Genomic DNA, 72,089 nt, shown 5'->3' with positions numbered 1-72,089 from the left:
TCTCCAGGCAAGAACACTGGAGTGGGTTGCCATCTCCTTCTCCAATGTAATAAAAGTGAAAAGTGAAAGCGAAGTCGCTCAGTCATACCAGCCTCTTCGCGATCGCATGGACTGCAGCCTACCAGGCTCCTCTGTCCATGGGATTTTCCAGGCAAAAATACTGGAGTGGGGCGCCATTGCCTTCTCCAGATTTTTGCCTAGGTGTAATAATTTTGTGTGATTTTACTATCTTTTCCATTATTTTTTTAATAATCTTTAATAAATATTTGTTAGATAAATTACCAAGAAAAAGGTTGATATAGAATAAAGTGTACTTACCCTAATCACCATTTGTTTATTTACCTTCTTAAAAGTAAAATATAGAGGCCCTACAAGACAAAATGGTTTTCTCTCAGTTCACTTTGATAAACTGAAATGATTGATTTTATCACATTATGACAGTTTAAGTTTTTTTTTTTTTTTTTAATTCTTTGTTTTGTAGTCTACCAAAATCAGTTACCTCACAAACATCTTTTCTTCGTTGGATAGCATCATGGACAAAAAAGCAAGATTACAGTAATCTAATTCCAGCCTGTTTACAACCCATCATTTGAACTTGACATATATGAGTTTGCTGCTGCTGCTGCTGCTAAGTTGCTTCAGTCGTGTCGAACTCTATGCAACCCTGTAGACGGCAGCCCACCAGGCTCCCCCGTCCCTGGGATTCTCCAGGCAAGAACACTGGAGTGGGTTGACATCTTCAATGCATGAAAGTGAAAAGTGAAAGTGAAGTCGCTTGGTCGTGTCTGACTCTTTGCAACCCCATGGACTGCAGCCTACCAGGCTCCTCCGTCCACGGGGTTTTCCAGGCAAGAATACCAGAGTCGGGTGCCATTGCCATCTCCATGAGTGGGTTTGCTATGCTATGCTATGCTAAGTCACTTCAGTCGTGTCCGACTCTGTGTGACCCCATAGACGGTAGCCTACCAGGCTCCCCCGTCCCTGGGATTCTCCAGGCAAGAACACTGGAGTGGGTTGCCATTTCCTTCTCCAATGCATGAAAGTGAAAAGTGAAAGTGAAGTCAGTCGTGCCTGACTCTTTGTGACCCCATGGACTGCAGCCCACCAGGCTCCTCCGTCCATAGGATTTTCCAGGCAAGAGTACTGGAGTGGGGTGCCATTGGGCACCTTCAAAGTGGGATCCATAATATCTTCTACCTTCATTGAACTCATAGGCTTATAGTAAAGAATATTAAAGTATTAGGTCAATAGATTTGCTTTAATATGACCTAATATGCCACATTATATATTTTATTTAAATTATTATTATATTTATAGTTTCCACATAATGTTTAGCAAATAACTTTGTGATTAATATATCTTTGAAATAAGTACAGAGTCTTCATATATACAGTATGTAGTATGTATTCCCAAATAATGAAAATGGCCTTGAACATGTCTAGTATTGGAAAAAAAAAAAAGAATATACTATTTTGATTATTTTTACTTGACACAATTCATGTCTTATGAGAAGTAAGTAATATAGCTGAACTAGACAGGTGTTAGTGGATTTGTGTGTGTGTGTGTGTGTGTGTGTGTGAGAAACACAAGAGAAAATAGTTCTACAGAGTCTGTGTAATTATCATTGCAAAAATTATTACCTGTCTAATCTCAGTGTTGTGTGTTTGTATTGTGCTTTCTGACACTGCTTGAAAGGTGTTCATTCTTCTGGTACAGAATAAAAGGCTGATGGGCTGCTCCTTTCAAGTTATTTTCAGCAGAAATCAGATACTCCCAATGACAAAATCTGGGCCTGTTAAATGTACCTAACTGCCTTTTACACTACAGAATATCTGAATGGATATATTTCATATAACACAACTCTCCCTTACAATAGGAGCATTTAAGACATATTTCGAACTCAACGAGGTGAGTAATGGAGAATATTTTAAAACATGTTAAAGTGGATATTATTGGTTGCTGTGCCAATATTCATTGCTGTGCCTTATTCATTCTCTATAGAAACCTAATATTTCTCAACTTTATGCCTCTGTGTTACTTAACTCATGTATTCAGTTAAAGGCGACTGCAATTCAGCTACTAAGGTGGCTCTGATTGGTGTACAGGTAATTCCACCTATCTTGCCAGTGGTTGGCTTACAATGATCATCTGACCCAGAACAATGGGTCCAAAGCAGTGGTTTGCTAAGAACTATTGGCAAAACTTTGTTCTCATTAAGGTTCAACAAACCACATTATATGTGAAATTAAAGAGCAAAATTACTGCAGCCATCGTACTACAACATGACCCAATACATTTTTTGGAGCAGTTTGAGTCAGATTACATATTATTTGAAGTTGAGTATATTTCAACTGATGTAAAACATAAGCAAGAACAAAAGCACAAATTATATTTAAAAGTAATGTGCAGTAGGTCTTTTGTTCTGCTATGATCTACTTTCTAATGAGTGGCATTATATGTAATTTATTCAATTTAAAATTGCATCACACAATATGAACAACTGTCATTGCAGCATGATAAGTAAATCAGATTTGTTGGGATATTTACAGACTTAAACATAAGGTATATTTGATATACTATTTGGCCTAATTGAAGGAAATAAAATTAGAAGCCCTGAGAGAAGATGTGATGAGGCAGAATGGGAAACAAACATAAACAGATGAAAACAGTACCAGAAGGCAATTTATCTTTCTTCACAAACAGAATAAAAGTACTAAACAGTTTTTTTTTTTTTTTTTCTTTTTTGAGTGTCATAGGGCAGCAGTCTCCAAACTTTCTGGCACCAGGGACCAATTTCTTGGAGGATCATCTTTCTATGAACTTGGAGATGGGGAGATTGTTTAAGGATGATTTAAGTGCACTACATTTATTGTGCACTTTGTTTCTAATCTAATACTGTCACTGATCTGACAGGAGAAACTGGTCTGTGGCCTGGAGTTTAGGGACCCCTGACTGAGGTCATCCTTACATATACTTGTATAGCAAAGTAAAAGAAAACCAGAAAAGTATGTAAAGGATCCTTAGAGCACAACAAAGTTTGAATCATGTACCTTTAATTATAGACTTATCAATAGGATAAGAAAGATATTCAGAAACTTAAACCCTTTCCAGGTCTTTGTTTACATCTTTACCTGTTCACTATCCTGCTTGGCTCAATTCATCTGAAAAATCCTGAGTCTCAATAACCAAACTTCTACCTACATGTTGCTTAACTGTGCCAGTTAACTATTTCCTCTTCTCATTATTTCATGCATGTTAAACAGTAACACTAGAGGCATGACCTATAACTGTGTTGTTTCTTAAAATTCAGGAATTTGACAGTTTTTTTTTTTTTTTTTAATAATGAGGAGTCTTAACAAGTGTGGATTTCTTATGAAATAGAGAAAGTCACAAAGTTCAAGTCAGTATATGAGTTATTCACTAAGCTTATCCTACTACAGTGTCAGTTTAAGAGACAGTCATTCAAAATCCTCATCATTGTATTCATTTTTATATTTTCTATTTCCTCTAGAGAGAATTGAGATAATGAACTAATACAGTTTAGATCATGTACATATAGAATATAATAGAGTCAAAATATAGCACAGTGCTAAAACAATTGATTTGTTAGTTGTACATAGTTAATTGTATTATTGTCAAAATAATTTCCTACTACTCCCTCTTATGTCCCACTGACTATCAGATTTGTCCTAGAAGGAAGATGATACTTTTTGCTACACTATGTGATTTGCTTTGGCCAGTGAAATGTGTGTGTAAACTCTCAGGAACACACGATAGGACTCACTGTGTCTTTTTGGGGTCATATTTGTCTTATTATGCTGCTCTGAGACCTACATGTCCCAGAGACTCTCCTACAGTCTTGGTGTGAAAATCAATTAATGCTCTGTTATCTGCATTTTGAGACGCAGATTCAATCTGTGGGTCAGGAAGATCCCTTGGAGTAGGAAATGGAAACCCACTCCAGTATTCTTGCCTGGAAAATCCCATGGACAGAGGAGCCTTTAGGAACATGAGGTCACAAGGAGTGGGACACAACTGAGTGACTGAGCATGCACACATCTGCACTTTAACAGCGAGAAAAATAGGACTCAGATAAACTGAGTGTACAGATCTCATTCAAAATGACTTAAGTTGATGATTTTAAAATCTATGCGTTTAAGTACTCCTCTATGAAAGTGAAAAGTGAAAGTGAAAGTCACTCAGCTGTGTCCAAATCTTTCTGACTCCATGGACTATAAAGTCCATGGAATTCTCCAGGCCAGAATACTGTAGTAGGTAGCCTTTCCCTTCTCCAGGGGATCTTCTCAACCCAGGGATCAAACCTGGGTCTCCTGCATTGTGGGTGGATTGTTTACCAGCAGAGCCACAAGGGAACTCTATGCTTCATCCTTATTTAAAAAATAAATCATGACTCACCAAAGACATTAATTTCTGAAAGAAAACAGCTATAACTGAACTGAAGCTTAGTTGCCATAATTTCAAGTTTTGTTTTCTTTTCACTTCATGACTATATGATGTGGTTTAGTCACTTAGTAATGTCCAAACTTTTTGTGACTCCATGTACTATAGCCCACCAGGCTCCTGTGTCCATGGGATTTTTGGGGCAAGATTACTGGAGCGGGTTGCCAATTCCTCCTCCAGCGGAATCTTCCCAACCCAGGGATCAAATCTGTTTCCCTGAATCTCCTGTACTGCAGGTGGATTCTTTGCCATTGAGCCATTGGGGAATAATAATCTTGAGTAATAAAGTCCTTTCTTATATGAAATTTTGTTCCATCTGAGAGTGACTTCAGTGCTATGTCTATATCATAGTTAAATAAATGCTGGAAATTATTTCTTAATTTTTATTTTATTCAATTATTTTGAATTATTTACAGAATCAAAATATAGGAGAATTAAGAATTTCCCTCCAACAAAAAACGTTAACCAATCCCTAATTGGAAGTAACCAATGTTATCAGTTGGGAGAGGGCAATGGCACCCCACTCCAGTACTCTTGCCTGGAAAATCCCATGGACAGAGAAGCCTGGTGTGCTGCAGTCCATGGGGACGCTAGGAGTCTGACACGACTGAGCTACTTCACTTTCACTTTTCACTTTCATGCATCGGAGAAGGAAATGGCAATCCACTCCGGTGTTCTTGCCTGGAGAATCCCGGGGACGGGGGAGCCTGGTGGGCTGCCGTCTATGGGGTCATACAGAGTCGGACACGACTGATGCGACTTACCAGCAGCAGCAGCAGCAGCAATGTTATCAGTTATTCATAAACCTTCCCATAGGGAATGTATGCACATAGAAGCAAAATCTTGTTTTTGTTATTTAATATTATCTTCTATTTAATATTACCTTTTAGATTATAAAGTAGGACATCATAAAATGTAGATTACATGTATATGTATAGATATATAAAGAGATTTCTCTTTCAGAAAAGTATCATGATTTATTATGTAGATGTTTGCACACATGCATTTATATCTATAGAAAAAATTCAAAATAATTTATAATTCAGATATATGAGTAAATTATGTATATATACACACATATAAGTATATATATTATTTATTAATATTTATTATATAATATACATGTATTATTTTATCAATGCAAAGAAATAGAGGAAAACAACAGAATGGGAAAGACTAGGGATCGCTTCAAGAAAATCAGAGATACCAAAGGAACATTTCATGCAAAGATGAGCTCGATAAAGGATAGAAATGGTATGTACCTAACAGACGCAGAAGATATTAAGAAGAGATGGCAAGAATACACAGAAGAACTGTACAAAAAAGATCTTCACAACCCAGATAATCACGATGGTGTGATCACGCACCTAGAGCCAAACATCCTGGAATGTGAAGTCAAGAGGGCCTTAGAAAGCATCACTATGAACAAAGCTAGTGGAGGTGATGGAATTCCAGATGAGCTATTCCAAATCCTGAAAGATGATGCTGTGAAAGTGTGCACTCAACATGCCAGCAAATTTGGAAAACACAGCAGTGGCCAAAGAACTGGAAAAGGTCTGTTTTCATTCCAGTCCCAAAGAAAGGCAATGCCAAAGAATGCTCAAACTACAGCACAATTGCACTCATCTCATACGCTAGTAAAGTAATGCTCAAAATTCTCCAAGCCAGGCTTCAGCAATAAGTGAACCGTGAACTTCCTGAAGTTCAAGCTGGTTTTAGAAAAGGCAGAGGAACCAGAGATCAAATTGCCAACATCCGCTGGATCATGGAAAAAGCAAGAGAGTTCCAGAAAAACATCTATTTCTGCTTTATGGACTATGCCAAAGCCTTTGACTGTGTGGATCACAACAAACTGTGGAAAATTCTTCAAGAGATGGGAATACCAGACCACCTGATCTGCCTCTTGAGAAATTTGTATGCAGGTCAGGAAGCAACAGTTAGAACTGGACATGGAACAACAGACTGGTTCCAAATAGGAAAAGGAGTATGTCAAGGCTGTATATTGTCACCCTGTTTATTTAACTTATATGCAGAGTACATCATGAGAAACGCTGGACTGGAAGAAACACAAACTGGAATCAAGATTGCCGGGAGAAATCTCAATAACCTCAGATATGCAGATGACACCACCCTTATGGCAGAAAGTGAAGAGGAACTCAAAAGCCTCTTGATGAAAGTGAAAGAGGAGAGTGAAAAAGTTGGCTTAAAGCTCAACATTCAGAAAACGAAGATCATGGTATCCGGTCCCACCACTTCATGGGAAATAGATGGGGACACAGTGGAAACAGTGTCAGACTTTATTTTTTGGGGCTCCAAAATCACTGCAGATGGTGACTGCAGCCATGAAATTAAAAGACGGTTACTCCTCGGAAGAAAAGTTATGACCAAACTAGATAGCATATTCAAAAGAAGAGACATTACTTTGCCAACAAATGTTTGTCCAGCGAAGGCTATGGTTTTTCCAGTGGTCATGTATGGATGTGAGAGTTGAACTGTGAAGAAGGCTGATCGCCGAAGAATTGATGCTTTTGAACTGTGGTGTTGGAAAAGACTCTTGAGAGTCCCTTGGACTGCAAGGAGATCCAACCAGTCCATTCTGAAGGAGATCAGCCCTGGGATTTCTTTGGAAGGAATGATGCTAAAGCTAAAACTCCAGTACTTTGGCCACCTCATGCGAAGAGTTGACTCATTGGAAAAGACTCTGATGCTGGGAGGGATTGGGGGTAGGAGGAGAAGGGGACAACAGAGGAGGAGATGGCTGGATGGAATCACTGACTCGATGGACGTGAGTCTCAGTGAACTCTGGGAGTTGGTGATGGACAGGGAGGCCTGGCGTGCTGCGATTCATGGGGTCACAAAGAGTCAGACACGACTGAGCGACTGATCTGATATATATATATATATATATATATAAAAATATATATATACATATATATATATAAATGGAGAGATAATGAGAGAGACAACTCATTTTTTTGAGAGGTTTTATCAATTTACACTTCTACAAGTAATGCAAAATTTATTACCCACATATTTCTTGATGATAATCTGATAGGAAAATAAATTTATTTCAGTGTGATTTGATTTACATTTCTCTTCTTATACATGAGAATCTTTTTATTTGTTTAGGAATTTCTTTTATTTACTTTTCTCTAAGCTATTAATATCATTTTTCAATTTTAAAAGACTATATGTAGTCTAAAAAGTTATTGGCATACCAAAGGTCATCTTGATTTTCTCCTATGTTATTTTATAGAAATTTTATACTTTTTCTTTTAACATTCAGATGTGTGATCTGTCTTGAGTTAGCTTTTGTGAACTGTGTATAAAATCTGCATTTATTTTTTTCATGTGGATGATCAGTTATTCCAGCACCATTTATTGAAAATTGTCTTTATTGCATTGTTTTTACTCTTTTGTAGGTATCAGTTGACTACATTTAGGTGGGTCTATTTTTGGTCTCTCTATTGTGTTCTACTAATCCGTCAGATTTCAGTCCTTTGTTATTCTTCTCCAAATCTTGTTTGGCTCAACTGGGTCTTTTGCCTCTCCATATAAACTTTAGAATCAGATTGTTGATATCCACAAAATAAGTTGCTGCAAGTTTAAGACAGGACTGAAGCTATTAGTCATGTTAGGAAGAACTGACATCTTGAGAATATTGAATATTCCTATCTATGAACATAGATAATCACTCCATCTATTTAGTTTTTCTTTGATTTTATTCATCACAGTTTTGTGATTTTGCTCATATAGCTCCTATAATATTTTATTAGGTTCATATTTAACTATTTCATGTTTTGGATACAAATATACATGGTAAATAGTTTAAAATTTCAAATTCCACTTGTTTTAGTGGAATTGACATTTTTCCTCATAATAGTCCAAATAATTACATAAATCCTAACAAATTGGGACAGTTACCAAAACTCACCTTACTGAAATAGGTAAACTGCAAAAAGTATTATTAATGGAAACAATTGTGATGCTTCATTTAAATAAAAATTCTAATTCAATTAATGTATTATAAAACACTAATATTTTGTGATTTAGCTATTCGGATTAAGACATGCTTCCATGTAAAACTATATTTTTTCAGTGAAATATGTCATATCATTAAACTTTGCATTTGTTATAAAATATTAACAGAAGAAAATACTATTTTAGTGTGTAATGGCATAATTGTTTAGATATAAGAGCCTATACAGTAATTGATGAAATTGCTCTTCTGCTTATAATTTTGTAGAACAATGATATACTAGTACATTTTGTATTATAAAGCATTTTGAGAAATTTATATGTTGTAAGAATTTCTGTCTTTCTTAGATTCAAGAATAAATGTTTAAATAGTATAATCTCCTCTTATGCTTCTTTTGGGCTTTTTAGCTACTTTTTTTATTATGTCACTTTGCATTCTTTTTCCTTCAAACATTCTAATTTCTATTTTTGATAAACAAATTAGATAGCTATTCTGCATTTTTTTTAATTTATTTATTTTTTATTGAAGGATAATTGCTTTACAGAATTTTGTTGTTTTCTGTCAAACTTCAACATGAATCAGCCATAGGTATACATATATCCCCTCCCTTTTGAACCTCCCTCCCATCTCCCCTCCATCCCACCCCTCCAGGTTGATGCAGAGCCCTGTTTTGAGTTTCCTGAGCCATACAGCATATTCCCGTAAAATACCATTTTACATAAGGTAGTGTAAGTTTCCATGTTACTCTTTCCATACATCTCACCCTCTTCTCCTCTCTCCCGATGTCCACAAGTCTATTCTCTATGTCTGTTTCTCCACTGTTGCCCTGTAAATAAATTCTTCAGTACCATTTTTCTAGATTCCGTATATATGCATTAGAATAAGGTATTTATCTTCCTTTCTGACTTACTTCACTCTGTATAATAGGTTCTATGTTCATCCACCTCATTAGAACTGACTCAAATGCATTTCTTTTTATGGCTGAATAATATTCCATTGAGTATATACACCACAACTTCTTTATCCATTCATCTGTGGATGGACACATGCTTCCACATTCTAGCTATTGTAAACAGTGCTGCAATGAACAATGGGTTACATGTGTCTCTTTCAATTTTAGTTTCCTCAGGGTATATACCTAGGAGTGGGATTGCTGGATCATATGGTGGTTTTATTCCTAATTTTTAAAGGAATCTCTATACCATCTTCCATAGTGGCTGTATCAATTTTTATTCCTACCAACAGTGCAAGAGCATTTCCTTTTCTCCACACCCTTTCTAGCATTTATTGTTTGTATACTTTTTGATGATAGCCATTCTGACTGGTATGAAGTGATATCTCATTGTAGTTTTGATTTGGATTTCTCTAATAATGAGCAGTGTTGAGCATCTTTTCATGTGTTTGTTAGCCATCTGTGTGTCTTCTTTGGAGAAATGTCTGTTTAGGTCCTTTTCCCAATTTTTGATTGTGTTGTTTTTCTTTTTTTCTGGTATTGAGTTGTATGAGTTGCTTGTATATTTTGTAAATTAATCCTTTTGCCAGTTGTTTCATTTGTTACTATTTTCTCCCATTCTGAGGTTTGTCTTTTCACCTTGCCTATAGCTTCCTTTGCTTTGCAAAAACTTTTAAGTTTAATCAGGCCCCACTTCTTTACTTTTGTTTTTATTTCCATTACTCTAGGAGGTGAGTCATGGACGATCTTGCTTTGAGTGTTCTGCCTATGTTTTCCTCTAAGAGTTCTATAGTTTCTCATCTTACGTTTAGGTCTTTAGTCCATTTTGAGTTTATCTTTGTGTATGGTGTTAGAACGTATTTTAATTTCATTCTTTTACATGTAGTTGTCCAGTTTTACCAGCACCATTTATTATTTAAGATATTGTCTTTGCCCCATTGTATATTCTTGCCTCGTTTGTCAAAAATAAGGTACCCATAATTGCATAGATTTATTTCTGGGCTTTCTATCTTGTTGCATTAGTCTATATTTCTGTTTTTGTCCCACTACCATACTGCTTTGATGACTGTAGCTTTGTAGTATAATCTGGTGTCAGGAAGGGTTGATTTTTCCAGCTCCCTTCTTCTTTCTCAAGACTGCTTTGGCTATTCAGGGTCTTTTGTGTTTCCTTATGTATGGATGTGAGAGTTGGACTATAAAGAAAGCTAAGCACCTTTTTTTTTCTATTCTTCTTCTGGGACCCTTGTAATTTGAATGTCAATGCATTTGATATGGTCTCAGAGGTCTTTCAGACTGTCCTCAGTTCTCTTCATTCTTTGTACTTTATCTTGCTCTTTAGAAGTTAGTTCCACGACTTTATCTTCCAGCACACTGATTCATTTATCTGCTTCAGATATTTTGCTATTGATTCTTTCTAGAGTATTTTAATTTCAGTAATTGTGTTGTTTGTCTCTGTATGCTTATTATTTAATTCTTTTTCTCCATTTTGTTTTCAAGATTTTTGATCATCTTTATTATCATTATTCTGAATTCTTTTTCAGGTAGTTTGCTTATTTCCTCTTCATTTATTTGGATTTCTGTATTTCAAGTTTGTTCCTTCATTTGTGCAGTATTTCTCTGCCTTTTCATTATTATTTTTTTTAAGTTATTGTATTTGTATTTGAGGTCTCCTTTTCCCAGGCTTCAAGGAAATTCAAATTCTTTCCTTGAAGAAGGTTGGTTTCTTTCTTCCTTTGCTTTCTTCCCTCCTAAAGTTGGTCCAGTGGTGTGTGTAAACTTCCTTTAGAGTGAAATTTGTGCTGAGTTCTTGTTTGTTTGTTTTTCTTGTGATGGGCAAGGCTGAGTGAGGTGGTAATCCTGTCTGCTGATGACTGGGTTTGTATTTTTGTTTTCTTTGTTGTTTAGATAAGGCACCCTGCACAGGGTGCTACTAGTGGTTGGGTGATCCTGGGTCTTGTATCCAAGTGGTTTCCTTTGTGTGAGTTCTCACTATTTGATACGCCCAGAGACATTACTTTGCCAACAAAGGTCCCTCTAATCAAGGCTATGGTTTTTCCAGTGGTCATGTATGGATGTGAGAGTTGGACTGTGAAGAAAGCTGAAGGCCAAAGAATTGATGCTTTTGAACTGTGGTGTTGGACAAGACTCTTGAGAGTCCCTTGGACTGCAAGGAGATCCAACCAGTCCATTCTAAAGGAGATCAGTTCTGGGTGTTCATTGGAAGGACTGATGCTAAAACTGAAACTCCAGTACTTTGGCCACCTCATGCGAAGTGTTGACTCATTGGAAAAGACTCTGATACTGGGAGGGATTGCGGGCAGGAGGAGAAGGAGACGACAGAGGATGATATGGCCGGATGGCATCACCGACTCAATGGACGTGAGTCTGAGTGAACTCTGGGAGTTGGTGATGGACAGGGAGGCCTGGTGTGCTGCAGTTCATGGGGTCGCAAAGAGTTGGACATGACTGAGCTGAACTGAATTGAACTGAAGGGTTAGTTCTCTGGTAGTCAAGGGTCTTGGAGTCAATGCTCCCACTCCAAAAACTCAGGGCTTAATCTCTGGTCAGGAACGAAGGTTCCACAAGTGGTTTTTTATGGTATTAAGTGGGATTTAAACAAATATCCATAAACAAGAAACCAAAGATGAACACCAGACAAATGGCAGTTACAAAATCAGGCAAATAATAATTAAAATAATGGAACATACACGAATGCACATACACATCATGAACAAAGTCAAAATAGTCCGACAAAAATAAAGTACAGTAGATGGAAACAGTGAACAAAGGAAATAAAAAATTATATTTACCAGTTAAGAACAAAACTAAATAAAGCATGAACTGGAAAGCAAAACTAAAGCCAGGTGCCAAGTGGGGAATAAAGCGATGAAAACAAAACTAACAAATATGTTGAGAGGAAAGAAAAGAAATAAAGAATAGATATGTAGAGTTAAATAGAGGTAGATGGAGAAGATTTATATACATTAAAGATGATCTTCAAGGAGAAAGAACAGTAGAAAAGGCAATCATTTTAGTTTAATGTAGAAAAATATAACAGGTTTAAAAAATTAAAACTTAAAATTATAAAAAAGAGAAAAGGAAAAAAATGGAAGAAGAATGAAAAATGGGAAAAAAATAGAAAAACCCCACAAAACTGCAAAAGCCTAGTGTAGAAGCAGAGATTTATAATAATAAAAAGTGTGACTGAATATACATATATATATACACCCATAAACAAAATCAAAACAGTCCAATAAATGTTAAGTACAATAGTTTGACCTGGCAAACAAAGGAAACCAAAAATTATATCTACCAGAACAAAGCTAACTGAAGTACAAACTGGAAAACAAAACTAAACCAAGATGCCAACTGCGAGATAAAGCAGTGAAAATAAAACTAGCAAATATGTTGAGAGGAAAGAAGAGAAAGAAAAGAAAGAAAGAATAGATATGCAAAGGTAAACAAAGGTAGATAAAGAAGATTTATATACATTAAAGATTAACTGCAAGGGGAAAAGAACAGTAGGAAAAGAAAAATAATAAATGTAGAAAAATAGTAATAGATTTAAAAATTAAAATTAAAAAAAAAGAGGAAAGAAAAAAAAAAAAGAAAGAAAGAAAGAAAGAGGAAAACTCCACAGAACTACAAAAGCCCAATGTAGAAGGAGAGGCTTATGACAACAATAAAAAATGTGACTGAGGAGAAAAAAAAAAAAAAGCTCAAAATCTTAATTGGATCTCTTAGTGAATGGCAGCCCACTCCAGTGTTCTTGCCTGGAGAATCCCAGGAACGGGGGAGCCTGGTGGGCTACCATCTCTGGGGTCGCACAGAGTTGGACATGACTGAAGCGATTTAGCGGCAGCAGCAGTGCCAATAAAATAAACAAATACAATGAGGGGAGGGGGAAGAAATCCAAAAGAATCTACAGAGCAGGTCAAAAAATGAGAATAACTAATGTTTTCCTTGAGTCACTGCTGTCAGAGTCCTTTCCCGTGCTGGGAGTCACAGTCCACCTTACCTCCCCAGGATGCCCTCCAACACTACTGATCTCTGAACCTGCTGTGGGGTCAGCTCAGATTCTAATCTGGTCCTACTCCTGTGTGTTCTTGCCTCCAATATCCACAGCTATCAGAGCTAGTCCATTTTCTTTTGTGGGAGCTCTCAATGGCCTTTTATATATTCCATAGACACAGAGTCTGCCTAGTTGATTGGGTGGATTTAATCTGCAGCTTGTACAGCTGGTGGGAAGGTTTTGGGTCTTTTTTAGCCACACTGCCTCTGAGTTTCAATTGTGGTTTTATTTCCACCTCTACATTGGGTCATTCACTGGGCTTTGCTTCTGTGGCTTCCCTAGAGGACTTGGGTTTGGCCCAATGAGGGCCAGGTGTGGAGGTGGTGCAGCTTCTTGGGTTGCAAGAGTATTGGAAGCACCAGGTACTCAGGAGGATTGGCTGCTAGGGTAGCAGGAAAAAAAGTGGTCTAGAAGGGTATGGCAACCAGTATTGACCAATACACTTCTATATTCTTGCCTAGAGAACCCCACTCCCTATCAGAGAAGCCAAATAGGCCAAAGTCTACAGGGTCGCAAAAAGTCGGACATGACAGAAGCTACCCTCCATGCATAGATGCAAGATTTTTTCTGCCTGTGGCAGATCTGCCCCAGTGAGAGTTGAGCGTGAAGGTAGCACAGCTGCTTAGCCTCTGAGACACAGACTGTCTTCACCATAGGAATTATGGCCCTATCAAAGTATTTTTTTTGAGCCTCTTGTAGCCGGAGATCGGAAGGCCTCTTTGGCTAGTCTTTTTCTGTAGTTCCGTTCATTCAGGCACTTAGAGGGCTCCCTTGCCTGGGGTCCTTCTTTGTTCTTTGGTGCCTCAGACACATAGAGGGGCCCCTTGGCTGGGGTCCTACTCTGTAGATTGTTGTATCAGGCACTTAAAGGGGCACCCTGGGTGGGGTCCTACTTTGTAATTCAGTGTGTCAGGCGTCTGATGGGCCAGCCTCTCTATTGTTCAGGTGCCGGTGCTGGCTTGTGGGGAAAGAGAGGCTATTGTGATGGCTCTACTCCTTACATGTGACTCAGCAGCATTGCCTTGCTTCCATGGCTGTCTGGCTTTCTTCCACCAGCATTTCCTCACATTTCCTCAATCTATCTCTCCACAGTCAACAGGAGCCCTTGCCCTGGGATTTTGCTCCACAATGCCTAAACTGCAGCTCCCTAAAGTCCAGCTGGTCCAGGGGACCAGCATTCCTGTCCTGTATATGTATGTCTGCGTCAAGGGCTGTCTGATTCTCATTCCATTTAGGCTGCCACAGATCAGCTGTTTCATTTTCAGTCTTAAATGTTTCTCCTCTAACTCAGACAGTTGCCCCACTGTGGGGATCAAACCCCTGCTTCAGTTCCCCCACCCACTGAGGGCAGGTCCCATCCTACTAACACTCCTGTTTTTCCCCCTAGTTCCTTCCTCCTACAGAAATTTGTGTGGCTCTATAAATTCTTTTCCACTGGTTAGGTATTCTATCTGCTCTCAGCTGGTGTTCTGCATGCACTTCTGTGTCTAAAGGTGTACTCCTGATGTGTCTATGGAGAGAGATGTACTCCATGTCCACCTGCTCCTCTGCCATCTTGTTCTCCTGGGGTAAACTGGATGCTGGGTCAGCAAAGGCACTCATAGACCTTGCCCTGTCACCTGGCTTGAGTCAGTAAGGGGCTAGCAGGGGCAGATTCAGGCAGGAGCATCCTGGTGTCTATCCTGCTGGCCACAGCCCCATCTTCCCACCTCACTGCATCTTTTTTTAATAGGATTTTTTCCTTTACTAAAATCTCCAGAATTCTAAAGTGTTATATTTGTCAGATTTCCTTATAACTAGCATTCTGTATAGTAATTATGTTGTGCACAGTAAATGAATTTCAATGTGATTTGAAAGGGGGAAGTCAGAGAAAGACCATATTGTCACTGCTTTTGACTTTACTAGCTTGCAAGCAAGGTTATAGAGCATTGATGTTGACACAAAGTTGCAGAGGCCAATGTGAGTGGTTAAGTGTCTAAGTGCCATCGTTTTGGCTGCACAAAGCAGTTGCTAAAACAGTGACTTTCCCACCCAGTTTTCTGATCATTGGATTATGATTATAATGCTGTGATCTCTAATAGCTTCTTCTGATCTCCACTTTTCAGTTTTTCTAATTTTCAGCTCACCGTCACAATTCTGTTAATAAACCACAATGTACATATTATGTATTAACAGATCATATTTGCACAGTCATATAGCAGCAATTTTATGAAACTAGCCCCTTTTTTATTTTACAACATATATTTCTTCTCACTAGGGAGAGTACTTTCAAGCAAATTCTCATGGTCCATGTGGAGCTAGTGGTAGAATATCATCTCATTTATTTTTAAATAAATGAAATAAATGAGATTCTTAGTCCTTTTTTCCCTCAAGATTTTACCAAAATTATTCTCGATATTTTAAGTTGACTCTTCCTGAGAATTTTATCAAGTGCCTCTTCTTTAATTTTTAAAGATTTTATACAAAGAGTCAGCACTGAGCATATTTAGCTTCTTTGTTTCTCTCAGGCAGGTACTCAGTTGCCAGTCGCACTGAGATGGAATCTTCCCTAGAATCATTAAAGAAGTGCACAGAGTCATGCACTCTGTTCTTCTGTTATATTTCTTCCCATCACACTGACTCCTTAATGTCTGAATACCTGAATGAGATCCTGGATAAGAATAAGGCCCACCTCCTTCTTGGCTATAACTTTGTTATTTTCTTTGGACTAGATACCCTCTCAAATATTCACCTTAAATTTCTTCACATGTGCTTGCTCTCTTTTTTTTCTGGTTCACTCTGGTGATGATCTCTGGACTTTACTAACATTACTAAAATCAATGTTAGTTTGATATTCTACCCAGGTAGGACACAGATGCCTCAAAGTCCAGGGTTTCCAAACAATTTATTACTTCCACTTCCTTTGTAATGTCAAAAATCTGCTGTTATTATAAAGTGGCTTTTTCCAAGGAATGTTATATTTTATTTAACTGTGTCAGAAGATTGTATATCATCCTTAACGTCATCTTTTTACTCTTCACACCCTATATATTATGTTGCCTACTTCACTCCTCAGTTGCTTCCAAATCCATTCATCCCTCCCATCTGCATGACTGCTTAGTCACATTCAGGTCAGCATCACAGCACTGTGAGTGTACGCATTTCTTAAGTCAAGATTTTCTCATCCTAAATTTGTTCTCTATTATAATTAGACTAATTATGTTAATCTAACCATGTTACTATTGATGAAAATAATATCAATTAGTCCACAGAGGAATTGTGTATCAACCCTCACTTGTGTATCAGCCCTCTGCACTCTTACTGTAGTTCATATCTCATAATATTAGGCAGGAGTATAACACACTTTGTGGTTTATATTGTGCTAAACTCTTATTTCATTAAAGATAGCATTTTTCCCCTCAATTCTTCTCTTTCATCTACTTTCAGTGTTTATCGGTTAAGAGAATTAAAACTAAAAACTAAATAACCACATCCTTCCAAATGGTTTATATCTTTTACACTTCCCCTAATGTTCTTTGGAGCCTGAATGTGGTTGTTGAAACTAAACATTGATTATAGCACATCTTAAAATAGAGGCTTGTCTATTGACACACAGCAGTTAAATTGGAAGTACATGCAGCCATTCCTTTCCCCCTCCTTTTAATAGGATGTTACTCATTGACAGTGGTTCACAGTGGTAGGGGCAGATTTCAGTTTGATCCTTTGTTTAGTCATCTGGAATTGTTTGGAAGATCAGTGGCCAGTGTTTATCAGTGTTGCTGGGAGAGACAAAGATTCCCCTTAGAGTACTTTTTCTAACTTGCTTTGAACTGATGCTTTATAGTGTGGTACACTGCTTCTTTACAATAGGGGAGTTTCATATTGATTACTTGCTTGGATCCTGTTCAAAGACATCAACAAGCCTGAAAGTTAAAGTTGTTAGTTGCGTCCAACTTTTTGCAACCTCATGGCCTATACAGTCCGTGGAATTCCCTAGACCAAAATATTGGAGTGGGTAGCCTTTCCCTTCTTGAGGGGATCTTCCCAACCCGGGGATCAAACCCAGGTCTCCCACATTGCAGATGATTCTTTACCAGCTGAGCCACAAGGGAAGCCCAAGAATACTAGAGTGTTGTAGCCTACCCCTTCTTCAGCAGATCTTCCTGATCCAGGAATCCCACCAGGGTCTCCTGCATTGCAGATGGATACTTTACCTACTGAGCTATCAGGGAAGTCCATGAGCAAAACTAAGGAAAGTCATTTATTGTATTCTCTGATTTTTATCTTTGGAAAATCTTTGCTCTTCAAGTTTCTCTAAAAACACTTCACACACATAAATAATTAGTTGTCACAATGTCTTTTATTACCTTTTCTTCATAATGGAAACTTTGAACACTATTTTCTGATCATGATACTGGTTATAAAGCATTGTTTAACAGTTCAAATGTATCCTTACAGAGAACCTGCATCTGGTTAAAAACCTCTGTGTGATGGCTGACCATACATAATTACAAAGGCTTTATCTGACAGCCTTAACAGGACTTTCACTCTTAGGTTTCTATACCTGGAAAGGTCCCAATGCTGGGAAAGACTGAAAGCAAAAGGATAAGGGAGTGGCAGAGGATGAGATGGTTGATGGCATTACTGACTCAGTGGACATGAATTTGAGCAAACTCCAGGAGATAGTGAAGGACAGGGGAGCCTGGCGTGCTACAGTTCATGGGAGCACAAAGAGTTGGACACGACTTAGTGACTGAACAACAACTACAATCTGAGGCTCTCTTTAAGAGCATCTGCTGAGAGTTCCTTATGAGGGCAGGAGGGAAACCACTTGAAAAGACTTTCCCCATCCTGACTTCGTACTTAATACTTTTCTACTCCTAGTCCTTACCCCTGTCCTCCTCACATCCTTGGGGCTCATAAAACTCTTAGAGTCGTTGTTTGGGGCTCCTGAAACAGAGACAATCCCACATCTGTTCTGATCAACCTGCTCCTGAACCAGAGCACCATATTCATGAGTGAAATAAAACAGTTGGGAGTCACTGTGTTCTCTGGTTTAGTGCTTTTCCTTCAACCATTGCAGTAAGTGATCAAAGGCTTAACTCTTTCCATTTTGGCTTAATTCTTTAATAGGCTACTATTATACACCTAACAGCTACCTTACCCAACTAAGCTGAGCTCCTGACACTTAACACATACTTTACCTTCATGAAACTGAAACAGAGCACCAGTTATAGAGTTACAATCCTTTTATTTTATGGTAGATTGCCTTCTTATGCTATTATGATTCATAACATCATCAACATTAATCTGGAATTATTTTTAGTATCATGATATAATAATTGTAACCTGAGGACTTTAGTAAATAAAAGTGGCTATGTATTTTCTGTTAAGTTTTTGTGATTCTTGAATTTTGATTGCCATCTAGAAATATCTGCTCTTTATCTTTTCATCTGACAATAATTCGTAGCTATATAATTTTAAAAGTGTCATTTTCAGTTATGTAAACAGTTCATTTAGTCTTTGTTTTTTAAATCAAACTCTGAATGAAGTTTAAGTTACATATATGTTTCTCAGCATTATTAGAAACCTGTTCTTTCTGTAAGAAAGAAAGAGTGAAATCGCTCAGTTGTGTCCGACTCTTTGCGACCCCATGGACTATAGCCTACCAGGCTTCTCCATCCATGGGATTTTTCAGGCAAGAATACTGGAGTGGGGTGCCATTTCTTTCTCCAGGAGATCTTCCCGACCCAGGGATTGAACCCGGGTCTCCCAGATTGAAGGCAGATGCTTTATCGTCTGAGCCACCAGGGAATTTATACCTATTTCATTTTTTTCCTGCTGGTTATTTATAAATCTGTTCTCAAAAAGTCAGTTATCACTGAAATTGAGATTACTTAGAAAACATAGAACAGAGTTTATTTTTTCTCAGAATTCTCAGGTCAGTCTATTTCTTTAAGACTATCTGGGAAAGGGGAGGAAGAAGGATGGACTGGGTGTTGGGGGTTGGCAGATGCTATTAATATTCTATCTAGAGTGGATAAGCAATAAAGTTCTGCTGTATAGCATGAAATGGCTGGATGGCATCACCGGCTCGATGGACGTGAGTTTGAGTGAACTCCCAGAGATGGTGATGGACAGGAGGCCTGGTGTGCTGTGATTCATGGGGTCACAAAGAGTCGGACACGATTGAGTGACTGAACTGAACTGTATAGCATAGGGAACTATATTCACTACCTTATGATAACCCATACTGGAAAATAATATTTTAAAAAGAATGTATATATGTATATAACTGAGTCACTGCTGTACAGCAAATATTTCACAACATTGTGAATCAACTGTACTTCAATAAAAAAACAATATCTGGTAATTGGCTAATATCCAAATTTTCTAAAATACTTTATTTCTGCTTTCCTTATATAAGCCCCTAATTCAAGTTTATGTTAAACGAAAAAAGGCATGTCCCTTTTGACTCAGTATGAAATGCTATAATGAATAAGCAACCTGAATCAAAGGATTATTTTCTTAAGTTAATCATAAAGTATTTTAAATATTTAGTTGTGGAACTTAACTTTAAGACAATGTCTTTCACAGTATACTGACAATATTTCTACCTCTGCTCTTCATTTCATGTATGCTTCAAGATGAAAGGAAAGAATGGATAACATTCAGAAGAATTATACTAAGATTATGAATTATATATTGTCGTTGTCATTAGTCTCTCAGTCATGTTCGACTCTTTGTGTCCCCATGGACTGCAGCACACCAGGCTTCCTGTCCCTGTCACCATCTTCTGGAGCATGCTCAAACTCATGTCCATTGAGTTGCTGATGCCATTGAACCAGCTCATCCTCTGTAGTCCCCTTCACCTCCTTCTTTCAATGTTTCTCAGAATCAGGGTCTTTTCCAATGTATTATATGTAATTTTCTGTTAATTAAACATAAAGACTGTATGGACACATGGTCAACAACTTGGCAGGCAAAAAAGATCAAAATTCAAATTGTAACTGCAGCTTATTTTTATTGTATTCTTAGACAAGTTGAATATTTTTTCTTATCCTCTGTTTCCCCACTGTTACTATAGAACTTATACAGTTGTTGTAAGAATAAAATAATACAATGTATAAAAAAACCCATAAGCTTTCTGTACTATCATAAATACTAAATAAGTGACAGATACTATCATTTGCATTAACACTGACATCTTTGAATGCCTCTGTAAATTTTATTTTTAAAATCTTAGTAACAGTTAAATAAAGCAGTTATTTTCACACATTTGGAAATCCAAAAGCACAAAACCTGTAATCAAAAAGTAGATAAAAGAAACCCGAGTTGGTTTGCTTGTTTCTCTAACCAACTATAAAATGAACTTGAAGTTAGGGACTTTGGTTTACTTTTATATGCCCACCAAATAGAAGACTGAAATGGTTAAGTAGTTATTAATACTTGTTTTAAGAACACTGTGCTTTTTTCCCCAACTCTTATATCCATTTCAATATCATTCTCTATTTATCACATAAGATCAGGCTGCCAATGAAAACTATGAAGTGATAAAGAGTTATGAATGATATGCTTTTATAATTCATATGCATCATTCACAGGTGCAATATTATTGTAATGAATTATAGCTTTGGGCTTTTAGGGAAAAAGAGTATTTAAAATCCAGATGTGGGCTTTCAATAGTATTGGAGAAAAAGAATGACTGCCCTTAACTTTGCAATTTAAAGCTTACTGAATAGTGATTATTATGTACTTAAATTTCTATATTTTAAAAGATTATACAAAGATAAATTTGTACATCTGCTCTGTAATATGTATTTACTAGAAGCAGGAGTATTTATGATACTTAGTCACTGGTATTTCTATGAGCCCTATTTACTAAAAATCTATATCTACTGATTTTGTAGTATTTGAATATATTTAATGAAGCTCAAACAGGAAAGATAATTTTTAGATACTGAAGATAATCAGTGGGAGGCAAATTTACCTGAAATCGTACACATAACATGTAACACTGAGGTAATCTAGTTTATATCATTAATTTATAACTAGGGTAATTAATGACCAGAAATATTAGTGGATTTTGCATGTTATATAGCACGTTAGTGGCAGTTTTTCAAGTCTCTAGTGCCTTTTTCTATTTATAATTATAGACAGCTTATTATTGTGACATATAACTTATGCTATTTACAAGAATAAACTGGATTGGGAAGAAAGCATTAACCTTCCAATACCACAGCATTTCTTGCTTACAATTCTAAAAATGGTTTTCATTGAAGGTAAAATATAATTTAACATAATTTTATTTGAATTCATAAAGAAAATACATTTAAAAATTAGCACGAATTAAAATACTAGTTGAACTATTAGGAAGACAAAAGAAACAAAAGGGTCCTGGGAGAAACATGCAAATTTATAGTGGGTTCCCTGTCTACATTGAGACCAGGCTTATGGCCCACCACAAGGGGTACCTTCAAGAGTTGAACTACATAAATTAGGTTAAGGTCAAAGAAATATTTTCCAGTGATGGGTTTAAGGTGCACTGAAGTATAGTGTACATTAGCAATATATTTATACTTCCCTAGTATGCTCTTTTTCAGTCATACCACTTTGCCATTTACTGTTTGATCACTCTTTTATAATATGCATGGTTTTCCAAATTTAGTGAATGATAATTCAATGATTCCTACAATTTTCTAAAGGAAACTAAATATGTTTTCATTTTTTTCTGTAATTTTCATCTTTTATATTGTTATTTCTTTTAATTATTCACTGTGTTTCTTCTGTTAATGATTCTTTGTAACATGTTCAGTTCAGTTCAGTTGCTCAGTCCTGTCTGAGTGTTTGCGACTCCATGAATCACAGCACGCCAGGCCTCCCTGTCCATCACCAACTCCCGGAGTTCACCCAAACTCATGTGCTTCGAGTCGGTGATGCCATCCAGCCATCTCATCCTCTTTCATCCACTTCTCCTCCTGCCCTCAATCCCTCCCAGCATCAGGGTCTTTTCCAATGAGTCAACTCTTCACATCAGGTGGCCAAAGTATTGGAGTTTCAGCCTCAGAATCAGTCCTTCCAATGAACACCCAGGACTGATCTCCTTTAGGATGGACTTGTTGGATCTCCGTGCAGTCCAAGGGACTCTCAAGAGTCTTCTCCAACACCACAGTTCAAAAGCATCAATTCTTCGGCCTTCAGCTTTCTTCACAGCCCAACTCTCACATCCATACATGACCACAGGAAAAACCATAGCCTTGACTAGATGGACCTTTGTTGGCAAAGTAATATCTCTGCTTTTGAATATGCTATCTAGGTTGGTTATAACTTTTCTTCAAAGGAGTAAGCGTCTTTTAATTTCATGGCTTCAGTCACTATCTGCAGTGATTTTAGAGCCCCCCAAAATGACGTCTGACACTATTTCCACTGTTTCCCTATTTATTTCCCATTAAATGATGGGATCAGATGCCATGATCTTCGTTTTCTGAATGTTGAGCTTTAAGCCAACTTTCCCACTCTCCTCTTTCACTTTCATCAAGAGGCTTTTCAGTTCCTCTTCACTTTCTGCCATAAGGATGGTGTCATCTGCATATCTGAGATTATAGATATTTCTCCTGGCAATCTTGGTTCCAGCTTGTGCTTCTTCCAGCCCCGCATTTCTCATGATGTACTCTGCATATAAGTTAAATAAGCAGGGTGACAATATATAGCCTTGACGTACTCCTTTTCCTATTTGGAATTAGTCTGTTTTTCCACGTCCAGTTCTAACTGTTGCTTTCTGACCTGCATATAGGTTTCTCAAGAGATGGGTCAGGTGGTCTGGTATTCCCATCTCTTTCAGAATTTTCCACAGTTTATTGTGATCCACACAGTTAAAGGCTTTGGCATAGTCACTAAAGCAGACATATATGTTTTTCTGGAACTCTCTTGCTTTTTCAATGATCCAGTGGATGTTGGCAATTTGTTCTCTGTTTCCTCTGCCTCTTCTAAAAGCAGCTTGAACATGTCGAAGTGAGAGGTCTTTTAATATTAAGGAAATTCCAATTAAAAAAAAAAAAAAAGCAACCCTATATCATAGATTTATTCTGTTGGCCCTTGCTCTCCACATAGCTGTTGGTAAAATTACAATTTCAGGTATAAACCTAATATGCTGATATTGTTAAGAGCTTTTGTTCCATTTTTCTATTTTCTTTTGTGTCTTATTCATGATAGATCTTCTGAATTGCACTGGATTTCTGGTAGTAGCTGCCTAGTCATCTGATTGAAAAAGAGAAATTTAGGTGTGAAAATACCATGTAGGTAATCTTTTCCTATTCAACACTGTATTCACTTACACACCACTGCTAGGATTATTTCCTTTGAAACATCCAAATCACATCATGAAGGTAAGGTTCTATTCATTGATTGCTTCTGTACTCAGTTGTAATGTGTGTTAAGACATTAAGGCTACAAATGGAGAAAACTGGAAGATGGCAGAGGAGTAGGTGGAGGTGGAGTACATCTCTCTCCACAGATACATCAGGAATACACCTTCAGACACAGATGTGCATGCAGAACACCAGCTGAGAGCAGACAGGAGGACCTCACCAGTGGAAAAGAATATATAGAACCATGAAAAACTTGGTAAGATGAAGAAACTGGGGAGGGTGGGAAGGAGGAGTATTAGTAGGACTGGACCTGCCTTTGATGGGTGGGGGAACTGAAGTAGGGGTCTGATCCCCACAGTAGGGCAATTGTCTGAGTCAGAGGAGAAACATTTAAGGCTGAGAGTGAAACAGCTGATCTGTGGCAGCCTATATGGAATAAGAATCAGACAGTTGCCACAACCATACATATGCCATCCAGGAATACAGGTCCCCTAGAAGGGACAGTGGCTGGGAGCTGGAGTTTAGTGATTGTGGACCAATCCCAGTGTGAGGGCTGCTGTTGGCTACAGAGAGATAGATTGAGGGGATGTGAGGGAGGAGACTGTGGTGGGAAATGCTGGTGGAGGAAAGCCAGGCAGCCATAGAAGCAAGGCAATACTGCTGAGTCACGTGTAGGGGATGGAGCCATCACCACAGCCTCTCTCTTTCTCCACCGCCAGCATTGGCAGCTGAACAATAGAGACTGGCCCATCAAACACCTGACGCACAAAACTACAGAGCAGGACCCCAACCAGTGTTCCCCTTTAAGTGCCTGATGTGTGGATCGATAGAGTAGGACCCAAGTCAGGGGGCCCCTCTATGTGCCTGAGACACCAAACTACAGAGAAGCACCCCAGACAAGGGAGCCCTCGAAGTGCCTGAATGAGTGGAGCTACAGAGAAACACTGGCCAAAGAAGACTTCTGATCCCCAGCTACAAGAGGCTCAAACAAAACAAAACAAAACAAAAAACCTCTGATAGGACCATAACTCCTGCTGTGGAAACAGTTTGTTTCCCTAAACACTTCACGCTGCCAGGGTCCCTGCAAGCCAAGCAGCTTCACCACCTTCACGCTCAACTCTCACTGGCTCAGGGCTGCCACAGGCCAAAAAAGTCTTGGGTTTATGCGTGTAGGGTCACTTAGGTCCTGCCAGCCTTCTCTGTTAGACAGGGGGTTCTCCAGGCAAGAATACTGGAGTGTATTGGCCAATATTGGTTGCCATACCCTTCTAGAGCACTATATTTCCTGTTGCCCTAGCAGTGAACCCCCCTGAGTACCTGGTGCTTCCAATACGCTTACAACCCAAGAAGCTGCACCACCTCCACACTTGACCCTCATAGGGCCAAACCCAAGCTTTCCAGCCTCAGGAGCTAACCCCCAGTGGACGACCCACATGTAGAGGTGCAAATAGAACCACAATTGAAACCCAGGGGCAGTGTGGCTAAGGAGGAAGACCCAAAACCTTCCCACCAGCTGTACAAGCTGCAGATTAAATCCACAGGATCAACTAGGAAGACTCTGTGCCTATCCAATATATAAAAGGCCACTGAGAGCTCCCACAAAGAAAACACACTAGTTCTGATAGCTGTGGACATTGGAGGCAAGAACACAGGAGTAGGACCAGATTAGAATCTGAGCAGCCCCCACAGCAGGACCAGAGATCAGTACAGTGTTGGAGGGCATCCTAGGGAGGTAAATGTGGACTGTGATTCCAAGCACGAGAAAGGACTCTGACAGCAATGACTCAAGAAAAACATTTATTATTCTTATTTTTTGACTTGTTCTGTAGATTCTTTTGGATTTTTTTTATCCTTTTTGTCCCACTCTGTTGTAGTTGTTGATTTTATTGGCACTAAGAAATCCAATTAAGCTTTTGAGATTTTTTTTTTTTTTTTTCATTTTACTCAGTCACATTTTTTACTGTTGTCACAAATCTCTGCCTCTGCTTTGGGCTTTTGAAGTTCTGTGGAGTTTTCCTCTTTTTTTTTTTTTCTTTTCTCTTACTTTAATTTAAATTTTTAAAATTTTAAACCATTATTATTTTTCCTACATTTATTCCTTTGTTTTATTTTCCTACTGGTCTTTTCCCCTTGCATTTAATATTTAACATATATAAATCTTTATCTACCTCTATTTAACTTTGTATATCTATTCTTTCTTTCTTTACTTTCTCTCCTTTCCTCTCAACATATTTGTTAGTTTTATTTTCACTGCTTTATTCCCCATTTGGCACCTTGCTTTAGTTTTATTTTCCAGTTTGTGCTTTAATTAGTTTTGTTCTGGTAGACATAATTTTTGGTTTCCTTTGTTCAATGGGTCAATCTACTGTACTTAATATTTGTCGGACTGTTTTGATTTTGCTTTTGGATGTATATGTATATGTGTATATTCAGTCACATTTTCATTGTCATTATAAACCTCTGCCTCTACATTGACCTATAGCAGTTCTGTGGAGTTTTACTTTTTTTTCCCCTTTACATACTTCTTCCGTGTTTTTCTCTTTTTATAATTTTAAATTTTTATACTTATTATATTTTTTCTACATCTATGCCATCGTTTTCCTTTCCTATGGCTTTTTTCCCCTTGCAGCTGATTTTTAATGTATATAAATCTTCTTCATCTACCTCTATTAAACTTTGCATATCTATTCTTTCTTTCTTTCTTTTCCTCACAACATATTTGTTAGTTTTGTTTTCATTGCTTTATTCCCCACTTGACAACTTGCTTTAGTTTTGTTTTCCAGTCTGTGATTAAGTTAGTTTTGTTATTAACTGGTAAATACAATTTTTGATTTACTTTGTTCTCCAGATCAATCTAATTTATTTTTGTTGGGCTGTTTTCACTTTGTTCACAGGAGTATATGGATATGTGTATGTTCCATTATTTTGATTATTATTTGCCTGATTTTGTAACTACATTTGTATGGGGTTCATTTTGATTTCTCGTTTTTGTATATTGTTTTACTCTCCCTTAATTCCATAACAAACTTCATGGTAGAACCTTTGTTCCTGACCAGAGATCAAACCCTGAGCCTTTGGAATGGGATCACTGACTCTAAGACCCTAGGCTATGAGAGAACTAGCCCTAGGGAGTAGTAAATAGTGAGAACTCACACAAAGGAAACACTTGAATACAAGAAGAGGCATCATCCAACCACCAGTAGCACCCTTTGCAGGACACCTCACCTAAACAACAAACAAAACAAAAATACAAACCCAATCATCAGCAGACAGGATTACCACCTCACTTAGCCTTGCCCATCACAGGAAAAACAAACAAACAAACAAAAACTCAGCACAAATCTCACCCTATATGAAACTACACAAACCAGTGGACTGACCTTAGGAGGGAAGAAACCAAAAGGAGGAAAGAATTCAACCTTCTTCAAGGAAAGAATTCAACTTTCTTTGAAACATGGGAAAAGGAGACCTCAAACACAATAACTTAAAAAAAAAAAAAAAAGGCAGAGAAATACTGCACAAAAGAACGAACAAACTAGAAACACAGAAGTCCAAATAAATGAAAAGTAAATAGGAAAATTTCCTAGAAGAGAATTCAGAATAACTACAGTAAAGATTATCAAAAACCTTGAACACAAAATGGAGAAAATGCAAAAAAAATCAACTAACAAAGACCTAGGAGAAATAAAGAATAAGAATATAGAGACAAACAACACAATTACTGAAATTAAAAATACTCTAGAAGGACTCAGTAGCAGAATATTTGAAGCAGAATGAATCAGTGAGCTGGAAGATAAAATGATGGAAGTAAATCCTGAAGATGAGAATAAAGTAAAAAGAATGAAAAGGGCTGAGGACAGTCTCAGAGACACCTGTGACAATATGAAAAGCACCAACATTCAAATTATAGGTGTCCAAGAAGAAGAGAAAAAGAAAGGGTATGAGAAGAGTTTTGAAGATTTAGTTGAAAATTTCTCCAACATGGAAAAGAAAAGAATCAATCAAGTCCAAGAGGCACAGAGAGTCCCATACAGGATAAACACAAGGAGAAACACACCAAGACATATACTAATCAAACTAACAAAGACGAAACACAAAGAAAAAATATTAAAAGAAGGGAGAAGTAACAAGTAACATACAAGGGAAACTCCAAACACTTAACAGCTGATCTTTCAGCAGAAACTCTACAGGCCAGAAGGGAATTACAGGATATATTTAAAGTACCAAAAGGGAAAAATCTACAACCAAAATTACTGTACCCAGCAAGTATCTCATTCAAAATTGATGGAGAATAACAAGCTTTTCAGACATGCAAAACTTAAGAAATTCAGTACCACCAAACCAACTTTACAACAAATGTTAAAAGGACTTATATAGTTAAGAAATGCAACAGAAGAAAAATGATTTACAAAATCAACCCCAAACAATTAGAAAATGGCAATGCGAACATATATATCAATATTATTTTAAATGTTAATGGATTAAATGCTCCAACCAAAAGACACAGACTGGCTGAATGGATACAAAAAAATAAGACCCATATATATGCTGTCTACAAGAAGCCCACTTCAGGCCTTAAGACACATATAGACTGAAAGTTAGAGGATGGAAAAATATATTCCATGCAAATGGGAAGCAAAAGAAAACTGGAGTAGCAATCCTCATATAAGACAAAATAGACCTTAAAATAAAGGTTGTAAGAGATAAGGAAGGACACTGCATAATGACCAAGGGTCCAAAAGGAAGGCATAACAATTGTAAATATCTGTGCACCCCAAATAGAAGCACCTCAACACATAAGACAAACACTAACAGACATAAAAGGAGAAACCAACAGTAACACAATAATAATAGGAGACTTTAATACCTCACTCACACCAATGGACAGATCATCAAAATAGAAAATTAATAAGGGAACACAAGTCTTAAATTATACATGAAATGAGATGGATCTCATTGATATCTTCAGGACATTCCATCCAAATGCAGAAGAATACACCTTCTTCTCAAGTGCACATGGAACATTCTCCAGGATAGACCATAGCTTGTGTCACAAATCACACCTCAATAAATTTAAGAAGATTGAAATAGTATCAAGCATCTTCTCTGACCACAATGCTTTGAGACTAGTTATCAGTTACAAGAAAAAAAGCATAAGAAACACAAACATATGGAGATTAAGCAATACATTTCTTAAAAAAAAAAAAAAGGCTACTGAAGAAATCAAAAGGGAAATCAAAAGGGAAATCAAAAGATTTCTAGAAACAAATGATAATGACAACTGAAAACCCATGGGATGCAGCAAAAATAGTTCTAACAGGGAAGTTTATAGCAATATCATCCTACCTCAAGAACAGGAAAAGCAAGAAATAGACAACCTAACTTTGAACCTAAAAGACCTGGAAAAGAATAGCAAAAACCCCAAAGTTAGTAAAAGAAAAAAAAAAAAATCATAAAGGTCTGAGCAGAAATAAATGAAAAAAAAATAGTAAAGATTAATAAAACTAAAAGGTGGTTCTTTGAGAACATAAACAAATTTGACAATGCTTTAGCCAGACTCATTAAGTAAAAATGAGAGAAGAATCAAATCAATAAAATTAAATATGATAAAGGAGAAGTAACAACAGACAATGCAGAAATACAAAGGATTATAAGAGACTGCTGCTGCTAAGTCGCTTCAGTTGTGTCCGACTCTGTGCAACCCTGTAGACAGCAGCCCACCAGGCTACCCCTATCCCTGGGATTCTCCAGGCAAGAACACTGGAGTGGGTTGCCATTTCCTTCTCCAATGCATGAAAGTGAAAAGTGAATGTGAAGTTGCTCAGTCATGTCCAACTTAGCCACCCCATGGACTGCAGCCTACCAGGCTCCTCCATCGATGGGGTTTTCCAGGCAAGAGTACTGGAGTGGGGTGCCATTGCTTTCTCCGTATAAGAGACTACTATGAACAAATATATGGCAATAAAGTAGATAACCTGGAAGAAATGGACAGATTCTTTGTAAAGTTCAATCTTCCAAGACTGAACCAAGAAGAAATAGAAATTATGAACAACACAATTATAAGCACTGAAATTGAAGCTGTGATCAAAAATCTCCCAAAAAACAAAAGCCCGGGACCAGATGGCTTCACAGGAGAATTCTATCAAACATTTAGAAAGAGCTAATTCCTATCCCCAAAACTCAGCACCTATTTATGATTAAAACTTTTCAAAAAATGGGCATAAAAGGAACCTACCTCAACATAGTAAAGGCCATATATGATAAGCCTATGGCAAACATTATTCTCAATGGTAAAAAGCTGAAAGCCTGCCCCCTAAGATCTGGAACAAGACAAGGGTGTCCCCTTTTGCCACTATTATTCAGCATAGTTCTGGAAGTCCTAGCTATAGCAATCAGAGAAGAAAAAGAAATAAAAGCAATCCAGATCAGAAAAAGAAGTAGTAAAGCTCTCACTATTTGCAGATGACATGAAAACCATAAAGATAGTATCAGAAAATTACTAGAGCTAATCAATGAATTTAGCAAAGTTGCAGGATACAAAATCACCTATACAAAACAACAATCCACAGAAATCACTTGCATTTCTAAATACTAACAATGAAAAATCAGAAAGACCAATTAAGGAATCAATCCCATTCACTATTGTAACAAAAATAATTAAATATCTAGGAATAAATTTGCCTAAGGAGACAAAAGAACCATACACGGAAAATTATATGACACTAATGAAATAAATCATAGATGACATAAACTGATGGAGAGATATTTCATGTTCCTGGATAGGAAGAATCAATATTCTGAAAATGACTATATTACCAAATGTAATCTACAGATTCAATGAAATCCCTATCAAATTACCAATGACATTTTTCACAGAACTGGAACAAAAAAATTCACAATTCATATGGAAATACAAAAGACCCGGAATAGCCAAAGCAGTCTTGAGAAAGAAGAATGGAGCTGGAGGAATCAAGTTTCCTAACTTCAGGTTATACTACAAAGCTACAGTCATCAAGGCAGTATGGTACTGGCACAAAAAAAGAACTATAGACCAATGGAGCAAGATAGAGAGTGCAGAAATAAACCCATGCACCTATGAATACCTTATTTTTGACAAAGGAGGCAAGAATATACAATGGGGTAAAGACAGCCTCTTCAATAAATGGTGCTGGGAAAACTGGACAGTTTCATGTAAAATAATGAAATTAGAACATTTCCTAACACCGTGAACAAAGATAAACTCAAAATGGATTAAAGACCTAAATGTAAGACCAGAAACTATAAAACTCATAGAGGAAAACATAGGCAGAGCACTCAGTGACATAAATCAAAGCAAGATCCTCTGTGACCCACCTCCTAGAGTAACAGAAATAAAAACAAAAGTAAAGAAGTAGGACTTGATTAAACTTAAAAGCTTTTGCACAGCAAAGGAAACTGTAAGCAAGGTGAAAAGACAACCGTAAGAATATGAAACAACTGGCAAAAGGATTAATTTCCCAACATCCATTTATGATAAGAACTCTCCAGAAAGCAGGAATAGAAGGAACATACCTTAACAAAATAAAAGCTATATATGACAAACCCACAGCAAACATTATCCTCAATGGTGAAAAATTGAAAGCATTTCCTCTAAAGTCAGGAACAAGACAAGGGTGCCCACTTTCACCATTACTATTCAACATAGTTTTGGAAGGTTTGGCCACAGAAATCAGAGCAGAAAAAGAAATAAAAGGAATCCAAATTGGAAAAGAAGAAGTAAAACTCTCACTATTTGCAGATGACATGATCCTCTACATAGAAAACCCTAAAGACTCTACCAGAAAATTACTAGAACTAATCAATGATTTTAGTAAAGTTGCAGGATATAAAATCAACACACAGAAATCCCTTGCATTCCTATACACTAATAATGAGAAAACAGAAAGAGAAATTAAGGAAACAATTCCATTCACCATTGCAACGGAAAGAATAAAATACTTAGGAATATATCTACCTAAAGAAACTAAAGACCTATATATAGAAAACTATAAAACACTGGTGAAAGAAATCAAAGAGGACACTAATAGATGGAGAAATATACCATGTTCATGGGTGGGAAGAATCAATATAGTGAAAATGAGTATACTACCCAAAGCAATTTATAGATTCAATGCAAACCCTATCAAGCTACCAACAGTATTCTTCACAGAGCTAGAACAAATAATTTCACAATTTGTATGGAAATACAAAAAAACCTTGAATAGCCAAAGCTATCTTGAGAAAGAAGAATGGAACTGGAGGAATCAACTTACCTGACTTCAGGCTCTATTACAAAGCCACAGTTATCAAGACAGTATGATACTGGCACAGAGACAGAAATATAGACCAATGGAACAAAATAGAAAGCCCAGAGATAAATCCACGCACATATGGACACCTTATCTTTGACAAAGGAGGCAAGAATATAAATGGATTACAGACAATCTCTTTAACAAGTGGTGCTGGGAAAACTGGTCAACCACTTGTAAAAGAATGAAACTAGAACACTTTCTAACACCATACACAAAAATAAACTCAAAATGGATTAAAGATCTAAACGTAAGACCAGAAACTATAAAACTCCTAGAGGAGAACATAGGCAAAACACTCTCCAACATACATCACAGCAGGATCCTCTATGACCCACCTCCCAGAATTTTGGAAATAAAAGCAAAAATAAACAAATGGGACCTAATTAAACTTAAAAGCTTCTGCACAACAAAGGAAACTATTAGCAAGGTGAAAAGGCAGTCTTCAGAATGGGAGAAAATAATAGCAAATGAAGCAACTGACAAACAACTAATCTCAAAAATATACAAGCAACTCCTACAGCTCAACTCCAGAAAAATAAATGACCCAATCAACAAATGGGCCAAAGAACTAAATAGACATTTCTCCAAAGAAGACATACAGATGGCTAACAAACACATGAAAAGATGCTCAAAAGGTACCATTTCATGCCAGTCAGAATGGCTGCAATCAAAACATCTACAAGCAATAAATGCTGGAGAGGGTGTGGAGAAAAGGGAACCCTCTTACACTGTTGGTGGGAATGCAAACTAGTACAGCCACTAGGGAGAACAGTGTGGAGATTCCTTAAAAAACTGGAAATAGAACTGCCTTATGATCCAGCAATCCCACTGCTGGGCATACACACTGAGGAAACCAGAAGGGAAAGAGACACGTGTACCCCAGTGTTCATCCCAGCACTGTTTATAATAGCCAGGACATGGAAGCAACCTAGATGCCCTTCAGCAGATGAATGGATAAGAAAGCAGTGGTACATATACACAATGGAGTATTACTCAGCCATTAAAAAGAATACATTTGAATCAGTTCTAATGAGATGGATGAAACTGGAACCTATTATACAGAGTGAAGTAAGCCAGAAAGAAAAACACCAATACAGTATACTAACACATATATATGGAATTTAGAAAGATGGTAACAATAACCCTGTGTACGAGACAGCAAAAGAGACACTGATGTATAGATCAGTCTTATGGATTCTGTGGGAGAGGGAGAGGGTGGGGAGATTTGGGAGAATGGCACTGAAACATGTATAATATCATGTATGAAACGAGTCGCCAGTCCAGGTTCGATGCACGATACTGGATGCTTGGGGCTGGTAAACTGGGACGACCCAGAGGGAGGGTATGGGGAGGGAGGAGGGAGGAGGGTTCAGGATGGGGAATACAGGTATACCTGTGGTGGATTCATTTCAATATTTGGCAAAACTAATACAATATTGTAAAATTTAAAAATAAAATAAAATTTTAAAAAAAAGAAAATTAAAAAAAAAAGAGGATTAATTTCCAAAATATACAAGCAGCTTATACAACTCAATACCAGAAAAACAAATAATGCCATCAAAAATTGGGGAAAAGACCTAAACAGACATTTTTCCAAAGAAGACATACAGATGGCTAACAAACACATGAAAAGATGCTCAACATTGCTCGTTATTAGAAAAATGCAAATCAAAACTACAATGAAATATCTACTCACACAGTTCAGAATGGCCTTCATCAAAAAGTCTACAAGCAATAATTGCTGGAAAGGGTGTGGAGAAAAGGAAACATTCTTGCACTGTTGGTGGGAATGTAAATTGATACAGCTACTATGGAAGACAGTATGGAGATTTCTTAAAAATCTAGGAATAAAACCACTATATGACCCAGCAATCCCACTCGTAGGCATATACCCTGAGGAAACCAAAAGTGAAAGAGACACATATAACCCATTGTTCATTGAACCACTATTTACAAAAGCTAGAACATGGAAGGAACCTAGATGTCCACTGAAAGATAAATGGATAAAGAAGTGGTATATACACAATGGGATATTACTCAGACATAAAAAAAGAACACATTTGAGTCAGTTCTAATGAGGTGGATGAACATAGAAACTATTACACAGCGTGAAGTAAGTCAGAAAGAGAATGATAAATATCTTATTCTAATGCATATATATGGAATCTAGAAAAATGGTACTGAAGAATTTATTTACAGGGCAACAGTGGAGAAACAGACATAGAGAATAGACTTGTGGACATGGGGAGAGGGGAGGAGATGGTGAGCTGTACAGAAAGAGTACATGGAAACTTATATTATCATATGTAAAATAGATAGCCAAAGGGAATTTGCTGTATGACTCAGGAAACTCAAACAGGGGTGCTGTATCAACCTAGAGGGGTGGGATCAGGAGGGAGATGAGAAGGAGGTTCAAAAGGGTTGGCATATTTGTATACCTATGGATGATTCACATTGAGGTTTGACAGAAAAGAGCAAAATTCTGTAAATAAATTACCCTTCAATAAAAAATATATTAATTTTTAATGTGTATATTAAACACATGTATACCTGTGGCGGATTCATTTTGATATTTGGCAAAACTAATACAATTATGTAAAGTTTAAAAATAAAATAAAATTAGAGAAAAAAAATATATATTAATTTTTAAAAAGACAATAAGGCTAGAAATGGAGACTTCATTGAATATTCTAGTTATGAAACACAGCTATCTATGAACTAGAAAATTCTCAAGCAATAGAAAGATTCTATTTTTCCTGCAAGCTCACATAACTTTGTTGTGTTTTTGATTTTCAATCTCTTTACTAAACGTGGTTCTTATTCTCTATTTCCCTAACATTGTTCCATTATTTTGCTTTATGGCTCTCCTTAAATTATGATTTGTGACAGTTTATCCCAGTACCTAGCAGAATGTTAACCAATATGAATAAGCTGCTGTACTCTTTAGTTCTCCTGTTCTGCTTTCAACAACATTACAATAGAAAGTGGGATTGGGTGATTTTGGTTTTACTGGTTTTTCTTCATCATGAACAACAAATATCTACCTAATATTTTTTAAGTTAAGAAACATAGAACTCTCTTCATTAGCTCAAAATTTTTGAGCTTCAAAATAACTTCCATCCATTTATTTGTTTTAAAATAATTTCTTAAACATCTACTATGTTATATAAACTATACTAGGCAATAAGGGTGCAAAAATAACAAGACGTTATCTGTCTGCCATGTTCTAATGGAAGAAATAGATGTACAATACATAGGCAGCAACATTTAAAGTATTTTGTCTCATTAAGTGCTTTGAAGAAATGCTATATGAATATGCAAATAAAGACTACATAATATAAAAAGTTAAAAAAAATAATTTTTTCAACATGCTTCTCTGAAGAAGGAGCATTTAAGCAGAACATTTAAGCAGAGTATTTAAGCAGAAGGAAGAAAACACACAAGTCACACTTGTGTGTGTATTGAAAGATGTTAATTTTTTTTTTTTTTAACATTATGGTACCTCTCAACATTTTATTAATTTGAATTAAATGATCTGGACTAGTCCAGACCAATAAAGAGTTTATTTTCTCACCTGGTAAGGATTTTGGTTAACCAATATAAATCTATGAATGTTAATCGATGAACCAGACCTTTTCTTCACTGAGCTTTATACCATAGTCATTGCGTGTATATTCTGGGCAGGAAAAACGGGAAAGTCCAAGGGTAAAGGCACATGCCTTTTTTATCTGAATAGTCATCTCTGTAGATGTAGATGCTCAAGACAGTAGGCTCTTCTTTTATCTTACTTGTTAGGATTACTCACATGGCCACTTACAACAAATGATCCTGGACAACCCATCTATAGATTTAGGCTTGGTACATAAGCAAAATTTATGTTCCATTTTAAATGAAGAAGGGGAAAATGGATAGGAAACTTGCAATGTGAAAAAAAGCTACCTTCATCAGTAATGTTGGATAGATACTTAGGAATCCAAACCTGAAGTACTCTGTAAGCCATGCTATAGTCATTGAAATTAGTTTTTATTGGCAATATGAATAACAATATGAATTGTTATAAAAATAACGATATGAATGTTATTTTAGGCAAGGAAAGAACACAATATAAGTAAAGTTTACTTCTGTCATGATTATCACTAAGGTAGGAAGATTTCCTCTGATGTGTTAAGGCTGTTGGGCTTTGTTACACATATGTTTTGCTTTGGTTTTTTTGGTTATTGTTTTGATTCCTTTGTGCCTTTTGAAACAACATTTTTGTCAAAGAACTTAGAAGTGATCATGATATACTCTGTAACTCTACACAGATCAACTATTATTTAGTATTTAGAATTTAGTATTAGGGAAACTGAGTGAACTATTGTAATTTCAATTATATTTTTTCTTCTTGATGTTAGCAATGCTAAGTTTATTATTAATTTTACTGTTCTATTTGTTTTCCAGAGAGTAAAATCACAAAATTACAACATATCAGCAAGAAAAAAATATATCATATACAGGTATGTTATTATATAATATGCTATACACATTTATGTATTTATTCACACAGAGACACTGATTTTTAAGACTGGAAAAAAATGCCATTAGGAGTGATAATCAAGTGAAGTGAATAAAACCACCTGAAATTCCACTTGTATAGAAGAATAGCTTGACCTGTGAAACTATTTGAAACTAGTGCCCTTTGCCCACTTCACCTTTCCTCATTTCCAATAAATAACACAGTTCAGTTATCTGCCTATTTAAGACCAAAACCCAGATGTCTTACCTAATTCATTCCTTTCCTTTACCACCTGTTCCATTAAGATTTTTAGCCTAATGACCATAATATATGATATTTTCTATCAAGGCTATTCTTCTACCTCAGGGCATTTGTACTTGCAATTCCTTCTTCAATTGTATCTTTCCCCATCCCTTGCCTCCTCTATATTTATTTCACTGCCATCTACCTCACCAGTGGTACCTTCTCTGATCACCATATTTAAAAATGGAATAGCTTCCTTCCTACAAATTCTTTTCCATGTCTAATTTATGCTCCTTTGCAGCATTTCCGTCACCTAACATACAATGTATTATGCTTACATATTTTAATGTCTTTCTCTTCTTTAGGGCTTTCCTTGAGCCTCAGTTGATAAAGAATTTACCTGCAATCTGGGAGATCTGGGTTTGATCCTGGGTTGGGAAGATCCCCTGGAAAAGGCAAATGCTACCCTTCACTCCAGTATTTTTGCCTGGAGAATTCTTTGGACTGTATAGACCATGGTGTCGCAAAGAGTCTGACACGACTGAGTGACTTTCACTTTCTCTTCTTTAAAATGTGCATGTACTGTGAAAAAGATAGTGATTTTTACAAATTCTGTCTGCTGCCACATTCTTTCTTCCAAAATAAATTTTAGAAAAATCCAATGAAAGGCCAGTTATTTTTTTATATAATAATAATGCAATTTTAAGATAAATCTAAATAATTATTTATTCTTCTTAGTTACATTGAGCCTGTCATTTTCTATCTTCTAACCTTTGTTTTCTGTGAAATTCATTTTAAGTTTCTTAACATCAGAGTATCTTTGATCTTTGTGTTATAATCCTTACCATTAGGTCATATTTAGCAACGAAATTAGAATTGTTTATGCAAAAAGCTTTGAAAATAACCATCACATAATCATAACTTGCAGAATGTATAAAGTCACAAAGCAGACCGTCTCTCAAGAAAGCAAGAAACAGGCCATTTAACTTTTAGAAACTAACATATAACATATTTTTGAAGTGAGGAAAGAATAAATTAAACCTTCATAAAGAATATCATAGGAGACAAAAAGCTTTCACAGAAATAAATTAGTAAAGGCAATACTTGAAATCATGATTTTGAACAATGAACTAAAAAATTGTAATAACATATATTCAAACCAGTTTTATATTATTTGTTACAATTATAAGTGTTGTTGTTCAGTTGTTGTTTGACTCTGCTACTCAATGGACTGCAGCATGCCAGGCTTACCTGTCCTTCACTATCTCCTGGATCTTGCCCAAACTCATATCTATTGAATCAGTAATGCCATCCAACCAGCTCATCCTCTGTTGCCCACTTCTCCTCCTGCCCTCAATCTTTCCCAGCATTAGAGTCTTTTTACAAAGTGTCAGCTCTTCACATCAAGGGGCCAAAGTATTAGAGCTTCCACTTCAGCATAAGTCCTTCCAATTAATATTCAGGATTGATTTCCTTTAGGACTGACTGGTTTGATCTCTTTGATGTCATAAGGAGCCTCAAGAGTCTTTTCCAGCCCCACAGTTTGAAAGCATCAATTCTTAGGTGCTTAGCCTTCTTTATAGTCCAACTTTCACATCTGTACATGACTACTGTTAAAAACCATAACTTTGACTATTAGGCCTAATTTAGGGTTTTCTTTGAGTTAACTTACTCCTTGGAAGGAAAGTTATGACCAACCTAGACGGCATATTCAAAAGCAGAGACATTACTTTGCCAACAAATGTTCGTCTAGTCAAGGCTATGGTTTTTCCTGTGGTCATGTATGGATGTGAGAGTTGGACTGTGAAGAAGGCTGAGCGCCGAAGAATTGATGCTTTTGAACTGTGGTGTTGGAGAAGATTCTTGAGAGTCCCTTGGACTGCAAGGAGATCCAACCAGTCCTTTCTGAAGGAGATCAGCCCTGCGATTTCTTTAGAAGGAATGACGCTAAAGCTGAAATTCCAGTACTTTGGCCATCTCATGCAAAGAACTGACTCATTAGAAAAGACTCTGATGCTTGGAGGGATTGGGGGCAGGAGAAGAAGGGGACGACAGAAGATGAGATGGATGGATGACATCACTGACTCGATGGACGTGAGTCTGAGTGAACTCCGGAAGTTGGTGATGGACAGGGAGGCCTGGCATGCTGCGATTCATGGGGTCGCAAAGAGTCAGACAGGACTGAGCGACTGAACTGAACTGAACTGAAAGCAAACTGAACTATTATAGTTCTAATAATGTCACAAGCAAGATAAAGATAAAGGAAATCTATGAATTAGTTTTATGGCTGAGAGAGACTAGAAGAAGACAAAATCTGAGTTAGATGTTGTCCTTTGCTTACTTCCCTATGACCACTGATGTCTCTAATATCACACAGATAGTAAGCTCAGCGTCAAGTGTAAATCACAATCATAGGCATTGTAACCGAGTGACTATATATAATATACTAGTTAGAGCCTTTTTCATATAATGTGAGTCTTTATTATTTTAATGAGTCTTAAAACATATTGACATTGTTGTATCTTACTTTCTCATAATGTGTCAATATAAGGATCCTTTCCCTCAGTACCTTTGCTTGGATATTGACAAGGACCTCACCTTACAAGTTGAACAACTGCAACAAAACATGAATTTGAATGAACTTTGTTATAATTCTCTTTTCCACATTAGAAGTGGGAAAATTTCTTTGTCTGTGGAATATGTCAGCCAGTGAATAAGTACTAAGTTAATTCACATCATCTGTTCTAAATAGATGGCAATTTCAATCATGTCAGATTTTCAGAAGGCAGTTATTATTAAGCTAAAATAATTATGTAAAATAGGCTAAAAAATGTGCAAGTGATTAGAGAATAAACCTAAACCTTGCATGTGCTTAACTCAATATTATTCTGAATAAAATGGAAAAGAACAGCATCAATGTGGGATATTAGTGGGAACATATTATCATTATCCAATGACATAGCTTTAGGCAAATTATTTGGCAAGAAAATTAGAAGTATAAATAAAACTTTATCACAGGGATTTTTTAAATGTTAAATTTAAATTATTTACAAAATATTTTTGTAAATTATTTACAAAAAATTTAAATTAATAAACAAATATTCAGATGTATATTTTATATTGTAAATATCTTAATGCTATTGACTTGTATATTTATAAAACACAAGAAACTGGGCTGAAAAGGAGAAGACTTTTATTGGAGATACTGTTAGGATAAAGTCTGAAAGAGAGGCTATATACAGTTCTCAGTATACACCTTGATATCTAATTTATCTATTCATGCCCATCAGTTCAGTCGCTAAGTCATGTCTGACCCCATAACCACAACACGCCAGGCCTCCCTGTCCATTACCAACTACCAGAGTCCACCCAAATCGATGTCCATTGAGTCAGTGATGCCATCCAACCATCTCATCCTCTGTCGTTCCCTGCCCCTCCCGCCCTCTATCGTTCCCAGCATCAGGGTCTTTTCAAATGAGTCAGTTTTTTGCATCAGGTGGACAAAGTATTGGAGTTTCAGCTTCAACATCAGTCCTTCCAATGAACACCCAGGACTGATTTCCTTTAGGATGGACTGGTTGGATTTACTTGCAGTCCAATGGACTCTCAAGAGTCTTCTCCAACACCACAGTTCAAAAGCACCAATTCTTCAGTGCTCAGCTTTCATCACAGTCCAACACTCACATCCATACATGACCACTTGAAAAACCATAGCCTTGACTAGACGGACCTTTGTTGGCAAAGTAATGACTCTGTTTTTTTAATATGCTGTCTAGGTTGATCATAACTTTCCTTCCAAGGAGTAAGCGTCTTTGAATTTCATGGCTGCACTTACCATCTGCAGTGATTTTGGAGCCCCGAAAAATAAAGTCTGACACTGTTTCCACTGTTTCTCCATCTATTTCCCATGAAGTGATGGGACCAGATGCCATGATGTTAGTTTTCTAAATGTTAAGCTTTAAGCCAACTTTTTCACTCTCCTCTTTTACTTTCATCAAGAGGCTTTTTCGTTCCTCTTCACTTTCTGCCATAAGGGTGGTGTCATCTGCATATTTGAGGTTATTGATATTTCTTCCGGCAATCTTGATTCCAGCTGGTGCTTCTTCCAGCCCAGTGCTTCTCATGATATACTCTGCATAGAAGTTAAATAAGCAGGCTGACAATATACAGCCTTGACGTACTCCTTTTCCTATTTGGAACCAGTCTGTTGTTCCATGTCCAGTTCTAACTGTTGCTTCCTGACTTGCATATAGGTTTCTCAAGAGGCAGGTCAGGTGGTCTGGTATTCCCGTCTCTTTCAGAATTTTCCACAGTTTATTGTGATCCACACAGTCAAAGGTTTTGGCATAGTCAATAAAGCAGAAATAAATGTTTTCCTGGAACTCTCTGGTTTTTTCGATGATCCAGCAGATATTAGCAATTTGATCTCTTGTTTCTCTGCCTTTTTTAAAACCAGCTTGAACATCTGGAAGTTCACGATTCACATACTGCTGAAGCCTGGCTTGAAGAATTTTGAGCATTATTTACTAGCATGTTAGATAAGTGCAATTGTGCAGTAGTCTGAGCATTCTTTGGCATTGCAAGACACATTAAAGACTCTTGATACTCAACATCCTTCCTTTTCGTTCATTTTGGAAGAAAAGGAAAAGAACAACTTTTACTGTTTTTCTCCTAAGCTAACTTTGCCAGCACTTAAAATTTGGTATTTCTGCTTTATATTTTGATAATTATTATGTTGAACTATATGTGCTCACTATTATAAGTTAAAATGGTGATGTTAACGACTTCATGTGGTTCAGTGAAATATGTTTGGTGTTTTCCCTTAAAGTTCTGGACTTTCGTATGAATATAGTTAGTGTTCTATGTAACATAAACTTTTAAAGCTATTTATAATAAAAGATAAAACAGTGAATAAAAATTGATCTACTCCTATTTAAAATGATAAATAAAAATTTATGTTCAAAGGTACTACCTCCTCTGTCAAATTAATAAGTTTTGGGGATATGCAATAGCAAACAATTCTTGGTACTTAGTAAAGTGAACACAGTCTTGGCATCAGATGATTAAAAATGATTAATGATCATATTTTTCCTTTGTTACATAATATTTTACTTGATATTAATTTATCAGAAAATAATTTTGGTCTATAAGTGAAATTCAAGTAAATTTCATAGTTTTTTTTTTTTTTTTTAATTGCTGTTCAGTTTCAGGAGTTAAAAACATTCCCCAAATATGATTAACATGTAGAGAATATGACAATACCTTACATATTTCACAAAAATTTTAGATTTAAAATTTTTTTAAATAGAAGGGAAATCAATATACTTAAAAAATTTTTAGGATATCCAAAATAGACACATACTCACATACATATATACAAACATAAGCTAATGTAATGTTTTTAAAGACTGTAATAATGCAAATGCACATTTCCATTGCTTATGTTTAAAGATAGTTTAAAAGGTGTAAAACATTATTTTTATAAATGAAAAAATTACTTTAAAGTAAACAGATTAAAAAATGCATTTTACCCTTTTATTTAAAAATGTAAGGAATTAATATTCAAAGTAGAGTCATCACTGTCATTAATTAAACTGGCTTAGTTGGTGGCCTAATGATTTAAATGACACATTGAGACTTCTCATAAATCAGAAATTCACTCCTATGAATAATACAGTCATTATCTCATTCTTTCCCACTGATTTTATTTCTCTCCCAATTTGATTTTTAAAATAAAGTTAAAACTTTCATCTTTGAATTTATAATGAAGAAAAAGGTTTGTTAGTAAAGTAGTATTGTGAAAATAAATGTTACCTGGTTATGGATTTTAATGGACACTTATACAATGTGATGAATAAAACTGATGAAATGGACTTGAAAATTTTATATTATAATGAGCTTCTTTTTGGTATCCAATATTTATCTTTATATGGTAATCTGATGAAACTGAAATCTTTAGGAACTTAAATACCATTTAAAATAATTTGAATTAATATCTGTTTATATTTTTTCTAACTTGAATTTCAACTTATTTCTCTCTTTGTTTATCATTTCCTACTAATTCATTACTTTTGCCATAAAAATTAAATCTGTCTAAATGTATAGTGTCTTCAGTTCAGTTCAGTTCAGTTGCTCACTCGTGTCTGACTCTTTGCGACCCCATGAATCGCAGCACGCCAGGCCTCCCTGTCCATCACCAACTCCCGGAGTTCACTGAGACTCACGTCCATCGAGTCAGTGATGCCATCCAGTCATCTCATCCTCTGTCGTCCCCTTCTCCTCCTGCCCCCAATCCCTCCAAGCATCAGAGTCTTTTCCGATGAGTCAACTCTTTGCATTAGGTGGCCAAAATACTGGGGTTTCAGCTTTAGCATCATTCCTTCCAAAGAACACCCACGGCTGATCTCCTTTAGAATGGACTGGTTGGATCTCCTTCAGCCAAAGGGACTCTCAAGAGTCTTCTCCAACACCACAGTTCAAAAGCATCAATTCTTTGGTGCTCAGCTTTCTTCACAGTCCAACTCTCACATCCATACATGACCACTGGAAAAACCATAGCCTTGACTAGATGGACTTTTGTTGGCAAAGTAATGTCTCTGCTTTTGAGTATGCTGTCTAGGTTGGTCATAAGTTTACTTCCAAGGAGTAAGTGTCTTTTAATTTCATGGCTGCAGTCACCATCTGCAGTGATTTTGGAGTCCCCAAAAATAAAGTCTGACAGTGTTTCCACTGTTTCCCCATCTATTCCCCATGAAGTGATGGGACCACATGCTATGATCTTCGTTTTCTGAATGTCAAGCTTTAAGCCAACTTTTTCACTCTCCTCTTTCACTTTCATCAAGAGGCTTTTTCGTTCCTCTTCACTTTCTGCCATAAGGGTGGTGTCATCTGCATATCTGAGGTTATTGATATTTCTTCCGGCAATCTTGATTCCAGCTGGTGCTTCTTCCAGCCCAGTGCTTCTCATGATGTACTCTGCATAGAAGTTAAATAAGCAGGCTGACAATATACAGCCTTGACATACTCCTTTTCCTATTTGGAACCAGTCTGTTGTTCCATGTCCACTTCTAACTGTTGCTTCCTGATCTGCATATAGGTTTCTCAAGAGACAGGTCAGGTGGTCTGGTATTCCCATCTCTTTCAGAATTTTCCACAGTTTATTGTGATCCACACAGTCAAAGGCCTTGACATAGTCAATAAAGCAGAAATAGATGTTTTTCTGGAACTCTCTTGCTTTTTCAATGATCCAGCAGATACTAGCAATTTGATCTCTGATTCCTCTGCCTTTTCTAAAACTAGCTTGAACACCTGGAAGTTCACGGTTCACGTATTACTGAAGCCTGACTTGGAGAATTTTGAGCATTACTTCACTAGCGTGTGAGATGAGTGCAATTGTGCAGTAGTTTGAGCATTCTTTGGCATTGCCTTTCTTTGGGATTGGAATGAAAACTGACTTTTTCCAGTCTTAGATTTATATTATTTTACTTAAAAGTGTGTGCTTATAAGTAAAATTGAATACTATTTAAATAAAATTTGTTCATTTAAGTGAAAAATGTTCAGATTTGTGTAGAAAAAAAGTTAACATTTGTGGGCATCAATTCTGACCCAATATTAGTATGGGACACTTTAAATCATTTTTCTAATTATAACATGTATGCCGACTAACAAAAAGAAAGACAAATGGAGACAACTAAACATTGGGCTTTTCCCTAACTGTCTAATTTGGATAGCCATTGATTTAATTTTTATATTCACTCATGAATCTCTTTTATCTCTCAGAGCCAAGATTGGGTAATGTTACTTTGAAGGGGGTAATGGGGACACAAAAACCCAAAATCAGAAGATGAATTCCAACACTCTGCTCACACAAATGAGGTTCGTTAGATTTGAGTATTCTAAATACAGTTCTCTATCACATCTAAGGTCAGGATGACCTTGACTCCAATTACTAAGCATAGTATGAGGAAAGCTAAATGGAGCTTACTTATAGAAATTAACCTGAGACCACAGTGTGACTAGAGAATGCACTGACAGTTGCTAACACAAGGCTCAGTACCTCGGGCCCTACCATATCCAAAATATGTCCTTAACACTTGGCATGTTTACTTGTTGTTTGCCTAGAGTACATCCTTCCATGTAATTTTTAAATATGTAGTCAACTTTATCAGTTTTCTCATAAGTGCTTTATAAGGCATGAATATAATTAGATTTTTGCCACTCTGAAGAATTTTTTTTTAAGTTAAAATACTAAAACAAGCATTTGTTTGAAGTTAAGTATGTGAAAAACACAGATGGTGACAATATTGGCAATTTATTATATTTTTTGACCAGTCTTACTAATTATTTAAGAATACTAACCAAAACAAAGTAAAATATATTTCATTGTAGCTTTACATCATCCATAAAAGACATGTTTTTTATAATAATGTTAAAGATCTTCCAAGAATATACAGTTCTTGAATGTCCATGAAATTATTCATTAAATATTCAAAATATTCATTCAAAAATTAACATAAATATTAACTACTTAGTAATCAGAAAATTACAGTCCTGATTTATGTCTGGTTGTCTTTTGTGATTATTTTTCACCAAAATCTAACCATTATCAAATGCCCAGCAATGATGGAATTACATTAATCATTAAGTATGCATATTCTGTGTATGATGGTAGTTATTAAAATGATAAATATTGTAGTGACATAATTTTGGTGCTTATGTTATTTAACTAAATAGAGTGTATGATCGCTATGCTTTCAGACATACTTGCATACGTTAACACAATACTGTAGTAATGAAAAATAAAAATTTTAGGTATATTTTAAATTTTATGAATGTTTCCTATTCATTTCTAATAACAAGAATCCACTTTAAGCAAAAACTATTTAATTCAGGGAACTAGGAGGCTTACATTTATTGAAAGAGCTTCGTGAGTAGACTCTATTTCTCTCAGAACAACAAAGGAAACAGTCTTTCAAGGGAGAGTGTTGAATTAACAGAATTTCAGAGTTGAGTAATCAGGAAGCCATGCCAAGAGTACTGACACCAAGACCACATTAGTTTTTTTGGAAGTTTGGAAAGCCCAATCCTTAGCATTCCAGTCTCTTATGCGTAGTAAGACACTTCAGAGTGAGCCATTCTGCAGTTATCTATACACAGACGTTAAATTTTTTGCTTCAGCTTCCATGACTTTACCTAATGTCTGCAATAACTTTTGTTTTAAATTTAAATATTCAAGCATTGCCATCATCATTAGTATTCACACAGCACTGATCTTACACAAATTAATGGAAATACAAATTCCTGTCTCTAATCCAGTAATCGCTTGACATTTTTTCTATCATTCTATAATTTATCCATAATTTTCTTTAAGGAATATGCTGAAAACTGTAATTTTGCTTATGAATTTTTGAGTATTAAAAATTCTGGAACTGAACAATCAAAGACTTTTTTCAACTATCATTATATGGCCAACTGTATGCTTTCTAGGTTTTATGTCAGAAGTCAGATCTTGGCTTTTGCTAATTAAGCATACACTGTTCTATTTTATGTGTCATTGTTTTAAACAGTAAGGAGACTGTCATTTTGCTCTAGGTGATTGGCTTTCATTTAGAATATTTATGACTCAGATAAAAATGGAATATAAAGACTATTTTGTAATTAAAATAATCCTGTATCAAAAGACTCAATCTTGAACCCATCTAGCACATAGCAGTTATAAACGTGTAGTACTTAGCAGTAATTCTAATACTATTGCTATTAATTTAGGACTACTTTTTAAAATAAAACTAAAAAGCTACATAAGTTATACTAAGCACTTAAAATGGTTTATCCTTCAAAGTAATAACTTATGAGATATGCCATTAATATCTTAAATTTATTTACTGAAAAAGTCAGAATTTAATAAATAGTAGGACTTGGTTCTACAAACTACTTCTTAGTGCTTTGTTGATTTTCTATTGTTGTGTGACAAACTTCCCAAACTGGGTGACTTAAAACAACCCAATTTATTTTATTATATCACAATTTCTGTGGGTCAGGAGTCAGAAGGTTATCTAGGTATTTTGCTAAGAATCTCACATGGCTGAAATCAAGGTATGTGCTAGAATTCATTCTTTTGTGGAAACTAAAAAAAGTCCAGGTCCAATAAAGTGTTTGTAGAATTCATTTCCTTGCATCTTCAGAACTGAGGGCCCCAGTTTCTTATTGATTGTTGGCAGAAAGCTTGGCAGGTGGGTTTTACAACATGGCTGCTTACTTCTTCCAGGGCACTTAGGTAGAGAATTGCTAGAGCCAATGAGCTAGAAATGTGAGTTCTTATATAATGTAACATAATTTCTCCAACTTTGCCATATTTTATTCATTAAAAGCAAATCAGAGGACATAACCACAACCAAGTACTTGGAGGGGGCTTTTTATAAAGGGATGTAAACACCAGCAGCGAGACGTTATGGAGGGCCACTCTGGTGTTGATTGCCACAGTCTATCCTAAAGCTCCCAGTGATTCTTATCCCTCCTAAATGAAAAATATATTCACCATCCCATGTCCTAGATCCAAAACAGTCTTATAATGAATTGATTACAGTGTTTGTTCAACCTACAGGATCTAAATTATGTGTATATTTGGATGAGGTTCCTTAGGTGTAGTTCCTTTAAAATTATGTTGATCTGTAAAACTGAAGAAACTGGTTATCTCCTCGTCCCCATTACATGCAATATACAGTGGTGCGACAAGTAAAAGATGATAGCTATAAGCATTCCCATCCATAAATGGGAGTCACAAAGGAGTCAGTGGTCTGTAGCAGTTTTGAAACCTATCTGGGCAAATGTTGGCTGTTTCCTTGATTAGGTTTCAGTACCTAGGAAGAACTGTCCATGCCTCTCAGCTCTATCTCTGGGTCCTTGATCTTGTTCTCCAAGCCATTCTTCCTTTTTCATGAGATGTACCATTTACTTTATCAGCCAGCTTCATGTCAATTGACTTTTGAGACTTTGGCAATCTTCTTTCTGTTGAACTTTTTGCTTCTTTTAGTCCAAGTTGGCAGTTGTTGAAGAAATAAATTTCTCAAAAAACTTTGTAGGGCTCTTGTGGATTTCACAGGGGTTCATTCTACAAACTACACATATAGATCTTTTCAAAATAAGCTTTTCACTACCAGGGGATCCTGCTGAAATGGCTAGGAGACAACCCCATTAAGCTTCCTAGAGTCTCTATGGTTTATTTAGAAATTATGTGAGGCATAAGATTTAGGGTCTTCAAAGAGTCGGACACGACCGAGCATAAACACACACAGTCTTTTTAAAGAACACTTCCTATGACAGAATACTATGATCTTTTGACTGTAAATTTTAGGAAGATATTTTATAGTCAATCCTTGAATTTTTCTCTAGATCACACTTTTTAAAAATTATTGACAGCCAGTTCCCAGTAGTAGCATCCTTGCTACCTGGTAATGTTGAGAATTTTCATAAATATCAGGTCCAGTTTCCTTTTGCTTTAACAGTTCTTTCCTCAATTGACCTCTATCCTCTAACATTTTTCAATAATCAGTAACAAGAAAACAGTAGGCATTCAGTACTTTTCTTCCAAGTCCCTTTGACTGCATATGCAAGTTCATCACTTAAAATTCTGCTTTCTGTATCTATCTCATGAGATAATTTTGTGAAACTTTCTGTCACTGAATAAAAATAATATTTTTAAAATCATATTCACATTTGTATATTTTTAAAATTTATTTATTTTAATTTGAGATTAATTACTTTACAATATTGTATTGGTTTTGCCATGCATCAACAATAATCTTTTGTATTCTAGTTTCCAATAACATCAAATGCTTTTGAACTGTCACTCTTAGCATCCTAATAATCTGTTCAAAACAATTTAGGATTTCTCTATGAAACTGTTCAGAATTTCTCCAGCCTCTACACACTGCTTACTTCCAAATTTACTCCCATATTCTTAGGTATTTAATATAGTAGCACCCTACTTTGAGGTATTAAAATCTGTATTATTATCTATTTACTCCTTAACAATTTGTCAGAGTCTTAATGGTTAAAGGATGCACATTTATTACCTCACAGTTTCTATGTGTAAAAAACTGGAGTTTACTTACTGAGGTCTTCTGGAGAAGGCTTCCCAAAGCTATAACTAAGGTTTCAGCCAGGATGTATTCTCATCTGGAGGCTCAAATGGGGAAGAATTCACTTGTAAGCACAATAAGGTTGCTGGCAGAACTCATTTCCTTATGTTTGTAGGACTGAGGTTCCAGCTTCTTGCTAGGTGCCAGCTAGAAGTCTATCTCAGCTTCTAGAGGCTATCCTTAAAATCCTTGTCAAATGCATTTCCCAAGCTGACTGCTAATCTACTTAAACCAAACAGGGGGAGAGTCCCTGAGCAGTCTCTCAGCAGTCTCTCTGCTAAGCCTGTGGAGTCTTATGTAACAAAATTATGGAAGTGATATCTACCCCCATCATCTCTGTCATGTTCCACTGGTTAAGAGTAAGTCATAGGTCATACCACACTCAAGGGAAGGGTATAGACAACAGGACACAGAATCATGAATGGTCATCCTAGAAGTCTGCCCATTGTAGCTAGAAACACCAAGGTGTTACATTCCAAAACTAGACTTACTAAAATGATATTTTTAAAAATCTGTGAAATGTATTTCTTCTTCAAAATGCTTTAGTGACAAGAATTGCTATGACCGTGAACTTCCAGATGTTCAAGTTGGTTTTAGAAAAGGCAGAGGAACCAGAGATCAAATTGCCAACATCTGCTGGATCATTGAAAAACCAAGAGAGTTCCAGAAAAACATCTATTTCTGCTTTATTGACTTTGCCAAAGCTTTTGACTGTGTGGGTCACAATAAACTGGAAAATTCTGAAAGATGGGAATACCAGACCACCTGTCCTGCCTCTTGAGAAACTTATATGCAGGTCAGGAAGCAACAGTTAGAAGTGGACATGGAACAACAGACTGGTTCCAAATAGGAAAAGGAGTACGTCAAGGCTGTATATTGTCACCCTGCTTATTTAACTTCTATGTAGAGTACATCATGAGAAACACTGGGCTGGAAGAAGCACAAGCTGGAATCAAGATTGCTGGGAGAAATATCAATAACCTCAGATATGCAGATGACACCACCCTTATGGCAGAAAGTGAAGAGGAATGAAAAAGCCTCTTGATGAAAGTAAAAGAGGAGAGTGAAAAAGTTGGCTTAAAGCTCAACATTCAGAAAATGAAGATCATGCCATTTGTTCCCATCACTTCATGGGAAATAGATGGGGAAACAGTGGAAACACTGTCAGACTTTAATTTTGGGGGCTCCAAAATGGACACAGGGAGGCCTGGCATGCTGCAATTCATGGGGTCACAAAGAGTTGGAGACGACTGAACCCATGTAATGATGATAGAGTAATGATGAAGCTTCTAAAAACTTAAAACCTACTCCTTAATACATTTATAGAGTGGTACTGATATTGATTAGAGAAAGCAATGGCAACCCACTCCAGTACTCTTGCCTGGAAAACCCATGGATGGAGGAGCCTGGTGGGCTGCAGTCCATGGGGTCGCTAAGAGTCGGACATGACTAAGTGACTTCACTTTCACTTTTCACTTTCATGCATTGGAGAAGGAAATGGCAACCCACTCCAGTGTTCTTGCCTAGAGAATCCCAGGGATGGGGGAGCCTGGTAGGCTGCTGTCTATGGGGTCTCACAGAGTTGGACACGACTGCGGTGACTTTGCAGCAGCAGCAGCAACAGCAACTGATATCGATCATAGTTTCTCAAATGAAAAAAAAAAATAGTATATATTTGCTTAATGAAAAAGATCAGTTTTCATTCCAATCTCAAAGAAAGGCAATTCTAAAGAATATTCAAACTACTGCACAATTGCACTCATCTCACATGCTAGCAAAGTAATGCTGAAAATTCTCCAAGACAGAGTTCAACATTACGTGAACTGTGAACCTCCAGGTATTCAAGCTGGATTTAGAAAAGCAGAGGAACCAGAGATCAAATTGCCAACATCTGTTGGATCATAGAAAAAGTGAGAGAGTTCCAGAAAAACATGTGCTTTTGATTTATTGGGGCTTCCCTGGTGGCTCAGATGGTAAAGTGTCTGCCTGCAATGCAGGAGACCCAGGTTCAATCCCTGGGTCAGGAAGATTCCCTGGAGAAGGAAATGACAACCCACTCCAGTACTCTTGCCTGGAAAATTCCATGGACAGAGGAGCCTCGTAGTCTATAGTCCATGAGGTTGCAAAGAACCAGACACGACTGAATGACTTCATTTCACTTTTACTTTATTGACTACACCAAAGCCTTTGACTGTGTGGATCACAACAAACTGGAAAATTCTACAAAAGATGGAAATGCCAGAACCCATGGCCTGCCTCCTGAGAAATCTTTATGCAGGTCAAGAAGCAAGAGTTAGAACTGGACATGGAACAACAGACTGGTTCCAAATTGGGAAAGGAGTACGTCAAGGCTGTATATTGTCACCCTGCTTATTTAACTTATATGCAGAATACATCATGCGAAATGCCAGACTCGATGAAGCAGAAGCTGGAATCAAGATTGCCGGGAGAAATATCAATAATCTCGGATATACAAATGATGCCACCCTTATGGTGTAAAGTGAAGAAGAACTAAAGAGCCTCTTGAAACCGAAAAAGGAGAGGGAAAAGTTGACTTACAACTCAACATTCAGAAAAGTAAGATCATGGCATCTAGTCCCATCATTTCATGGCAGATAGATTGGGAAATAGTGGAAACATTCAGACTTTACTTTTAGGGGCTCCAAAATCACTGCAGATGGTGACTGAAGCCATGAAATTAAAAGATGCTTGCTTCTTGGAAGAAAAGCTATGACTAAACTAGACAACATATTAAAAAGCAGAGAAATTACTTTACCAACAAAGGTCCATTTGGTCAAAGCTATGGTTTTATGAGTAGTCATGTATGGATGTGAGTTGGACTATAAAGAAATCTGAGCACTGAAGAATTGGTGCTTTTGAACTGTGGTGTTGGAGAAGACTCTTGAAAGTTCCTTGGACTGCAAGGAGATTCAACCAGTCAATCCTGAAGGAAATTAGTCCTGAATATTCATTGGAAGAACTGATGCTGAAGCTGAAACTCCAATACTTTGGCTATCTTACCCAAAGAACTGACTCATTGGAAAAGATCCTGATGCTGAGAAAGATTGAAGATGGGTAGAGGATCTTCCTCCACAGAGGATGCGATGATTGTACGGCATCATCAATGTGATGTACATGAGTTTGAGTAGACTCCCGGAGTTGGTGATGGACAGGGAAGCCTGGCTTGCTGCAGTCCATGGGGTCTCAAAGTCGAACATGACTGAGAGATGGAAGTGAAAAGATGATTACTAGTATAATTTATATATATATATAACTTAAAATGGCAGGCTGTTACAAATATTATCAAAATTATTTAAAATGAATTTAAAAAAAAGAATGTCTCAAGTTCTACAAAGTTAGAATCTATAGTAAAATAGACTAATTATGTTCTTAAGCATGAAACACAATAGTAAGCCCATTGATACTCAGTTATTTAAATGAATCTCCCCTTTCTTGTAGCTTTGATTTTTTGCACTTAATTTTCAGTGCTTTTTAGAGAGCAATTATTATAGCAAATAAAACTTTCAAGTATGTAATACTCACAATTGCATCTGTCTGTTTTCACAAAGGTAAAATCTAATTCAATGTACATTTCTCTCTCAAAGGTATTATTTTTAATTGAGTCTTGCAAATGGATTTAATCAGCATAGTTTTTATTTATTCTCAGAGTGTTGTATTTCAATCATTATAGAATGTAGGCTTTGTTTTGAATTTAAAATTCATTTTACTGTGAAGTAAAGTCTTGCATACAAATACCCACACCAGCAGCAGCATTTTAACCCCACCATTATTACTCTAGAAGCAAGAAAAGGAAAAGAAACTTAAAAATGTATACAATCCTAAATGGAAAAGCAAATCTCAAAATAAATAGGCAAAAATTCAGTGCGTGTCTTTCTTTTCTTCACAAGGTGAAATATTTTTCTTATAATTTTAAACATGCTAATTAACTTAGAATCAAATGTCCAATAATTTCACACTAAATAAAAGTAATTAATCATATCAGGAGGTAGCAACAAAATAATAGATTCCAAAAGAAAGGCCAGAAATGAAGGTTTTTTTTTGGAAGTGAAGTTTTAATACACATCGGACAGTAATTTGAAGTAGAGGATTTATATTGCAAAAATATAAATGTTTGGCAAAGTGGAACTGTTCATTATTTTTCATACAAAGTTAAAAGCACATTGTATTTCCTTCCTGACCGCTTCCCGAGCCCCCATCTTTCAAAAAAAAAAAAAAAAACAAGCTTCATCTAAATTATTTCATTTGATGGGCTGTCATTTATAACTTTATTGCTACTTCTGTCTCAGGTATTCCTTTTGGGAAAAATGTATGTATTTGTTACGTACTCTAATGTATTGTCTATAAATTATAAGATAAAGTCAAACATGTATCTGCTGATACTTTTTAAGTTGACCTGTCTTTATACTTAGAAATGTCTCTTAATGGTAGTCTTCCCTCATGGCTCAGATGGTAAAAAATCTGCCTCCAATACAGGAGACCTGGGTTAAGTCCCTAGGTTGGGAAGATCCCCTGGAGAAGGATATGGCAGCCCACTTCAGTATTCTTGCCTAAAGAATCCCATGGACAGAGGAGCCTGGCAGGTTGTAGTCCATAGGGTTGCATAGTCAGACACGACTGAGTGTCTATCACACAAAAAATAGTTAAACTTTTAGGAATCATCAGTATGTAGACTTAGATAATTATTATTTAGTGCAAAAAGCCTGGGAAATTTTTCTAAGTTTCTCAATAAAATGTATTTGCTCAACTGAATCTTTTCTAACCTTTGAATAAAAAATGTAATCCTAGGGATTATTTTCCTATCAATTTGCAAAACTTACTATAAAATGTAATTATTTAAATTAGAATAGTTAATGCATTTTTACATTTTAGCAAAATATCTGTTAATTATAGACTATTTAATAGGCAGAAGATTATATGGAATAAAATTTTTAAAAGTTGTCCATAATCATCCCCGACAAGTACTTTTGTTAATTTCTTGTATAATTTCTTATATTTCCCTATGAATATTCTGTATCCATAGTCTGTAGTAGTATTGTCCAATAGAAATGTAAAGCCTGCCAAATCTGTAATTTTTAATTTTCTGGTACATTAATATATGTACAAGGAGATGGTTGAAATAAATTTTAATAATACATTTACCTGATATGTTAAAATTATATAGTATGGCTGATAGTTAATTTTATGTCAACCTGGCTGGATCATGGTGCTCAAATGTTTGCTCAAACAGTATTCTAGATATTTCTGTGAGGTTTTCTTTTTCTTTTTTTTTAAATCAGATTAAGATATAAATAAATGGCTTTGAAAAAAGCAGATTGTTCTCCATGATATGGGCCTCATCCAATAACTTTAAAGCCTGAATAAATTAAAAGACTAATCTCTGAGCAAGAAGGAATTTTGCCAGCAGACAGCCTTCAACATTGAAATTCAATTATAAGCTCTTCCCTGAATCTCTGTCTTGATGGCAACTTTTGGATTTCTCCCCTCCATAATTTCATTAGCCAGTGTTTCTCACTTTTGAACTATAAACAATTTTACAGTCAGGCTCTGTTTATATGAATGGTTATTCTTACCCAGACTGATTTCTCCAAGATGAAGTTTTGGGGAAAAGAGTCAAATTTTTAATTCTAGTTGTGTGTATTAAAAATGAATATCAATGGCCATGTTCCTGTATACTTGCTACATAATGGGTTACAGAATATCATTCAATTATTATATTTATTTATAGTAACTATTTTAAAATTTAAAGGATTCAGGCTAATATAAACTATGAGAAATTTTTTGAAAGCAATGGGTTTTCAATTAACTTGTAACATGTTAGTAGATGAGTTAGAAAACTTTGCCAGAGCTATCTTAGATATTAGTGTATATAACAATTACCTGGAGGGGGTGTAAAACAGATTCCAGGTGTCTACCCACCAAAATTTCACCCAATAGGGAGGTAGGACTCATGATACAGATGGTCTGTTAACCCCTACTGTATTAAACTTACAACCTGATGCTTACTCAAACTGTTAACAAGAAAATCAGTTTTCACTTCTCATGACTGTTAAATACTACTAGGTCAGCCATGACATTTACTCTGGGGCTAAATAGAGATTTTTTTGCTTTTGCATTTTTTTCCCAATCTTTTATTTTGTGGCCTTAAAATGAAGCCTAACTTTAAGTAGTGGTAATGGCTTATGTAAAAACCATAATTTACCACTTAGATATACAGAATAATTAATAAAAATCTATAAAAAGCTTAATAATTATTTCAACTAATTGACTTTCATTTTCATCACCTTGAAAATTACTTGAAGATTATTGATCTATTTTAAATACCTGAAGATAATTGGTCAGAATATATCAAAATCAGTAGTTGCTAAACTCAATGTTCTTATGAGTTTTCCTGATGGCTCAGTAGTAAACAATCTCCCTGCCAATGCAGGAAACACAGGCTTGATCCCTGGGTCAGAAAGATCCTCTGAAGAAGGAAATGGCTACTCATTCCAGTATTCTTGCCTAGAAAATTCCATAGAAAGGAGTCTGGTGGTCTATAGTCCATGGAGTTGCAAAGAATCAGACACCACTTATGACTAAACAATAACAAATGAGTTTTATGTGCCAGAGAAACTTTTTCAATATCCAAGAATAGACAATTAATTAGTAGAAGATCTAGGAAGCTGAGCACTATTAACTGTGAAAGAAAGTGAAAATCACACAGTCATGTCCGACTCTTTGCGACCTCGTGGACTATACAGTCCATGGAAGTCTACAGACCAGAATAATGGAGTGGGTAGCCTTTCCCTTCTCCGGGGGATCTTCCCAACCCAGCGATCGAATCCAGGTTTCCCACATTGCAGGCAGATTCTTTACCAGCTGAGCCACGAGGGAAGCCCAGGAATACTGGAGTGGGTAGCCTACCCCTTCTCCAGAAGATCTTCCCAACCCAGGAATTGAACTGGGGTCTCCTGCATTGCAGGCAGATTCTTTACCAGCTGAGCTATCAGGGAAGCCTTAAGTATTAACTAAGCACCAAAATATTATTTTTATGTTCCCCCCTCCCTTTATCTAATTTCAAAGTTATTTATATTTTCTATGCCCAAATTATTAGTGTAAGTTAAAAATGAGTCATATTTCTTACAAACTGTTCATAGTTTATGATATCTTCCATGCATGCTAAACTTTTGAGCAAAAATTGTCTTGTTTTAAACTCTTGGTATTTTCATTGGAAATTTCTTTGCAGGCTTTATATGGCTTTTCAAGTACCTCTAAGGATTTATTAAACATAAAGATTGCAATTATTAAGTATGTTTTTATGTCTTCTCAGTATTTCCTTACACAGATAAATTTTAGGGCCTGGCTAAAATGTCTCAAAATCTCCTCCAGCATGATTCTTGGTTGATCTTTTATCTGAAATGCTTTTTATAAGATAACCTCATTTTTATCTAGTCCTCTATGCATCATTCTTCTACTTTAATTATCTGTTCATCCAATTTTTCTACACTAATTAGTACCACTGAATGCTTTGTTTAATGATTGCTTTTTGAAAACAGTATCCTATGCAGGGTAACTGTTTCTAACAAGAAGTGAGAAAGAATCCCTACTAAGTATTACAATTCTGAGTGGGAAAAAAAGGGAAATAGTTATTTTTTACAAAGATCATTTTAAAATACTTGGTTAAAAACTATTTTTGACTCAGACCAGTAAGGAACTCTGATCTAAATGATAAAATGAAATGGCATAATTTCTCAGTCACAGAATGGCTTCTCAACTTCATAACACATAAAATATTTAAACATGTGTCAAAAAAGATTTTCCAGTGTCAAAATAACCAATTTTATCCTGCTCTATTACTAAAACTTCCAGTGTGTGTGTGTGTGTGTGTGTGTGTGTGTGTGCGCGCTTAATGTATCTTAGTCTAGGGAAATATAGATGCATTTAATTAAACAGTATTTTTTCACCAGAAATAAAAGAGTACAAAATGGATACAATTTGTCAGTTATAGCATAAATGTAATCAGGATATAGAGGGAATAGTACTAGAAGATGAATCTAAAAATATAAGTTTACAATGATTCATGTAATTAAATATCAAGAATTTAGGATAAGTTTCAGCTGTCACTGGGAAATATTTAAAACTTTTAAGTCAGAAAAGTGACATTATTAGAATCGAGTTTTCAAAATTATAATTCTGAAAATGGCATATAATTCATAAGGAGAGTCTAAAAAGATGGAGATAAATTAATAGATATTAGTACAAGAAAGCATGATGGGCTGAATAGAGGTTTCAATCTTCAGTTTGGAAAGACAATAACAAAATGGGAATATATTTCATATGCAGAAACATTAGAACAGGGTTTCCAAATATTGATATGGTGAAGGAATGAGAAAAAAAAAATACAACAGCAGCAACAAGTCACTACCATTCATTGTTTTAGAAGAAATGTAAACAGTGACTTACAGGAGGCCTTTAGATTTGGAAATTGAATGGCTAATGCCAATAGATGTGATGTCATAAAAAATAATCATAACTCTGAATTTTTCAGAAACTTTTGAGACTTACTCCATTTCCTATCTAAACAAACCATAAACTTCTGGCATGAGATTTAATTCCCTCTGAGAATGGATTCCTCCACCACACAAGAGACCACATGTTAAACCACAGTAGATTTTTTTAACAGTAGAGGTAGGTGCTTGTGGTGGTAACCTGATCCATGTAACCTGATCCATGTAGACACTGAACAATTTATCTCCTGACCATTCTCTCTTCTCCTTTACTCATGTTGCCCAGATGTGAAGTAATGGATATCTGTTGATATATTTGATAGGAGAAACTCATTTTATATAGTCCAGCAGCTCCTTTATTCTTTGGGAATCAGGCTACATATATGAAATCATTCTCTTTGATCCTACACACTATAAAATTGGTTCTTTGTGACCTCTAGTTTGATAGCTAAGTCTATATAATCCTGAACTTTAGTATTAGGATCCCAAGGCTGTAGTTTAAAACTTAGCTCTTTTTCATATTTCAGTTCATTACTATTATAATAATATTATAGCTTTTCACCCATTCAGTAAGTATGCAAGCATGTACAATGTGCCAGTATGTTCTAGAAATGGAAGATACAAAAGTTAACTTAATAGCCAAAGAACACTTTAACACGGATCTTACTTGATTTGTGTTAAAGGAGATAGGTTAGCTCATATTTACCATCTTCTTTGTTTCATTTCTCAATTGTTTCAGCTTTTGATTGAGAGAAAAATGTGTTATTTATTAATCTTATCCTCAATGCCACTCCTCCTCCAAATCATCTTGGTTTCAACCACTTTCCTAAATTTTATTTCCATTGCCATGTTTTAATTGTTTCTTCTACCCTCTCTATTTAACCTTCAAGTCTAATTTACATGCCATGACCTTAATCCTGGTAGCTCTACGCGCTCTGTGCAGTCCATCGCAGCTGCTGCAAGGTCAGGGGCTGCAGCCAAGAAGAGCAACCCCATGTCCAAGGAGTGGTGGCAGCGTGAATGCATGTGGGCCAAGAGTAGCTACTCCACGTTCAAGGTCAGGAGGGGCGACCTTGTCCAAGGTAAGGAGCAGCGGCTGCACTTTGCTGGAGCAGCCATGAAAAGATATCCCACATCCAAGGTAAGAGAAACCCAAGTAAGACGGTAGGTGTTGCAACAGGGCATCAGAGTGCAGACACACTGAAACCATCATCACAGAAAAGTAGCCAGTCTTATTACATGGACCACAGCCTTGTCTAACTCAATGAAACTAAGCCATGCTGTGTGGGGCCACCCAAGATGGACAGGTCATGGTGGAGAGCTCTGACAGAATGTGGTCCACTGGAGAAGGGAATGGCAAAAAACTTCAGTATTCTTGCATTGAGACCCCATGAACAGTATGAAAAGGCAAAATAATAGGATACTGAAAGAGGAACTCCCCAGGTTGGTAGGTGCCCAATATACTGCACGAGATCAGTAGAGAAATAACTCCAGAAAGAATGAAGGGAAGGAGCCAATGCAAAAACAAAACCCTGTTGTGGATGTGACTGGTGATAAGGTCCGATATTTTAAAGAGCAATATTGCATAGGAACCTGGAATGTCAGGTCCATGAATCAAGGCAAATTGGAAGTGGTCAAACAAGAGATGGCAAGAGTGAATGTCAGCATTCTAGGAATCAGCAAACTAAAATGGACTGGAATGGGTGAATTTAACTCAGATGACCATTATGTCTACTGCTGTGGGCAGGAATCCCTTAGAAGAAATGGAGTAGCCCTCATAGTCAACAGAAGAGTCTGAAATTCAGTACTTGGATGCAGTCTTAAAAATGACAGAATGGTCTCTGTTTGTTTCCAAGGCAAACCATTTAATATCACGGTGATCCAAGCCTATGCCCCAACCAGTAATGCTGAAAAACCTGAAGTTGAACAGTTCTAGGAAGACCCAGAAGACCTTTTAGAGCTAACACCCAAAAATCATGTCCTTTTCATTATACGGGACTGGAATGCAAAAGTAGGAAGTCAAGAAACACCTGGAGTAACAGGAAAATTTGGCCTTGGAGTACGGAATGAAGCAGGGCAAAAGCTAATAGAGTTTTGCAAAGAAAACACAATGGTCATAGCAAACACCCTCTTCCAACAACACAAGAGAAGACTCTACACATGGACATCACCAGATGGTCAACACCAAAATCAGACTGATTATATTCTTTGTAGCCAAAGATGGAGAAGCTCTATACAGTCAGCAAAAACAGGACCGGGAGCTGACTGTGGCTCAGCTCATGAACTCCTTATTGCCAAATTCAGACTTTAATTGAAGATAGTAGGGAAAAACACTAGACCATTCAGGTATGATCTAAATCAAATCCCTTAGGATTATATAGTGGAAGTGAGAAATAGATTTAAGGGGCTAGATCTGATAGAGAGAGTACCTGATGAACTATGGACGGAGATTCATGACATTATACCAGAGACAGGGATCAAGACCATTTCCATGGAAAAGAAATGCAAAAAAGCAAAATGGCTGTCTGAGAAAGTCTTACAAATAGCTGTAAAAAGAAGAGAAGTGAAAAGCAAAGGAGAAAATGAAAGATATTCCCATTTGAATGCAGACTTCCAAAGAATACCAAGGAGAGATAAGAAAGCTTTCCTCAGCGATCATTGCAAAGAAATAGAGGAAAACAACAGAATGGGAAATACTAGAGATCTCTTCAAGAAACTTAGAGATACCAAAGGAACATTTCATGCAAAGATGAGCTTGATAAAGGACAGAAATGTTATGGACCTAACAGAAGCAGAATATATTAAGAAGAGGTGGCAAGAATACACAGAAGAACTGTACAAAAATAACCCAGATAATCATGATGATGTTATCACTCACCTTGAGCCAGACATCCTGGAATGTGAAGTCAAGTGGGCCTTAGAAGACATCACTATGAACAAAGCTAGTGGAGGTGATGGAATTTCAGTTGAGCTATTTCAAAACCTGAAAGATGATTCTGTGAAAGTGCTGCACTCAATACGCCAGCAAATTTGGAAAACTCAGCAGTGGCCACAGGACTGGAACAAGTCAGTTTTCATTCCAATGCCAAAGAAAGTCAATGCCACGGAATGCTCAAACTACTGCAAAATTGCACTAATCTCACACGCTAGTAAAGTAATGCTCAAAATTCTCCAAGCCAGGCTTCAGCAATACGTGAACCATGAACTTCCAGATGTTCAAGCTGGTGTTAGAAAAGGCAGAGAAACAAGAGATCCAATTGCCAATATCTGCTGGATCATGGAAAAAGCAAGAGAATTCCAGAAAAGCCTCTATTTCTGCTTTATTGACTATGCCAAAGCCTTTGACTGTGTGGATCACAATAAACTGTGGAAAATTCTGAAAGAGATGGGAATACCAGGCCACCTGACCTGCCTCTTGAGAAAACTATATGCAGGTCAGGAAGCGACAGTTAGAACTGGACATGGAGCAACAGACTGGTTACAAATAGGAAAAGGAGTATGTCATGGCTGTATATTGTCACCCTGCTTATTTAACTTATATGCAGAGTACATAATGAGAAATACTGGGCTGGAAGAAGCACAAGCTGGGATCAAGAAATATTGGAGAAATATCAATAACCTCAGATACCCAGATGACACAAACCTTATGGCCAAAAGTGAAGATGAGCTAAAAAGCCTCTTGATGAAAGTGAAAGAGGAGAGTGAAAAAGTTGGCTTAAAGCTCAACATTCAGAAAACTAACATCATGGCATTCAGTCCCATCACTTCATGGCAAATAGATGGGGAAACAGTGGAAACAGTGGCTGACTTTATTTTTTGGGGCTCCAAAATCACTGCAGATAATGATTGCAGCCATGAAATTAAAAGACACTTACTCCTTGGGAGGAAAGTTATGACCAACCTAGATAGCATATTAAAAAGCACAGATATTACTTTGCCAACAAAGGTCCATGTAGTCAAGGCTATGGTTTTTCCAGTGGTCCTGTATGGATGTGAGAGTGGGACTGTGAAGAATGTTGAGCGCTGAAGAATTGATGCTTTTCAACTGTGGTGTTGAAGACGACCCTTGAGAGCCCCTTGGACTGAAAGGAGATCCAACCAGGCCATCCTAAAGGAGATCATTCCTGGGTGTCCATTGGATGATGCTGAGGCTGAAACTCCAATACTTTGGCCACCTGATGCAAAGAGTTGACTCATTGGAAAAGACCCTGATGCTGGGAGGGATTGGGGGCAGGAGGAGAAGGGGATGGCAGTGGATAAGATGGCTGGATGGCATCACCGACTCAATTCACATGAGATTGAACGAACTCCAAGAGCTGATGATGGACAGGGAGCCCTAGTTGTTGCAGTTCATGGGCTCCCAAAGAGTCGGACACGACTGAGCAACTGAACTGAACCTTAATCCTTGTCACTATCAATGAAACTATATTATCTTATCTATGCTAATCTGAAAGGCTGTATGTTAACTTATTTTCACTCTGTATTTTATATAATATATAATTTAGATAGTTGACATGTAAATGATATCTTATGGAAAATTTGAATATATACAAAATTGGCTATGTACATATCCATGGTAATATACTAGTATATTAAATATATTAATGTTAAGAAAATCTGTATGATCAATACTCAGCTTCAGCAATTATTAGTTCAAAATCAATCTGTTTTATTCAAACCTTCCATAACTTTCAAAAAATATTATCTTGAAACAAATTACAGATACCTTACCATCTAATTAGTACATATTTTGTTATTTATTTCTAAAGGATAGTAAATTTAAGACACATATCCACAATATCATTATAATTCCCCTGAAAGAAACAGAAGTTTCTTAATATTTTCAATTATGCAATAAATTCGGAGATGGTTGGATGGTATCACCCACTCAATGGACACAAGTTTGAGCAATCTCCGGGTGTTGATGATGGACAGGGAAGCCTGACGTGCTGCAGTCCATGGGGTCACAAAAAGTTGAACATAACTGAGTGACTGAACTAAACTGATTGATTTAAGAAATATTGCAATGTTCAAAATTTCAATTGTCTCATGTGTGTCTTGTGATTATTGTTGTTTTAAATTTTAGTAAATCTTAATCCAAATAAATCTACCCTATGACTGCTTGATATGTGTTTTAAATTTCCCAAATCTATAGGTTTTCACTGTATCTATTTTTTCTTTGCAAGCTATTTGCTAAAGAAAGGGGGTCATTTGTAGAGTGTCTTATCTTAAGAATTTCACTGGTTTTTCTTCTCCCCTTGTCCCTGCCCATATGCCAAGGTGTTACTTGGAATATTGCTCTGATTTCTGTAATCTTTATAAACTGTACTTGAATACAGAGGCTTGATTTAGCTTATGTTAATTTTTGGGTAAGTCCACTTCATAAATGGCCATTCTTCCATCAATAGATGTACTATGTCTACTTTCTTATGTTGAGTGATAGCAGTTGCTAAAGACCAGCACCCTGATTCATTAATGTATGTGCTTTACAAATTGTAATTCTAACACCACTTCTCCATTTACTACTTGAAATGCCACTCTTCATGTACTTGTAGGTTATCCGATAGTTTCAAAAGCAAAATAAATGTTTTTTGGTTTTCTTTTTTACCTTTTTACTGGTTTTCAAAACAATTTCTTCATTAACATGCCTGATAATGACCAAACTAGATTTGTTTGTTCATCATAAAATCATGGATTACTAGTACGTGATGTTTGAATTTTTTGCATTTATTACAAAGATTTGCACAGTATTTCCTCCTTGACTAATGAAAATCTTATAAGATTGGCTCCTCAGTAATTTTTATCTGATCCTGTTGGTGATTGTTTCATCCTCATAATCTAGTGTGAGAATATGTTACAAATTTATCTTCCACAATTCCCAATTCACTTTTGTGAGGAATTGTGTTTCAAGACAACATTATATACATTACATGATTCATTGCTATTGAAAGTATAATTCTTTTAAATTTTTTATTGGAGGGTAATTGCATTACAATATTGTGCCAGTTTTTGCCATAAATCAAGATGAATCAGCCACAGGTATACATATATATTAAATCTATCATTCTTACATGATGTAGGTAAATGTATATGGTATGTTATTTACTGCTTATCTAATAAGGGTCATATATATGCTTCTAGTGGATAAGGAAATGGCAACCCATTCCAGTATTCCTGCCTGGAGAATCCCATGGACAGAGGAGCCTGGCAGGCTACAGTCCATGGGCTCACAAAGAGTCAGACAGGACTTGGTGACTGAACAACAATGTGCATATAGGGACTTCCTAGGTGGCGGTGGTGGTAGAAAGTGTCATGTTGAAAGTGTCATTTGTGCCTGACATCGGTCGTATAGTTTATATCTGTGTTTAGTTATAGTTTACAGTGATAGTTTATAGTCATATTGCTTATAGTTTTAGAAGATGAATGAAGAAATTATGAATAAATATATTTAACTTTATATAAATAAAACAAATGAAAATATACACCCAGAAAGTGGCATACTCTACAGAGAAGGAGCATTCCAAGATATTTCAACACTCAGTGATTTAGTTGTACATTCCTATTGAATATTGTACCATGGTCAGTAAACAAAATAAAAATGTAAAATAAATCTTAAATTATTTGCAATTATGTGTATTATTAAACATATCGTTCTGAGAGTATTAGTTCAGTTCGGTCGCTCAGTTGTGTCTCTTTGCGACCCCATGGACTGCAGCATGCCAGGCCTCCCTGTCCATCACCAACTCTCAAAGTTTATTCAAACTAATGTCCATTGAGGATGTGATGGTTGGATGTGTTCCAACCATCACATCCTCTGTCGTCCCCTTCTCCTCCTGCCTTCAATCTTTCTCAGCATCAGTGTCTTTTCCAATGAGTCAGCTCTTTGCATCAGGTGGCCATAGTATTGGAATTTCAGCTTCAACATCAGTCCTTCCAATGAACATTCAGGACTGATATCCTTTAGGATGGACTGAGAGTATTAAGTGTGAATAAACTGAGATACAAGGAATATACTAATGTATTCTGCCAAGTGTTATTAAAAATTGGGGATTTAAGCATGGAAGAAAGAATTATACATTTTAAGAAAGAATCTAAAAATTATTTGTTGTAAATAGTTATTGGAAAATTATACATTTCAGTAGAGATTCATGATTTATTTTAATTCTACCTATTTATAGCTATATTTTGTTGTTGTTCAGTCTCTAATTCTTGTCTGACTCCTTGCAACCCCATGGACTTCAACACACCAGCCTTCCCTGTCCTTCACTGTCTCCCAGAGTATGCTCAAATTCATGACCACTGATTTGGTGATACTGTCAACCATCTCATCCTCTGCTGTCCCCTTTTCCTTTTGCATTCAATCTTTCCTGGCATCAGGGTCTTTTCCAATGAGTCAGCTGTTTATATCATGTGGCCTCTTTATATCATTGGAGCTTCAACATCAGTCCTTCCAATAAATATTCAACGTTGATTTCCTTTATCATTGACTAGTTTGATCTTGCAGTTGAAGGGACTTTCAAAGTCTTCTCTAACACCACAGTTCAAACGCATCAATGTTTTGGCACTCAGGTTTCTTTATGCTCCAATTCTCACATCTGTAAATGACTATTGGAAAAACCATAGATATGACTATATGGACTTTTATTGGCAAAGTAATGTTTCTGATTTTTAATACACTGTCTAGGTTTGTCATAGCTTTCCTTTCAAGGAGCAAGTGTCTTTTTAATTTCATGGTTGTAGTCACTGCCCATAATAATTTTGGAGCCCAAGAAAATGAACTATATCACTGTTTACACATTTTCCCATTCTATTTGCAATAAAGTGATGGGACCAGATGCCATAATCTTAGTTTTCTGAATGCTGAGTTTTAAATAAGTTTTTTTCACTCTTCTCTTTCACCCTCATCAAGAGGCTCTTTAGTTCCTCTTCACTTTCTGCCATTAGAGTGGTATCATCTATATATCTGAGGTTGTTGATATTTCTCCTGCAATCTTGATTCAGCCTGTGATTCATCCAATCTGACATTTCACATGATGTATTCTGCATATAAGTTAAATAAGCAGGGTGACAATATACAGCCTTGTTGAACTTGTTTCCCAATTTTGAACCAGTCTTTACTTTGTTGTTCAGTCGTTCAGTCATGTCTAACTCTTTGTGACCCCATGGACTGCAAATACACCATGCTTCCACGGCTTTTCTTGAACTTTACTTTCACCACCAGATACATCCACAACTATTGTTTCAACTGTGGCCCAGCCTCTTCATTATTTCTGGAAGTATTTCTCTTCTCAGTAGTATATTGTACACCTTCTGACCTAGGGGACTTATCTTCCAGTGTCATATCTTTTTGTCTTTTCATACTGTTTATGGAGCTCTCTTGCCTGGAATAACTGGAATGGTTTCCAATTCACTACTCCAATGGACCATGCTTTGTCAAAATGCTCCACTATGAACCACCCATCTTGAGTGGTCCTGTATGGCATGGCTAGTAGCTTGATTGACTTAGAGAACCCCCTTTACTATGACAAGGCTGTGATCCATGAAGGGGTAACAGCTATGTATGAAGCACAAATAGTCTATAACTCTACTATTCAAAAGGAAAGTTTTTTTGAAAAGAAATAATTCCATGTGAATTTGTTCTGATAGTCATTTCTTATTATTTTTTAATCTCCTTTCCTTTCTGACAGTCATTTTATTTGGAAATAACCTAGGGTGCTACCGTTGAAATAGATACCTAGAAGAAGAACAACTGTCTAATCAATGGAACTAAGTTAATATTAATTTCAAGAGACTAGATAAGAAATCATTTATTTTTTAAACTATATTTTCAAAATATGTCCATAATTTTGAAGAGGTTTTGAAGCTACATGAAAAATCATAGACTCCTACCTGTCAGAACATCTTTCTCAAGTCACACACAAATAGCACATAATTTTTCCTCTAGTAATTACAACAATCTTTTAAAAATAATAAAATGTACTGCTACTTTATAATTTTGAAATGCCATTATTGACATTTTATTATATCACAAGAGACTTTAGCAATTTTACATACCTGTTTCAACCTAAGCAATATCATTTCCTTCAGTTCAGTTCAGTTGCTCAGTCATGTCCAACTCTTTGCGACTCCATGAACCGCAGCATGCCATGCCTCCCTGTCTATCACCAACACTTGGAGTCCCCCTAAACAAAGTCCATTGAGTCGGTGATGCCATCCAACCATCTTATCCTCTGTTGTCCCCTTCTCCTCCTGCCCTCAACCTTTCTCAACATCAGGGTCTTTTCAAATGAGTCAGCTTTTCGCATCAGGTGGCGAAAGTATTGGAGTTTCAGCTTCATCATCAGTCCTTCCAATGAACACCCAGGAATGATCTCATTTAGAATGGACTGGTTGGATTTCCTTGAAGTCCAAAGGACTCTCAAGAGTCTTCTCCCACACCACAGTTCAAAAGCATCGATTCTTCTGTGCTCAGCTTTCTTTATAGTCCAACTCTCACATCCATGCATGACCACTGGAAAAACCACAGCCTTGACTAGACAGACCTTTGTTGACAAAGTAATGTCTCTGCTTTTTAATATGCTGTCTAGGTTGGTCATAACTTTCCTTCCAAGGAGTAAGAGTCTTTTAATTTCATGGCTGCAATCACCATCTGCAGTGATTTTGGAGCCCAGAAAAATAAAGTCAGCCACTGTTTCCACTGTTTCCCCACCTATTTGCCAGGAAGTGATGGGACCGGATACCATGATGTTAATTTTCTTAATGTTGAGCTTTAAGCCAACTTTTTCACTCTCCTCCTTCACTTTCATCAAGAGGTTCTTTAGTTTTTCTTCACTTTCTGCCATAAGGGTGGTGTCATCTGCATATCTGAGGGCTATTATAGATGAACTAGATATTTGGGCTCAAAATTTTTCTTTATTTTTAGTTAGTTAGTGCATAATGATTAATTTATTATTTTATAACTCTTGTACCAAATAGATGGGTGGATAGATGAGTGGATGGAATTTATTTATTTATTTATTTATAATTTTCTCTGTACTTATCAAAACTATTTTCAAAACTCTTAAACAAAAATTTTAAAACTAATCATTTTTGACAATGTTAGACATACCAAGAAATCATCCCAATTCTTTTTGGTTTCCTTCATGGATATGCACGTGGACCCTTTTGTTCCCTTGTTCTCTGTATCTGATCTATAATTGTCATGTTAAATTTTACCAACTTGTCTTCTGTTTTGTTTGCTCTTTTATTTTTCTTTTTCCTTTTCCTTAGATTAGGCATCTTCTCTGCTAGATAATGTTAAAGAGCCACTGAAAGATATATTCCTTGCATTCTTACATGTCTAAAATATCATTGGCATATATTTGAGAGACAGGTTTTCTGATTATAAAAGTCAAATTTGGAAACAGTTTTCTTTTCTGAAATTTGAAGTCATTGATCACTATTGTCTACTATTGAGAAGTCTTATCATCATGTGTACCTTAAAATTTTATGTTTTATATGTTGTCTATAAGTTTTCCTCTAGTATATTTTAATCCTTCTGTCTGACAAAAAGTTCTGAAAATACATTAAGAAGTGACTTGGAATGGTGTTTTCCCACTTTGATTTTCTATACAAGTTACATGATTTCAGATAATATTTTACTGTTCTAAAACTTTTTGTCATTTAGCTATGGGAAATATTCTTAATGTATCCTTGTAAATCACTATTTCACTTTTGATTTTCACAAATAATATTTCCTCTCTGATTGTTATCCTTAAATTACCTCTTTTCAAATGAATTCAAAACCTTATTTTATATATCTGAGACTATTATAGATATTGTTAAAACTTTTTCTTCCTTCAATTTCCTTTTCTTTGTTTCAGGTTTGAGTTCCAAATTTAACATGGGGAAAAGTTCTTTCATTAAATATTTATCAGTTCTGGTCTTTCCTCCCCCCTCCCCACCCCTCTTTGAGAAGCACTAAAATCAATTAGCAGAAACTCTGTGAATGACAAGTATTTTACTTCTAACAATTCACCAAAAAAAATTGGGTTCTTCTCCTTCTGAGAAGATAAGGATCTGGACATGTTATTAGGAGTCCTTTTTATTAATCCCTCACATGTTTTAGAGGTATGCTTTTCCCTGTCTTTTTCTATGGCTATTGTTTTAGATAATGAACCATATCTGCTCTTGGCCTTGGTTCTGTGACATGGAATGGCCCACTTCTAATTGCTCCCCCTGCTCTGTAGGTACTTAGTGTTTACTTCTTTTAGATTTGCTAACTTCCCCTTATTCTGTCTGTAAGTTGAGAACCTTCTAGACTTTCTAGTTTTTTTTCATTAAGTTCATACTTTTATTTATCCTCATTTTAAGTGAAACTAAGTGATGCTTACTCCTTGGAAGAAAAGTTATGACCAACCTAGATAGCATATTGAAGCAGAAACATTACTTTGCCAACAAGGGTCTGTCTAGTCAAGGCTATGGTTTTCCAGTGGTCATGTATGGATGTGAGAGTTGGATTGTGAAGAAAGCTGAGCACTGAAGAATTGATGCTTTTGAATTGTGGTGTTGGGGAAGACTCCTGAGAGTCCCTTGGACTGCAAGGAGATCCAACCAGTCCATTCTAAAGAAGATCAGCCCTGGGTGTTCTTTGGAAGGAATGATGCTAAAGCTGAAACTCCAGTACTTTGGCCACCTCATGCGAACAGTTGACTCATTGGAAAAGACTCTGATGCTGGGAGGGATTAGGGGCAGGAGGAGAAGGGGACGACAGAGGATGAGATGGTTGGATGGCATCACCAACTCAATGGATGTGAGATTGAGTGAACTCCGGGAGGTGGTGATGGACAGGGAGGCCTGGCGTGCTGCGATTCATGGGGTCAGAGAGTCGGACATGACTGAGCAACTGAATTAAACTGAACTGAACTGAAGTAAGGAACAAAGGCAGACATATTAAATAGAGGTTCAATTGAGCACTTTTAACTGTTTTTTTTTTTTTTTTTAATATAGTTCTTAGCTTTCTATTTCCTAATCTTATAATGTTTCTATGCATCTTAGAAATTTTTTGTGATTATAACCAATAATAAAAAATAAATCTGAGAAAAGTCACTATGTATAATGTTATTACAGACTTTGTGGGGAGTTTTAAAGCTAATTCACTCTACTAACTGATTCCATTGGCATTTGCTGTCTAAGAAAATGTGGGAAAGTCACTCACTTTCAGAGATGAAAGTGAAAGACTCATCTTTCAGAGATTTGTGTCCAACTCTTTCTGATCCCTTGGACTATACAGTCCATGATATCATCCAAGCTAGAATACTGGAATGGGTAGCTGTTCCCTTCTCCATGGGATCTTCCCAACCCAGGGATCAAACTCAGGATTCTGGCATTGCAGGCAGATTCTTTACCAGCTAAGCCACCAGGGAAGCACTTAGGGAAGCCTAAGAAAATACCTTAAAACTAAAATCTTAAACTAATAAACACTTTGTTGGCCCATGAATCTATAGGTGTATAATTCTGGGTATATACTGGATACTCCTCTCGTCTGGGCTCAGCTCATTCTCTGGTATCTTAACAGAGAATTACTGAGTTGATAAAAAAAAACCTCTGATGCCTCTCTCCAGTGAATCCCTCATCCTTCATCAACTAGTGAGGGCTACTTTACCTCATAATTGAAGAGTTTGAGGTGCAATAGTGTATAAACTCCAATGAATAAACCAAAGCTATTCACCCATCTCACTTAAGCTGGCTTAAAACTCAACATTCAAAAAACTTAGATCATGGCATCTCGTTCCATAACTTCATGGCAAATAGATTGGGGAAACTATGTAAACCATGACAGACTATTTTTCTGGGCTCCAAAATCACTGTAGATGGTGACTGCAGCCATGAAATTAAATGATGCTTGCTCCTTGGAAGAAAAGCTATGACCAAACTAGACAGTGTATTAAAAGGAGAGACATTACTTTACTGCCAAAGTCCATCTAGTCATAGCTATGATTTTTCCAGTAGTTATATATGGATGTGAGAGTTGGAGCATAAAGAAGGATGAGTGCCAAAGAACTGATGCTTTTGAATTGTAGTTCTGGAGAAGATGCTCAAGAGTTCCTTGGACTGAAGGAGATGAAATCAGTCAATCCTAAAGGAAGTCAACCTAGAATATTCATTAGAAGGACTGGTACTGAAGCTGAAGCTCCAATACTTTGGCCACCTGATGCGAAGAGCTGACTCTTTGGAAAAGATGCTGATGCCAGGAAAGATTGAGGGCAAGAGGAAAAGGGGATGACAGAAGATGAGATGGTTGGATGGCATTACTGACTCAGTGGACATGAGTTTGAGCAAGCTCTGGGAGACAGTGAGCCAGGAAAGCCTGGTGTGCTGCACTTCACAGGGTTTCAAAGAGTCATACATAACTTTGTGACTGAACAACAATTCACCCATCATATTTTTTTGTTGACTAAAAAAGTTTAGTCACCCACTGACTAAAGCAAGTCACATGGTCTAGCCTAGATTTAAGTGATAGAAGAGTAGACTCCACCAGTTTATGTAAGATGTTGCAAAGTGACATTGCAAAAGTGGGCTATAAAAATTGTGGCCATTTTTTCAATTTATCACATTGCTAAATGTTTTATAAGAGAAAAAATTGTTAATGTATACTATTAAAAAGAGAAGTACAGATGAATACAGATGGCCAACAAATACATGAAAATATGCTCAACACTGGACTTCCCTGGCATTGCAGTGGATGAGTATCTGCTTTCCAATGCTGGGGACACAGTTTTGATCCCTGATCCAGGATGATTCCACCTGCTGTGAGCAACTAAGCCCATTCTCCACAACTACTGAGCCAGTGCTCTAGAGCTTATGTGCCACAACTACTGAAGCCCACGTGCTCTAGGATCCATGAGGCACAACTACTGAAACCCACATGTCTAGAGCTTGTGCTCTGCAACAAGAGAAGCCACTTCAATAAGATATACATGCACCACAACAAGCTCCCTCTTGCCACAACTTAAGATAGCCTGCACAAAAGCAACAGAGATACAGCACAGTCAAAGGAAAAACAAAAAAAGATTCTCAGCATTGCTCATTATTAGAGAAATGCAAGTCCAAAATGCAGTGAGGTATCCCCTACCACCAGTCAGAATGACCATTATCAAAAAATCTACAAACTATAAATGCCAGAGGATGTGAACAAGAGGGAACCCTCTTGCTCTGTTGGTGGGAATGTAAATTGAAAACAATGACTATGAAGGACAGTATTCAAATTCCTTAAAAAACTAGGAATAAAACTACCATATGGTCCAGCAGTTCCACTACAGAGTATGCACCCTGAGAAAACCATAATTCAAAAAGACACATATGCCCCAGTGTTGATTGCAGCACTATTTACAATCTCCAGGATGTTGACCTAGATCTCTATCAACAGATGAATAGATACGGAAGTTGTGGCACATTTATACAGTGGAATATTACTCAGCCATCAAAAGTAACACATTTGAGTCAGTTGAAATGAGGTAGATAAATCTAGAGTTATACAGAGTAAATATATGGAATATAGAAAAATGGTACTGATGAACCCATTTGCA

Source organism: Bos grunniens, chromosome 6 (genome assembly GCF_055505025.1).
Source record: "Bos grunniens cultivar Pamir isolate PY7600 chromosome 6, Bosgru_T2T1.0, whole genome shotgun sequence".
Classification (NCBI taxonomy): Eukaryota; Metazoa; Chordata; class Mammalia; order Artiodactyla; family Bovidae; genus Bos; species Bos grunniens.
This window is presented reverse-complemented; position numbering follows the sequence as displayed.